We start from the raw sequence: 72089 nt of genomic DNA, 5'->3' as shown, positions 1-72089 counted from the left end.
GGACAATAAGTATGCCCACACCCGCTTGGCGCCTCTCACCAGGGGGCAACTCAAGAGTGGTACAGAGTCCAGCCCCTCTCAAGGAGATTGGTTCGATTTTTTTTTTATAGCTCCAAATCAGAAAAAGTTGGGACAGTATGGAAAATGCAAATATAAAAAAAAAATATGGTTCTTAAATTTACTTTGACTTTTATTTCATTATTTATGAACCCAAGATATTTCAAGTTTTGTATGGTCACCTTCATTTCATTTCTTAATATACACTCTTTCCTGCATTTCAGGCCTGCAACTCATTCTAAAAAGAGTTGAGACGATAAAGCATTTACCACTTTGTAATGTCGCCATTCCTTCTCACAACACTTTGGCACTGAGGATACCAAGCGATGAAGCATTTCAGGTGTTATTTTGTCCCATTCGTCCTGCAAACACATTTTAAGGTGTGCAAAAGTACGGGGTCATCGTTGTCTCATTTCTCATTTCAAAATACAGAAGAGATCTAGAATACTGATATGTCTGACCACAATAAATATTTCCACTTTGTAATGGTGCCTCCAAGCCCAGAGAAGTCGACATTGCTTCTGGACATGGTTAACATAAGGCTTTTTGTTTGCACAGTAAAGTTTTAAGTTACATTTGTGAATGTAGCTCTGTATTGTAGTGCTTGACAAAAGGTTTGCCAAAGTGATCCCTTGCCCATGTGGTTATATCAGCTACTGATGAGTGACAATTCTTGATGCCGGGCCATCTGAGGGATCGAAGATCATAGGTGTTCAGCTTAGGCTTGCGATCTTGTGCTTTACGCACTGAAATTCCACTATATTCCTTGAATCATTTAATGATATTATGTAATGTAGAGGGTGAAATATGCAAATCCCTTCCAATCCTTCTTTGAGGAACATTGTTTTTAAACATTTCAATAATTTTCTCAAGCATCTGTTGACAAACTGGAGATCCTCTGCTCATCTTTGCTCCTCAAAGACTCAGCCTTTCATGGATACGGCTTTTGCAGCAAATCATGTTTACAATCACCTGTTGACATCACCTGTTTGAAATCACATCATTATTTAATTAGTTTACCTCCTTACTGGCCCTAATTTGCCCCCATCCCAACTTTTTTTGAAATGTGTTGTAGACCTGAAATGCGGGAATATATATTAACAAATTAAATGAAGTTGACCAGACAAAAATAAATAAATATATTGGGTTCATGCTATCTGCAATGAAATAAAAGTCAATGTAAATTTAAGAATCACTACATTTTTTTTTTAATTTGCACTTTCCATACCGTCAAAACTTTTTCTGATTTGAAGTTATAAAGGCATGTGGGATGCAAATCCAGCTGCAGCACATATCAGGTAGTGACGCATGCTTGCAGATTGAGCATCAATGTAAACTATTAGGAGGAGTTCACTTGCAGTATGAACTCACCTGAAAGTTCTGTGTATGGTTGCTCCATTCTCTGTTATGTTACACTAACCTTGCAAGCATCATGGGGTGTGGGGGAAAAAAAATGAATCTATGCGTGGTGAATTTTCAGGAAAATATTTAGCAAACAAGGTCAATGGCAAACACAGCATATTCATTGCAAAAAACACTTTGGTGAATTTTGCCTATCAGCACTAGTCCTCAAGAATCCAAAAACTTTACCTCACTTACTTTTTGAATATTCTTTGTCTCACACTGGGCAAATATAATGAGCTACACAGTTTATAACAACTACAAACTGTTCTAGAGTAAAATTTACACAAACTGTAATGCAGAGTGGGGTTAAATGGCTTGTTTATCATTCAAAAACGTTCTCATTTTTTATGCAGAATACATTTATAAAGCCAGATGTTGAAGACATTCAGATAAACAGAAACCACACTTGTCAACAACATTTTACTGCATAAACAAGACACTATGTATTTGAAAACTATCATTTGACAGCTAGTGTTTTATATTTATCTTCAGTCTATGAGGCCACACGCACTAGCAGTTTTATAATTAACATTACTGTTTAAGTGGATTAACTGATTCCTTTTGAGGAGAACAGTATATTCTCACAGGGATATTAAAGCCCTTTCTACAGTCCCAAGAGTCAGCTATTGACTAATACCATTATACCTTTCTGAGACTTAGAGCAGGAGAGCTCCATTTGAACTGAAAAAACAGTCCATGAACAAGTTGAGTCAGTTGATTAAGTGGAGCTGTGAATTAAACCAGTGTGGTTATTGAGCTACAACATTGATTATTATCAGCTTTTTTACAGTCTGGGTACAGCACTATAGAAACCAGCAATGCTTAACATATTGTAATAACCTCACTTACAAGAATGAAACGGCTGCTGCTTTATCTCTGCCAGTTTTCACTATGTGCAATGATGCCTACTTAAAGGGTCAATCATCCATTTAATCTAGCAAGCTTTAGAATATCAATTAATGTGTTTTTATAAACCACCTTAAAATGACAATTTGTTTGAAAACAAGATGTTAGAAATATTGGAAATAAGTCTGACCAGCTGGCAAGTTACATGCACTTTTTTACATTCATTTTCTAAACCCACTATTTTCATTATCAGGACTGTCATGAAAGGGAACTTTCTTTGCAACAGTAGATGTAAAGGAAAATCCAAACACCAGTTTCACAGAGCATGTTTGCAAATGTTGGGCAAGTTGCAAATTTCAGAGCTGACAAATACTGTAAAGTATATGACAGGACAATAGCATGTAGAGATACTATACACAGGAAGAATATTAAAAGTACAAATAGATATTAAATTGAACCTGGGCCCTCCACACTGGCTAAACAGTTTTTGGTCGTTCCTCAAGTGGATGTTCTCAGCAAAGTCAGCCATAGCTCTGCCTGTCTTGTTATAGCAGTGTTTTTACAGACTATCTTAGAAGAGTTTGATAATGTGATTGAAAATGGAAGAAAGTAAGACTTTATACTTCGCCCTGGATAAATTTTATTTAGTATACATTGGATATTATTGTATATTCACTGTGAAATGTGTGATGGTAGTGAGCCTTTTAAGGAGAATGATTTAATGCGTATGAAGGGATGGAATTAGATGTGACACACACGTATCACTCAGTTCAGAAGAAAAATGACCTGGAAGAAGAGCAGTTATGTCGCCAAGTCTTTCTCTTTCTCTCTAGCCTCACCACTTCCATATGAGTCTCTACAATTGGAAAATAGCATCACTTGAAGGAAAATCCACTGGTGTCGTCCAATTTGACAATATCTGCTTGTTTTATTTTTCGCAGCCCATCACAACAGCTATTAAATTATCACCAGGTATCCCAAAATTTGTAATATGCATCTTGTCTGTTCTTGTTACACCACCCATTTGCCAAACCACTCAATTATGAGAATATTGAGAAGAGGGTCCAGATTTTCTCCTTAAATACTTTATTTATTCTATTGAAAAAGGTAGATATCAGATTTATTGTACAATGTTTCAATTCTTTAAATAAAAAATATAAGTAAGTATTTTTATAAAGAGGTTCCAGATCATGGTGACAAACCTTGGCCACAAGTACGTTTTTGTTACAGCCGCTTTGCCTTAATTATAACCATCTTTCTTCTGTGAAGTTGTGGCTAGTCAGGGCATAAGATGTGGTAATAAGCACGATCCAATCAGGAAAGAGCCACATAACTAACAGAAACAAATCAGAGTGTGATGAAAGTCTGTGTTATCGCCTATCCACATTACAACGCTGAGTCTGCGTTTTAAGAAGTATACGGGTCTGCACAGCATTTTCAAAAGTATCCATTTTCATGAGAGGTGAAAATGCTGGGTAGTGTAGATGAAAGGAGAAATTGAAGACTAATGTCTGTTGGTAGGATTTAAGTTAGCCTGGTCATCTCTTGGCTTGAGTCAGGGCAACATTGGTTAATAATGAAGAAAGTAGGTAGCAGGGAAACCTGCAGTCATTGCGGCTCTGCAGGAACTATGTTTGACACCCCTTCTGTAGATTCTGTAGAACTTATTTTACACTCTCAACTTGTTTTTTTGTTCAAAGAATATAAAAAGAAGCAATCAAATTCAAGTTTTTTTTTTATTATTATTATTATTTTAAATATTGGGGCCTGGGCGGCACGGTGGCGCAGTGGGTAGCGCTGCTGCCTCGCAGTTGGGAGACCTGGGGACCTGGGTTCGCTTTCTGGGTCCTCCCTGCGTGGAGTTTGCATGTTCTCCCCGTGTCTGCATGGGTTTCCTCCGGGCGCTCCGGTTTCCTCCCACAGTCCAAAGACATGCTGGTTAGGTGGATTGGCGATTCTAAATTGGCCCTAGTGTGTGCTTGGTGTGTGGGTGTGTTTGTGTGTGTCCTGCGGTGGGTTGGCACCCTGCCCGGGATTGGTTCCTGCCTTGTGCCCTGTGTTGGCTGGGATTGGCTCCAGCAGACCCCCGTGACTCTGTGTTCGGATTCAGCGGGTTGGAAAATGGATGGATGGATGGATATTGGGGCAGCACAGTGGCACAGTGGTAGCGCTGCTTCACAGTAAGAAGACCAGGGTTTGCATCCCAAGTTCTTGCTGTATAGAATTTGCATGTTCTCCAAGTATCTGTTTGGGTTTCCTATGGGTGTCCAAAGACATGCAGGTTTGGTGAACTGGCAATGCTAAACTGGCCCTAGTGTGCGTTTGGTGTTTGTATGTGTGTGTGTTCACCCTATGATAGACTGGCGCCCTGCCCTGGGATTGTTCCTACATTTTGCCCTATGCTAACTGGGATAGCCCCAAACAACAAAACCGTGGTCTGAATTAAGCGAGTTTACATTTTATTTCTTTATAGCCATACTGGTGTGTGCCCAGACTATAGTGTGTGCGTACTGTAAATCTATCTATCTATAGAGCTTCTGTAAAAAGCCAAATCCCCCCCATGGACAAATAAAGTTATATTTATCTATCCAGCTCAAAGATGTGTGGGTCTAAGATAAAATACAGCAAATCATTTCACTACATTTCATCAAATTTAAATCAAATGTTACAATACCGACTGGATATTTCCAATTTCTGGACAAAATACCAGTCATTTTACTATCTAAACATCTTCTTCGCATTTATTGTAATATGTTTAAAATTCACTGATCTTTAATTTTGAATGAAACATAAACCTTTCACAACAAATGTATGCCTATCTTGATGTAACTTTAAACTGTGCAGCATCCTGCAGGAATAATATGTGGTTTAATGTTTTTCCTTTGAATGCATTTCAACTCTTGCTTTGACTGGATGTCAGTTTCTCTATTACAAAGCCTATGTTTAACATAAATGTAAATATGAGAAATAAAAAAGTAAAGCATGATTGGTAACAAAGAATATGCATGTCTTACTTGTCAGTTTGAAGAAGTTTCTCGCCTTCATTTTTCTCTGTGGTTATTGAACCTAATATATTCTGTTTATTGGAACATCCTTAAAAGTTATGTGGAAAACGAAGTATTATTGTGACTATACAGAAAATCCATTAACATTTGCCAACTTTGTTTTTTGTATACACAAATATTTTTGTTTTAATGACATTCTTTCACACTATTAAATAAAGCTGGCACATACTAGTAATGTGTCAGTCTGGCTTTGTTCACTTTGACAAAACAGGAGATAAAATGTGAGGTTATATTATATCAATAATTAATATTGTTTATACCATTTTTGTTTAAATCCTGATACTGGTTGTGATATAAGCAGCCAGATAATAATAAGAAAAATTACAAAAAGTGCAACAAATTAACAGTAAGGGAAAGGTTTGCTCACTCTAAATGATATCCTTAAATTACAGCTGAGCTTTAAAACATTAGAACAATCTAGACAAGAACAGGCCATTCAGCCCAACACAGCTTACCATTCCTATCCACTTAATTCTGCTAAAAAAACATCAAGTCGAGTTTTGAAAGTCCCAAAAGTCCTACCATATACAACTCTACTTGGTAGCTTATTCCAAGTGTCTATGGTTCTCTGTGTAAAGAAAGGCCTCCTAATATTTATGTTAAATTTAAAAATAGCAGTCTCAATCCATTGTACTAATTCCCTTCATAATTTTATTAAACATTTCAATCATGTCTCCTCTTGTTCTTCTTTTGCTTAAACTGAAAATTTTTGGCTTTTATAATCTCTTCTCATAATTCATAGCCTGCAGCCCTGGAATCAGCCTATTCGCTCTTCTCTGGACCTTTTCTAGTGGTGCTATGTCCTTTTTGTAGGCCGCAGACCAAAACTGCACATAGTAAACCACATGAGGCCTCACCGGTGCATTATAAAGGTTGCGCATAACCATCTTGGACTCTTACTCTACACATCGTACTATATAACCTAACATTCTCTTATGACATAAGGTGTACTTTCAATTTTCATAACTCCCATTGTGTATTCAAACCTAATATTTTTACTTACAACATGTAATACTTTACATTTGGCACAGATCTGCCCAAGCCTGTATGCTGTCCAAGTCCCTTTGTAATGATTCAATGAATTCTAGATTTTTTGCCAATCCACCTAGCTTGGTATCATCTTCAAGCTTAACCAACTTATTACTTATATTCCTATCCAAATCATTTATATTTATTAGAAATAGCAGCAGCCCTAGCACTGACCCCTGTGGAACACCACTCTTAATGACAGCCAGTTCTGATGAGGTTCCTCGCACCATCACCCTCTGCTTCCCATGTCTGAGCCAATTCTGCACCCATCTACAAACAACACCCTGAACTCCCACTTCTTTTACTGTGATGTCCATCCTCTCATGTGGCACCTTATCATATGCTTTCTGAAAATATTATTGCTTTCGGTAAATATTATCTGGTCCTGGTGATTTGTTTGACTTAAGCTTATTTAATCCAAGTAGTACAATTTTTAAATCACTTGGTACATCCATAGTAGTCTCGTTTTTAAAGTGGGAGGTTATCCACATCCTCTCTTGTGAAGACCTCAGAAAAATGCAAGTTTAGAGCATCTACTACAGGGTGAGTCAAAATTATGTTAACATTTGAATGGCGGAAACAATTTATTCACAAAACATACTTCATATGTGCAAGATAATTTACAGGAATGTCTCAACCTATTCGCCATCATGCTCAACACACGTACCATATGTGGCACATAAATTGTCCACAAAAATTGTATATAAGTATATACATAGCAGTACCATTAGTGTTAACATAATTTTGACTCACCCTTTTTTTCACTATCAGTATTTTTTACTTCATATCCTCGACTGTTCTTTTACTACTAAAATTCTAAGAGAATTCCTTTGGGTTGTCTTTCACATTATCTGCTATATTCATTTTTAAATGTCTTTAAGAATCTTTAATATCCTTCTTAATGATTGCCCTCATGCTCTCATTCACCCTATGATTCATATTGGAGTTATTAGTCTTATATGCCTTATAAAGCAGTTTTTTCCTTTGCAGCTTTTTTTTCAACTCTTTATTAATCCACTGCCGAGTTTTTTAAATTTCCTACTTATTCCAAATATAGGTTTGTACCAGTCCTGTATTACATGTAAAACACTTTTAAACCCTGTTCCCCTGCTCCTCAATTATCTCTGCACTTAAAAGCTTATTCCATTTTATTCTCCTCAGACTTTGCCACATCTGCTCAAAATTTGTCCTACTAAAGTTAAACTTAAAAGTTTTAGCCTTGGCATCTGCACTCTTCCAAGACACTGAGAACTGTATTATATTATGGTCACTTGACCTTAGTGGTTCAATCACCTCCACACCTTCAATTCTTTCCTGATTATTACAAAATGCTAAATCCAGACGGGCTTCACCCCGCATTGGTGCTTTAACATACTGTGTTAAAAAACAATCTCTGATTACTTCTAAAAACTCCTGCTCAATTGCTTCTCTATCTGGTTATCCCAGTTAATACTTGGATAATTCAAGTCCCCCATGACTATAATATCTCCCTGTAAACTTGTCTTTTTGATATTACTAAAAAGATGTGAGTTGAAATTACTGTCTGAATTGGGTGGTCAATAACACACTCCTAAAATAAGACCTCTTTCCCTAATGCTTTCCAGGCGAAGCTACATGTCCTCATTAAGATGGGGCTAATCTTTGAACTTTAGAGGACTTACATTTAAATTCTGTTTGACATACACAGCAACCCCCTACCCCATTTCTGTTCTATCTATCCTTCCTAAAATGTATATCTCTCTCTGTGATACTCATCCCCACCTTTGTTATTTAGCCAGTTTTCTGTTATTAATTAATTATGCTCCGCTACATACAACTCCAACTCACTTGTTTTATCTAGCATTTTTTAGCTATTTTTAGTGTGTTATTCATTTTACTTTTACATTTTAAACATTGGGTTACAATTTACAATACTATGCATTTTTATTTTTTACACTATTGTTTGTTTCTCCATGTACAGTTCTAAACCTGGCCTTTCCTAAACTCCCTGCCACCCCCCATACCCTACTTTAAACAATCCTTAACTAACCTACTCATACGCCTCCCTAATACTTTGGTGCCCCACTGGTTCAGATGTTAGACTTTAGGCTTGCTAATTTCATGACTGAAAATAAACTGAAAAATCATTTTTAAGTCATACACAATAGTACAAAGTGAGGAAATCATGTTACCAACTACCAAATTAAGTATACTTGATGGGATTCTTTTTAGATTTTATACTATAGACACAATTTCTTCCTGTCAGTTTTCATCCCTGAAAATGAAGTCTTTGTAGAAAAGATTATATTGACTTGGTGAAGCCAGCAGATCTCAGTCTACTACTGACCTAGAAAAACGATAATTTATCAGAGCCAATGATAATAATCCCCATTCATGTAAAGAATGTCTGCATTTTTGCTTTATGCATTCCACGAGTGCTTTGCAATTTTATTTTATTCAAGTATCTCTAAACGTCTAGTTCCGAAAATGTTTCAGCTTTTTTCCAGTGAGCCATGATAATTAAATATCTAGAGAGTGATATTTGGTCTGTTATACTTGAGTGTAAACACGATAGGGTCAGTAGACTGGGGAATACTGACATCCACAAGATACCTGATTAAAATTCAAGTCTAGCAACTGTCAGAAAGGTTAGAGACTATTGATATATGCAGCCATCTTCCCAGTGGCATGAACTAGAAGAAATATGGTCATCTACTTCATCCGCGTCAGTGAAAGAAAGAGCATACAGGAAATCCACGCAATCCCTAAACTACTTGGGAATGATATTGGTACATGGTCATGAGGGAAATATCTGTGATTTTTATGTAGTTCTTAAAAGTGAACAGGTTACAATCAAACTCAATTATTGCTTTATTATACAAGAACAGGTTTTTTTTAAGAAATCATCAACTATCATATATACATATATATATATGTATACTGTACATATATATATGTGTGTGTGTGTGCAAATGTCTGTGGCTGTAAGTGTGTAACCTCCTTAGCATTATGTTAACCTCAAAAAAGTAAGGCAAAACAAGAGAAATGTTATTATATTTAAGAGAAGTTTGCAAATACCTAAATGTCAAGATAAATACAGTAAGAAGGATATGCCTAGTGTCCATTGCTGTGCTAATGAAGATTTAGTACACATCCTTCTTGTGATATGATTTGAAACAGTCACCAATTCACGCCCCATTGTTATACTTGTTAGAGTAGATGTGTGTTTCTTTGCTCACTTTTCTTATAAAATTTATTCTGTTGTTTGTGCATGAGAGGGTAGAATGTCAGTGCCTGATCTGCACAGTTAACACACCACTTGTGTTATTGTAGGCTACCACAGGGCAAGGCTTAATGACTTCCACATTTCCCCTGACACGATCATTGACAGTTGCTGCATTGTGAACAGTGCTTAGGAGGCTAACATCACTATTGTGTTTGTAGTTGATCACAATCATTTTCCTATTTCCCATTTTCCTATTTTGCCATGCACCTACTTGCCTCTTCAGATGACCAAATTCACCAGGCATATCATGGCAGTTCGCTACTTAAGTGCAGTATGCTTCAATATCGCTATCTGTGCCAACATCTGATGACAATTCACATTGTCTTCACTATCACTTAATTCAACTAATGATTCAGTTTCAGTTTGCTCCAAAATTGGCTGCACAGCTTCTTGTTTACATGCCATTGTGTTCTTTTTGAAGGCCCCGCCCCAGTCATAAATGTAGATGAGTTACTTTAAAGTGGAAAAACACATACAACTATTAATGATTTTTTGTATCATAATGTTATTTTATCTGGTAGATGGCAACAGAATACTGTCCCTAGTTATTTGGACCTAACAGTGTAAACCGGATCATTACATGTCACCCCACGTTTGACACAGGCTTAACCGTTATTACATAGAATTCTAATCCAGAGTCTCGGTCAGAGGTAATGCCAAGAAGGTTAAACAACACAGACAGTGCAGAAACACTGTGACAAAAACAATGCAAATGAAGAAAGCACATTACATCAAGTCACAGTAATAAGTTAATTTACTTTAAGTACTCCCAGTTGGACTCATCTTAACACAGATGGAAGTTTCACTCTGGCTATTTTTTTCATTTCACCAGCAAGTTCCTATTCCTACTGTCCTATTTAGATGGATTCTGTATAATTTGGGAAAAAAAGTCAGTCAGTCAGTCAATGTCCAACCCGCTACATCCTAACACAGGGGCACGGGGGTCTGCTGGAGCCAATCCCAGCCAACACAGGGCGCAAGGTTGGGAATTAAAATTACTACATAATAAGTATTGCATGCTATTTCAAAACACATTTTCTTTTTGATGAAATATTTAATGACCTTTGCTATGCTTATCTATATATTTATTAATAATGTGTGAAGGATTGCCGGCTTTCTACTCCGGCCCTCACCCCCAGGCCGCCAGGAGGAGCTCTCCCAGCAGCGTGGACATGCCCCAAATTCCAGCAGGGCATCATGGATTCTGTAGTTTATATGCACAGCCCTGCTGGATACCATGGGGGCCACCAGGAGTCGCTGTAGGGAGGCTGTCAGACTCTTACGTGCCCTATAACCCGGGGGTGCGTCATGATCACATGACAGGAAACGACGTGCCTCCGGGGTGAAGAAGAGTTTTTTTATGACCCGGAAGTGTTCCTAGTCACGTGGACAGAGAGGGCGAAACACTTCCGGATCAAGGACTATAAAAGGACTATGGGAAATCCCAGACGTCGAGCTGAGCTGGGTGGAAGGGTGGCAACGTGTCTGGGAGAGAGGAGGATTACTGTTATTATTGATTATTGATTTATTATTTGAGTATTGTGGAGTGGAGGGTGCTTTGTGCACATAATTGTCTAAATGAATATTATATTTGGACTTTTACCTGGTGTCTGACGTCTAGTCTGAGGGTTCAAGGGGTCACGGAGACCTTCAATCTATCACATTTGGCGTAGTCGGCAGGATTCTCTGGCCGTCGATTTTGGCAGAGGACCTGTACATAAATTAATTTTACTGTAGGCAGAGAACCCGGAGAAGGCAGCGTCCAGACACGCAGAAAAATCGCCAAACCTCACCTTTACCAAGGACGTCATGGGAAAGAAGAAGACAAAGCAGAACGCCAGCAACAGCGGAGGTCTAAGGCTCAACATTGCCTGCTCTCATGATGAGCCACGGAGCGGCTACGTGCTTCGGGAAAAGCATCCGGAAGAGGACGATGGAAAATAGGTATGTGCCGGGAGCGAATTTGAAAACTTATTTAAATAACGCATTTTGTCCCGTGTGCATACCTCCCAGGGGTCCATCCGGAGGTTCTGCGGGAGGCAGGAGAGAATGCAGATGGCAGTAGTGCACTCACATCAGTGGAGCAGTCGAGCAAGAAAGACTTCCGCATGTCAGGTGCTGGCGACGGACACGTGACTCACCCCCAAGGATTGTGGGAAGGAGAAGCTTCGTGTCCAGCTGTTTACGTCTTCAACCCGGAAAAGACGGACTTGGTTTTTCCGAAAAGGAAGGGGGAGGCGAGCGAAACACCGCTCAACCCGCAAGAAGGTAAGGAGGGCCGGGATGTAGCTGATCGATCTGTCGACAAATTAATAAAGACAGACAGCAGTTTGCCAAAGAAGGCAACCCGGCCCTCGGACGAAGAAAACTCCAAATCCCAGAAGCCTCCACGAATCCCGTCAGAGCACGTGCCGACAGCGGACGTGCTCATTGGCTCCCGGCTGGCAGGTAAGGAGAATGCGGAAGTGATCCTGCCTCCGGCCGAATTAAATAACTTTATAGACGTGCAGGAGCTCAAAAAATTGATCGAGCCCGTACGAAGTATTTTTCAGGTGCTGAATGAGATCAAGAGGATCGTCGGAGACCTGGGAGCGACGGCCGAAGCGCTGGTAAAGAAGGTGGATGACTACCTACGGCGACTAGGACGTGAGCGTCCCGTCTTAAATGATTTGGCGGTACAGGTTAGTAAAGACGGTACCGTATATAATAATATAGGGACGCAGTGTGAAACGGGCCCATGTTTAATAAGTACCGGGTGCCAAAGCACTGCGTGCCCTACAAGAGATTGTGGTACGATGATAGAAGGGGCAGGGGAAGCGCTGCTTGAACCAGGGCAGCTGAAAAGTACTGTCTCTTGGAACGATGCGGGGCTGAAGACGCCGCCTCGGGTTAATTTAAAATCAAAAGGCATTCAGACAGAAAAAGGGCTCTCTTTTACTAATAGAGAGACCCAAACTGTGGAAAAGCCCCAGATTAAAAAGGAGATCCTAAAAGAGAAACGGGAGTCTCCTGATAAAGTGATAAGGGAGTGGTCATTAGAAACTGAAGGGGCGGGGGAAGCGCCAATCAACCCGGAGCAGTTGGAAGGTACTGTCTCTCGGGGCAATGTGGTGCTAAAGACGCCGCCTCCAGCTAAAAACAGGACAACGGGCGTGCAAACAGCAAAGAGGCTCTCTGTTCTCCATAGAGAACCTCACGCTGTGCACAAGCCCCAGAGAAAGCAGGACATCCCCGAAATAAAACGCGGGTCTCCTGACAAGGTAAAGAAAAGGGCGGAGAGCAGCAAAGCAGCCGTAAAACCTCCCTTGGCAGAGGAAAGGGTGGAGCTAACAGAATTCCCGAGATGTTTCAGGTCTCGGGAAGAGAGGCAACCAGGAGGACGACGGCGGTGCTACAACTGTCGGTAACCGGGCCACGTTTGGCAAAGTTGTCCCCGGAGGACAGGGGAATGGAGGAATAACCGCTACACTGTTCCCCCTAGGTTCTCTGGGGGACCTAGACAACATGGCCGAGGTCCCTTGCGGGGCTGGTCGCTTCGCCCCAGTTGGCTTCACTAAGGGGGGGGTATTGTGAAGGATTGCCGGCTTTCTACTCCGGCCCTCACCCCTAGGCCGCCAGGAGGAGCTCTCCCAGCAGCGTGAACATGCCCCGAATTCCAGCAGGGCATCATGGATTCTGTAGTTTATATGCACAGCCCTGCTGGATACCATGGGGGCCACCAGGAGTCGCTGTAGGGAGGCTGTCAGACTCTTACGTGCCCTATAACCCGGAGGTGCGTCATGATCACATGACAGGAAACGACGTGCCTCCGGGGTGAAGAAGAGTTTTTTTATGACCCGGAAGTGTTCCTAGTCACGTGGACAGAGAGGGCGAAACACTTCCGGATCAAGGACTATAAAAGGACTATGGGAAATCCCAGACGTCGAGCTGAGCTGGGTGGAAGGGTGGCAACGCGTCTGGGAGAGAGGAGGATTATTGTTATTATTGATTATTGATTTATTATTTGAGTATTGTGGAGTGGAATGTGCTTTGTGCACATAATTGTCTAAATAAATATTATATTTGGACTTTTACCTGGTGTCTGACGTCTAGTCTGAGGGTTCAAGGGGTCACGGAGACCTTCAATCTATCACAAATGTTATATTATTTGTGTTAAATTGATTAGTAGAGATTGCAGCACAAACTTGTAATGAATGTTCCCTAACAATTTCCTAAAGTAAAAGAAAAGAAAATCCAAAGAACTAAAACAATAGGAGAACGAAATTAGTTAATGTATATACTGTAATACTATAGTCAGAATTTCAAAGCATGTTTTTTTCTTTAGGATCATTAGAAAATATGTTTAACAAATGAGATGAGACCATTCAGTCCATCAAGTTAATTTTGTTAGCCAATAGCTCAGTTGTCTCAGGATCTCATTTTGCCTCACCTCATTCTCAAACCTGCTAAATTCAAATCAGGGTCTTAGGGACTGGAGCCTATCCAGCAAGCACTGGGTGTAAGGCAATAAATAGCCTAAATCTATCACAGGACCCACTTACTGATTCATACACATCAACAATCACACTTTGCCAATTTGGAATCACCAGTTAACGAATGTGGATGTGGGAGTGAAAAACATGCAAAGTACACAGAAATTCAAGACAGTGGACCTTTGAAGCAGCAGTAGTACCCACTAATGTGCTCTCCCAGTACCTCATCCAAATGGTTTGGATCAGCTCATAGACCTGGGGAAAATTTGGCAGATGTTGTGTCCAACTGGACCCTGGTGAGTGATGTGAGGGTGACATTTATGTGCAGCCAGGTGCCTTTGGAACCACAGAACATTGGTGTGGCACTGCAAAAGCAGCCAAAGAAAAAAAACATTGGGTTTGACCATGAAGGCACCAATTGTCCTTTTAAGGGCCAACTACTCTCAATATTAGCAGAATGCTAAGTCCATTCCTCTTTCTCCCATAATGTTATTACACAACAAAGAAATGCTGTTGCTATTTCGTTGTGTATTGATGAAATGCGTTTGCATATGAAAACACAGGCATTATTTTGTACGTATATATGTGCATTGCAATGCTTTTTGTCTAAACTTGGACAAACTGTGAAGGAGAAACAAGTAATGTACATTTTACATGCATGCCAGTTGTTTCACAAGTAGACTAAGGGCTTAGACAACACTAACAAGGATCCATTTGGGGAAACAGTTTTTATTTTTACAAGTCTTCTGTCCACAAAAGCATTTTCACATTGTTTTATAATTCCTTATCTAAATCTTTACTTTTCACACTGAAATGCCAAATACAAGTAAATCTTTTTATTGAGCATGTGTGGCTTGTAAGCCAAGAATGTTGTTTGGTTAAGGAGCTAGCTAACCTGAAGTAAATCAAAGTGCTGAAAAAAGGAGGAAAAAACAAATTCATGTTCTTTGTGTGGACATATAATGAAGTACAACTGCTTTTAAAGGCTACAGACCCGTATTTGGTTGCCAAAGCGTAGAAAAATGAAGACTAGGAGTCCTGGCAAAGTAAATACAGCAAAACAGTTGAGTGTTTAAAGGTGTAGATACTCTTTTAGCTGATGCAGAGATGTTCGAAGAGGTCTACATATGCAATATAGATAAGATGACAGGGCACACAACTGATTTCTGTGCCTAATCACATGGTACTCATACCTCAGTGTTTTTCAAAAGCTCTGTTTTCCTCACCCACACTGATATGCAAAACCTGTCTTTTTAAAGTTTACACACTTTGGAGAGCATTCTCAAAATTAAAACTTATAAATGCTATTTCAGTGTTGACGTAAGGCCAAAACGAATAAAAAAAAAAGTCATAGAAAAGCAAATTCATAAAGTTTGTCAATTGGTGCTTTTGATTTCAGCAGTGCAGCAGCAAATGAGTGAAGTGAGCAGTTAAAAGGCTTGTTAATCTAGCCACAGCCCCAGTATTTCATTCATTTTGTTTCGTCTCATTCTTAAACCCACTAAATTCAAATCAAGGTCATGGGGCTGGAGCCTATCCTGACAGCACTGGGTGCAAGTTTGGAAACAGCCCTGGACTGGGTGCAGGTCTATGACAGGGCCCACTCTCACACACACATCACACACACACATACAACATTCATACTTGGTCAATTTGCTGCACTCATATTAAAAACACTGGTTTTTGAGGTATTGTTGTAATAATATACACATTTTACAGCTCAGTGGTAAGGGCCATTAGAAAAACGACCTCCCTCACTTGAGCCTTTATTCTAGAATTGTTCCACAAGCAGGAGTGAGGAGGAGGGAATGAGGTGCACTCATTTTCATTTTCTTTTGGATGGGGTGAGGTTATGTATTTTAGTGGATTCTTTTTGATAATGGTGCCAGAGAGCAGCACAGTTTTGGATGTTGGTCGGACATGCAAGAATTTCACTATACACTGTACACATTACAATAACACACTGTAATGCTAATACTGCTTAGAATAGGCAAATCTCTACTGTGTGTGTGAGTTGCCATTTTCTGCTTTTGACTGTTTGGTTATAGATGTTCTGGTTATAAAATAAAGAAAAAAAAATTAACTGCCCTTATATTTAGGACATTATTTATTTTGTGCCACTAAATACATTAATATTGTTCAAAATGTCTGTTTTTTCCTCAGTTCCCTAGCTAAATATTGTCTAAGATTACCAAGTTTAGGCAGGGAAATAATGCAAACAACAAAGTTAATTGCACACTTACACTCACTTCCATGTCACAAGCAAAAGCGGTTACTGGCGATCTGACATTCTCAAGGTAAAAACGGACACTGAGTGACAGATTTTATGAAATAAAGTTAAAACATCTACTATGTTCATAAAGTATATAAAATGGCATTTAGGTGACCAACACACTGCTCACATTATTCTCTCCTATTTGCTTTCTGGTACAATCAGTTTTCAATTAAAACAGAGCATGTATTGTACCCTATAAGCATGACATAATATGTCTGAATAAAAAAATCAAGAGCTTTAGAGAAAATCAGATACGGACACCTTCCATAATATCTGTGGCTTTTGTCTGAAAAATGCAAATCATAAGTATTAATGCTTTTAGCAGGGACCCAAGTACAGGCACAATTTCAAAATGGAGTGGCAGTCAAGGATAATTTATTATTACAGAGAGTCCTCATAAAAATGCTATATACTCTGAATATAAGTAGCAAAATATGATTTAGCTTTAAATGTGAGGTATTCATGGATGAGACAGTGAGACTTTATTTTATATATAGCACCCGTCACAGAGTTCAGCTTCACAAAGAGCTTATCAAAGAAAACGAGTACAATTCAATGTAACATGCTGAAGTATAGAGCTGAGAAATATGATATACTGTATTACAAGGAACTAAACATCGAAGGGGGTCAAGATGAATTAATAATACATACAGTGGGAAAGGACTGGCTCTAAGAGCTGACAACACAGCAGAATCAGAATCAATACTGTACATTAATAAGGGTCAATTACAGAGTAAATTTACAAATATACAGTGGGGTGATCTGATCATAACACAAACACATGGACAGGCATGGACAGGTCCAAGGATAAAGTTCCATAAAGTAAGCACTACAAAGCTAAATGAACATCATTCAGGCTAAAACTGTTATTACATATATTGAAATTCTGCAAAAAGATCTAAAACAAAAAGTTTTTTTTTTTAGTTTTAAAATTATGATCTATTGTGTTCTGTTTTGAAAAGTGAAAAAGTTAGACAAGAGGGTTGCTGCGTTTCAATGATTGGTGGGCTAATTAAAGGAGCATTTTACCTGAGTGTTATAATTTCTTATAATAAAAAAAACCTATGGCTGACGGTAAACTTTACTAGTCACATCAAGTGAGACTATTATTGGAATTTAAAATCTTATGCAACTCCTAAATGGAATGATACTTAAAATCAATGGTCGGGCATTGACATGATGCTAAAACAATGCTGAACTTATTCATAGAGCAGTTCTAATAGCAAATTTGTTCAGAAAAATATGATTAACTGATGTAATGTGCTATATGGTATTACTGATAATGAAGGATTGTGTTAATAATTTTTTTAAATTTTAACCTGATTTTACAAAGTGAATTTTATAGATAGGAACATTTGTTTTGTACTTTGGCAACACTACTACTTCTACTGTTACTACTACTACTACTGCTTAATAGGAATTATTCTTTAACATGCAGTTGCGCATATTCATTATGCTGTTGGGCACCCATAGTTAGGATATGTGATGGTTTTTATGGGCGTGTCCTCAGAGGTCACGACCTGGGTACTATGGTGCAATGGAGATAGAAGGTCTTCTCGGGCAACCTTTCCCTAACAAAGCTGCAGATAAAAAAAAAAAAACAAAACACAAAACAATTCTACAGCTTTCTAAAAATCTCTGTGCTTTGTTTGATTGTGCACTTACGTCATTGACTTTCTTGCTCTTCACTTTGGCCTTGATCTCCCCATTCTGATTTTACGTCCTCCTCCTGGTTACTCCAAATCTTGCTGACATAGCCCTACTATGCTGTAACTGACTTCGACTTACATACAGTATGTTAGATTGTCTGAGTGACAATTGGTGACATACAGTAGGTTAGCAAGATATTGTCACTGAGGTGAGCCATATTCATTTTGCCAATTATACAGGAATAAGGAGCTTTATCACCTTAAAACTGCAGTGTGTTTGCTTACCAGAACATGAAAATAGAATTCCTAAGCAAGAAAATGGAACCCCCATCACTTTAAAGAATCCCAAGTCAGTTAAATTAGTCCTCATCAATACTGTGGGTGTGGAAGACATTTTACTTTGCAGCATTAGCAGTGCAGTGTCAGGTAAGAATAATAAAGAATCATTGTTGTTTTTATTTGCTGTTTAAAATACTTTCAATTAAATCACAATATATAGACATAACAAAAAACTGTGAGTGGCTGTTCACATGAACAATATATAAAATGAAATCATCATTCCGGAAAAGGAAATATATAAATCAGTGTTTAGTTGCACGGTATGCACATTCTTTCATTTATTCCAACTCAGGAAGCTAGAGCCTGTTCCTCTAGAATGTGACGTTAATGCATCAAATGGGAAACTCACACACACTCACACTTTCTCATATGGAGGCAATGCTGCTTGGCAAACTAACTTAATAGCAATGTGAGAACACTGGATCCATGTCCCTATTAAGATTACCCATTATAGTGCCATCATCAAAATTATTTTTAATGTCTTCATGAACTGATGTGGTTAACTATATCTCTGCCATATAAATAGTTAACAACTCCCTATTGCACTACTGGCTTGAGAAAAATGTAATTTTTATAATATACCAGCTTTTTTGATCACTACCATCTGTCCAATCCACTTTAAAGCAAACAAGCCTATACTGTACACACATTGTGATTTTGTCAACATTTATAAAAGCATGTTTTCATCTGGAAACACCCCTATTTTATTAGGGAAAAATGGAATTATATAGACAACACTATTTCTCAAATTTTAGGCAGCATTTTTATATGAAAATAAAAATAACATTTAGAACAAAATGCAATTTTCTGTTTGCCAGCACTGTACAGTACATTTCTGCTTTTTCAAGAAACTCATCATGTTTCTGCTGCCAGTTTTCTAAGCGATGAGCCTGTCAAATCTTCATATCACAGAGCTCGTAATGAACAGGCTATTCACTGCATGTGATTCAGAAGTCCCGAGACAATACTGTACAGTACAATGGCTCCACTAAAGCTTGTGAACTTAAGAATACAAACTGGCAATTGTTTTTTTTTTACCTAATTATATCTATGTTAATTTACTTTTTCTTCAATGTGCATACTCTTTGTAGAACTGTGATGGAGGTAATCTCATAATGTTCTCTGATGCCGTAAACTTATTCCAGCACTAATGCATTCATCTCAGTACGGGCAAAACAGTAAGGACAATTTTCTCAGTAGGTGACATTTGCGTTCGTCAGTGCAGGAGATGACATGGAATTTCATGATATTGTACCCTACAATCACATTACCACTGACAAATGTCAAAAAGTTGTCAGAGAGTTCTTAATTGCATTTTGTACCACAGAATTACTTAGTTACTCACTCTACATTTGATAATGTGCCTTTCACATTGGAAAGCAGACAATTTCATTAAGCTGCATTAAAAAATCCTGAGACTAGCAGAATTCAGAGAGTAGAATAATGCAACAAAGACCACTGTAGGAAAAACACATTAAAAAGAAATGAACTCCTGTCAATGTAATATACTCTACAGTAGATTCCATGGGTTTAATAATATAAACTGAAATTAATTTAACTTTGATGACTAACAGTTCTCAATGTGTACGTATTTTACATTGTGACCTTCTCTTGCTCTATAATCTCACATTTCTTTTATAACGTGGAGAGAGCTCATTGCCTATTCTGAATCTACAACATGGCACATCCTGCAGTACCCAATGAGCACTCAAACTTCAGCAGTCAAATCACAACTCTTATTCACTGCTGCTGCCAAACTCGAGTCCTCTTGCAAATCTAATCCAACTAAACAGACTTATCTTCATCATTCTTGTCAGGTACTTAAAAAACCTTTTTACCTTTGGTAGCATCTATCATGTAGTTTGTTTGTGCAATGCATCCTTCCAAAAAACTTGAAATGTTATACTAGTGGATCTCAAACTTGGGGTTTCGATCTATGACCTGATGTACATGACAATATGCAAATGTGCTTGGTGCTCCCAGTTCTGAGACTTTGTGTGGGTGAACAAAGATCAATATAATAAACATTTAATGTTTAATTAGTATGAAAAATAAAAACATTAAAGTATCATCAAAATGATTACAAGACGAATGAAGGAATATCCTGAGGAGGTCACCCTTCCTAGAAGCCTCTTTAGACGCTGTGCTATCCCTCAGCGACACGTTCACATTTCCTGTCAGGAGGCTGCACTTACTTTACTTTTTCTGTCTCTTCTAAACTGATATGCAGCATCTACTCATTTTTTAACATTGAGAGGTACTTTAAACTTAGTAACCTTGCCTTTTTTGAGCTTCTTGTTGTATGTTCTATACACTGTGGAGCGGCATGGAGGCTGTTCTTTTTTATATTATCTATGCTGTTTTTGCTGTCTGTTTTCTCGCAACCATATATTATTAGTTTTTGTTTGTATTCTTTTTAATCAGTATTACTTACAGTATGTCCTTCAGAGAACAAAGGAGAGGTAAGTTTTTTGCCATCAGGTGGGCTTTGATATTAATAACAGGATAATCGATAATGTGGAGGAGTACAAATGAAATTAGTTTACTCAAAGGTAGAACAAACTGATTGTAGGATGGATCACAGCTAGCAAGAACAAAGAGTATGCAAAAAAAAAAAAGTAAAAAATACAAACAGATGACCATAATATAACAAATTTGAGCTTTAAGGTCAGAATCTTGTTTGGGCAATTTATATTTATTTGTGTGTTTATTGTTTAACCTATCATCTATGGCAGAGGAGTGAAAGCTTTAGATTTGTCAGAAATTTTAATCTCCGGTTTTCAACAGATCTTAATGTTTTAGGGTCACTGATACTGAAAACTTCGATATCTCGATAATGGGTGTGTGTCTGTCTGTGTGTCTATATGTCACAGTTTCTTGAGGACTGTCTAGAGCTAAAACAGCTGGACAGAAAAATACTAAACGCGAAACTTAAGCCTGTTATGAGATGACGATGTGCTGATTAGTTTTTGAGCCAAATCGTACAAGAGAAAGTGGCACTCTAGAGGAACCCTCAAATGATTTTTTGATAATATCTCAAGAATTATAACAAATACTGTAATTCTGCAATTAATTATGAATTCTTCTCCTCAGTTGCTATCATAATGATCTGTTTTATGATCAGAAAGCTCAGCACCACAGCAGTAAATAATTACTGAAATGTTATTGAATAGTTCAGGGAGCTTGGTTCCTAGAGCGCAAGGCCTACTGACACTCACATCCGAATTCTTACATTTTGTATCTGTATTCTGGCAAATCCAGTTTGTGCTCTGTTTTTTGGATGGTCACCACAATTTTTATGAAAATCTCTCTAAGGCCACGGCCACGTGGTGAGTCATGTGAGGCAGGGGTCACGACTTACTGTACTATTGCATCCTGCCCATATAAAATGGCAGTGAAGTACTGTGAAACATCCAAGCTAAGGATCCCTTTACATATTTTTTACCTTCTTTATTAAAAGAGCGGAAGGTAATGCTGCATTCCATTTAATTTGGAAGTTGGATGTCAGAGCTGGGAATGACATCACCCAAGAGTCGACTGTGTTGCAGTAAAACATTAGGAAAACCAATGTGGATGCCTCCAGAAAAACCTTTGTTATGCTTGATTTTTTGGAATAAATACCAGTTGATAACAACACATTACAACCAATCACCGTAGAAACACATCCACAGACAGAAGTTGGACAGTACTGTGTGCACAACAGATTTAATGAGACACAAATAGACAGAAGTACTAATAAACAGTGTAACATTACAGCTTTCACTAGTGCTACTGTATGTTACCATTTTGGATTAACATCATAATCCGATATTGAACAAAGTTTCTAAATAGGAAATCCAACTTGTGTGGATGTTGAAAATTAAAAACTACGATCTCAGAAATTCTAATTTCCCAATCTAAATGGAATGCAACATAAAAATCTTTATTTTTCTTTCTATCTTTCTTGCTGGCTTTGTATTTTAGATTTGGTTGTTAGATTCTTCTTCTGTCTTTCCTGAGATTCAGACCCCTTGCTGTTTGTTAGACTTTGATTTTTGCTTTCTCCATGTGTCATTTGTTTACTTAAATAAGAACAAATTTTGGTTTCTTTAAGTGAACTTTATTACAATTCTAAACCATTATAGAAACATTGCAACTATATGTTACTCTAAGCATGTACTGGCAGCAACTGCAACACTGCTAACGTTTCTTCTATATACAGTATATTGTTTCCCTATTGTGTACTCTACTGCCCTTTACAGTACTATTTGTGGTATCCCATACCTTACAAAGGTACACTTCATGTATGTGATTACACAAGTATCAGATAAATTAGACAGTAATGCTATCTCTGGATAATATGACAAGTAGTCTATTACTAACAAGCAGTTCTTACCATCTAGATGAAACAAATCAGTTCCAACTTTCTGCCACAGTTCCTCGGGTAAATAAGTAATGATCATTGGTTCTTTTGTTTGTCCACTCTGATACATGGAGCATGTCTCACAGCTAGAAACCATTTGATCAATTTCAGCATTCATTCCAGGCCAATAAACTGCAGCTTTGGCCCTTCTTTTACATTTTTCTGTCCCTAAATGACCTTCATGTATTCTCTTAAGCATATCTTGCCTTAAAGACTGAGGAATAACAATTCTACTTTGCTTTAACAACAATCCATTCACAATACGCAGTTCACTTTTGATGTTAAAATATTGTTTGCAAGAACCTTTAGGCCAACCATTATTCACATGTTCAGTTACCTTTTGTAACTCTTCATCTTTTTTGTTTCTGTTATGATCTGTTTGGATTTACTGTCTGACACCGCAAGATTTTCCAGTATTAAGTTAACATGAACCTCAACATCAGTTTCTGTAGAACTTTCCTTTTGCTGCATTGATGCACGTCACAGAGCATCAGCTAATACAATATACAGTACTTGTCTGGAGTATAAATCAGCTCAAAATCATAGCGCTGAAGCTTCATCATTAGTCTCTGTATTTGTGGAGACATTTCATTTAAATTTTTCCTTATAATGGCTATTGAGGGTTTATGGTCAGTTTCTACTAGGAATGATGGTAAGCCATACATGTAGCCGTGGAACTGCTCCATACCAAACACAAGACCAAGACACTCATTCTCATCTGTGCTTAGCGACACTCATCTAGAGATACTGTCCTCGACACATATGCCACTGGCTTCTAATTTGCACCATTAGCCTATAAGAGAAATGCACCAAGTATTAGATGCATATCTTTGCCTGCTTTGTAGGATCAAAGAAAGTTAAAACTGGTTCTGTAGTTAGAATAGCCTTCAAGTTATGCCATTCATTTACATGCTTATCAGTCCATTTAAACTCATTTGCATTGCATAACAGTTACACAGTTTTCAAAGACAAGTTTGGTATGAATTTTCCAATGAAATTAACTATTCCCAGTACTCATAGTACTGCTATTTTATCCAGAAGTCTAGGCATATTGAGAATCGTATTTACTTTACCTGTATCAGGTTGCACATCATCTTGTGACCGTTTATCACCCAGAAATATAATTTCTTTAAAACCAAACTGGTATTTAGCCTTATACCTTTCTATGCTCTGCAGTACTCTGGTAAGCCTTTCATTGTGTTGTTCCATTGCTGATCCCAGTAATACAATATTGTCTGTGTAAACACAAACACCATCAATAATGTGCTCGATAGCGCGAAAATATCTCAGGCACTGATGAAATACCAAGTGGTAACCTTAAGAACATGTACCGACCAAAAGGTGTCCTTGTGCAACTTCAACTGCCAAAACCCATGAGATGCATCAAGCTTTGTAAAAAACTTTGCACTTGCCATTTCACCTATTATTTCTTCTGTTGTGGGTATTTGGTAATGTTTACATTTAAATCTTTGGGATCCATATACACACGTAAATCCCCATTTGCATTTTTGACACCATTGAGTTCACCCACTCTGTAGGCTCTTCTACTCTCCTTATAACTCCTAGTGCTGTCATTCTACACATCTCCTGCTTCAAGTGAATTTTAAGTAGTGTCAGAACTTTCCTTGGTGCATGAACCACTGGCTGTACATCTTCCTTCAGCTTAATTTGGTAAGCAAAAGGAAGAACACCAAACCCTTTAAAAACATCCTGAAATTGCTGCACAATTTTGTCCACACTAATATGCTGTGTGTTATGCCTGCACTCACTTCACAAGGTTCAAATCCCCACAAGCTTTGTCACCCAAAAGTGCATCGTGTCCCCTGGGAACTATAACAAAGTGTACGCTTTTACTTTCACTTATAGTCCACATACAGCATTCTCAATGGATTGCCCATTCATTATATGCTTTAAGATTAACACCTTACATCTTAATATGTGGCTTAACATTCAAGGTTTCAATATCCGTTTCACTAATTAAATTAACTTTTGCACCAGAGTCCAACTTAATGTTAATTATGGTCCCATTTATTTCCACTGCCACTATCCACTTAGCACTTTCAACTGAACATATGTACATTACACTCTTTATCGTGCAGCTTCTCAACATTGTCAACATGCCCACAAAGAAATCATCATCTGAATCAGCATCTTGCACAAACTGCACACATTCCTCTGTTTTGTGCTTGTGCTTAGTAAGACATTGTTTAGTAAAATGATTCAGTCTTTTACACTTTACACATTGCCTTCAAAGGCAGGACACTGTTTCGGAGCATGCTGCTTTTCACACCTTTTACAATTAAATTTTCTTTCCTGTTTCTATTTTACTTTATTAGAACTTCTTTTCCTCACATTCCCTTTCTCAAACACAGTGGCTACCGTTGTTCCTATCACTTCACCTGCTTTCGAGTTTTCACAGAATGTTCTCATGTGCTGCTGTACAATCTCATTTATGTGGCTTATATTAACTGCCATTGTTAGGTTAGTCTCTCTCAGCAATCCTTTCTTTCAATTTTTCATTTTGAATGCCATATACTATTTGATCGCTAATCATGGAGTCTTGTAATTCACCAAAATTACATGAACTAGCCTTTAATTTAAGGTTCATTAAGAAGTCTCACCCTGCCGTTGAGTATGAGTGTGAAAGACATGCCTCTCATAGGTTTCATTCTTTTTTGGCGAACAGTGTTTGTTGACTTTCTCAATAACTGCCAAATTTTTCTTTATCATCTGCTTGTCCAAACACAAATCTATTGAATACCTCAATCGCTTGGTGTGCAGCGACTGTTGGCTGCAGCCCAACCTTCCATGCATCTTGTTTGCTGTCTAGGCCAAAAGCTTGCATGTACAACATGAAACGCTGTTTGAAAACACACCATTCTCTATCCACATTTCCATCCAATTCACAGGTTCAGGCAGCTTCACATTCTCCATGTTGACTTACAGATACTATTACTTGAACTTCTGTGTCAGTGTCTTCAGCTTAACTTTCATTCCTCTCCACGGCATCTTACAAACATTCCTAAACCATTTGTTAAAGCAATCTTCTGGAAACACTTTCCAAGTCCACTTCTGGTACTATGTGTTGCTAGTTTACTTACATAAGAACAAACTGTGGGCTCTTTAAGTAAACCTTGTTACAATTCTAAACCATTACATAAACAATGCAACTACATGCTATTCTAAGCAGGTACATGCAGAAACTGCAACACTGCTAACGTTTCTTCTATATACAGTATATTGTTTCCCTATTGTGTACTCTACTGCCCTTTACAGGATTACCATTCTTTTTTACATTATCACCACACTCCATACTTTGATCATTTTCTCTTTAATATTGTTCTTCTGGACACTCACCTCTGTTATGTGACCATAACACATTAAAGTAGGAGAGGACAAACAAACTAAATAAAACAAGTACAAATCTGAGTGATTGAGTTCTACAGAAAAACAGCTAAATAATCAAGTAAATGATGAATAAATCTTGGTGTTTGACAATGGTAGGGGTGAAGAGGAAACAATGACTGCAGCCCTGAATCTGATGACAATAAGATGACAATATACTCCGTCTAGGGTGTAATTTTCAGGAATGCCTTACGTGTCAATCAAAGAAAAGTATAACAGCCAACCTCCAAAAAAACTGGAAACTTCCAAGCCAAGTGAGATGAAACTTTCTTAGGATTTCAGAATGTTTGAGAATCTTTGTTGTTGTCCTAATGTCCTAACTAGAAAAAACAGTTAATGAAAATGAAGGGGTTGTTACATAACTTGGCTTTATTTGTAATCTTAATTAATTGTCTTTAAATCTTCAGATGCATATTCTATCCAACAGTTTCTTCCCTTAAACATTTCCAGTAAGTTGCCTTTTAAAATGGCAATTAACAAACAGCAGGTGTCCTGTATAAATAACATGGTGTCCTAAAGAGAAGGGCCTAATTCAGCTTCATTCATGCCTGCGTGCTAATCATCAAGTGTCTGCTTTAGTAATAGCCAATATAAAAAATAAGAGAGAAAAATCATGAGGTCCAGAAACTGAAATCTATTCTTATGAATGAATTCATACCAATATTTGTTAGAAAGTTAAGACATCTCTTTATTTGGTGTTTCTGCATCAAAACTCAGAAGTCGAATTACTGACACTGGTGTTGGTGAACTTTCTTTGTGAATTACTGCTCAGATATTCCAGTTGTTCATGTTAATGTCTCTATTTGACAGCTTTCTACTTTTAATACTTGCATTAGTTGATCTGTGTAGCACTTTAAATAAAACCTCCATTGAAGGGTGCTATATATAAAGACAATTGAGGTTTTGCTCTTAAGTTTTTTTGTTTTTTTTTTATTAATTTTTATTGTAATCATTCCATACAAATAGATCAATTTATAACCAAACAAAATTGAAGACAAATCAAACCCCACCCCTGAGAAGGAGAGCTTAGCTAAAGGAGAATTGCTTAGGGCTTTTTAATAAGACAACAATAAGCAAAAGAAAGGGAGAAATAAATATATATGTAAATAAGAGATGGAGAAGGGAATTAAATGCGGTAATAGTTATTTCTCTTATTCTAAAATAATATTGATCAGATCCTGCCAGGTTTTGAAAAAATTTTGTACAGATCCTCTAACTGAGAATTTGATTTTTTCCAATTTCAAATAATATAAAACATCGGTTTCCCACTGACTTATCAGAGGAGAGTTAGGATTCTTCCAATTTAACAGAATAAGTCTGCATGCCAAAAGTGTAGTGAATGCAATCACCGTTTGCTTGTCCTTCTCCACTTCAAGTCCGTCTGGAAGAACACCGAACACAGCTGTTAATGGGTTAGGAGGGATTGTGATACCAAGGCTGTCTGAAAGGCACTTAAATATTTTGGTCCAAAATGATGTTAGTTTGGTGCAGGCCCAGAACATGTGACCCAGTGAGGCAGGAGCTTGGTTGCAGCGTTCGCAGGTTGGATCTTGCCCTGGAAACATTTTGGACAGTTTTAAGCGAGACAGATGAGCTTGATATATAATTTTTAGTTGAATATTTCTATGCTTTGCGCATATGGAGCTTGAGTGAATTCTCTGCTTTGCTACCTTCCACTCCTTTTCTGATATATTGATTAAGAGATCTTCTTCCCAATGTCCTCTTGGATCTTTGAAAGGTAGGGACTCTAATAGGATTTTATATAATGCGGAAATGGTGTTTAATTCCTCAAAATTGAGCAGTATTTTTTCCAGCATTGTGGAGTGTACGAGGTGAGGAAAATCAGGCAATTTCTGTTTAACAAAGTTTCTAATTTGAAGATAGTGAAAGAAATGTGTAGCTGGGAGGTTGAATTTTGAACGTAATTGTTCAAAAGATGCAAATATGTTGTCTATATAAAGATCTCTGAGCATTTTAATCCCAAAACTTTTCCAGGTATTAAAAACTGGATATGTTTGCGAGGGTTGAAAGAGGTGGTTCTCTTGCAGAGGTGCCACAGATAAAAGTTTTTCCATCTTAAAATGCTTTCTAAGTTGGTTCCATATTCTGAGTGAGTAAAGCAAAATTGGGTTATTAGTATATTTGCGATAATTTGCATTTATTGGAGAGCAGAGCAGGGAGTATAAAGAAGTACTACAGGATTTTACTTCTATTGCGGACCAAGCCTGTGCATGTTCATATATTTGTGTCCAGGTTTTTATGGCTTGTATGTTTGCTGCCCAGTAATAAAACTGAAAATTAGGTAAAGCCATGCCACCTTCTGCCTGAGGTCTTTGTAGGGTCGCTCTTCGGATACGTGGGTGTTTTGAGTTCCAAATGAATGAGGTTATTGTTGTATATAACTTTTTAAAAAACGATTTATTGATATATATTGGAATGTTTTGAAATAAAAAAAGAAGTTTAGGAAGGATATTCATCTTAACAACGTTAATTCTTCCGGCTAGAGTGAGATGAAGGGTTGACCATCTATGCAAGTCTTGCTTAATTTTTTCCATACAGACGGAAAAATTTTGTTGATAAAGAGCTTTATGTTTACTTGTGATATTTACCCCTAGGTATTTAAACTGATCTGCTATGGTAAAAGGTAGGGTGTCCAATCTAATATTATATGCTTGTGAATTCACTGGAAAGAGTATACTTTTATTCAGATTAATTCTAAGACCAGATATCTTTTGAAATTCTGTTAGTGCTGTTAAAACTGCAGGGACAGTGTTTTCTGGGTCTGATATATATAAAACCATACCATCTGCATATAGAGAAATTTTCTGCTCCAGTCCTTCTCTGATAATCCCCTTTATCTGATAAGAATTTCAACAGTGAACCGCCAGTGGTCCAATGGAGATTGCAAACAGCTGTGGCAACAAGGGACATCCTTGTCTGGTACCACGTTCTAGCTTAAAGTAGTCTGAACAAATGTTATTAATACAAACTGAAGCTTCTGGATTGGTATACAGTAGTTTGATCCATGCACAAATATTCTGGCCAAACCCAAATTTCTCCAATGCAGTGAAAAGGTAGTTCCATTCAATCATATCAAATGCTTTTTCTGCGTCTAATGATAGTAATATCTCTGGGGTGTTTGATTTTGCTGGTGAATATATAACATTAAACAAGCGTCGGAGATTGGAAGATAGGTGTCGGCCTTTAATAAATCCAGTTTGATCCTGTGATATTACCGAGGGCAGCACTTTCTCCATCCTTCTAGCTAGAATTTTTGAGAGTATCTTAACATCATTATTCAGGAGTGAAATTGGTGTGTATGATGCACATTGTAACAAGTCCTTATTTTGTTTAGGAAAGACGGTGATTAATGCCTGATGAAATGTTTGAGGTAGTATTTGGTTCTCTCTAGCTTCTGTAAATGTTGCCAAAAAATTTTACGAGGTAACCATCAGGGCCTGCTGATTTCCCGCTTTGAAGTGACTTTATAGCATCTAGTAATTCTGTTAGCGTTAGAGGTTTATCCAGTTCCTCAGCACTTAAAGCATCTATTTGTGGTGTCTGTAATGTATCCAGAAATGCATTAGATTGTGTGTTGTCTTCTTTGAGCTCAGTAGAATATAAGGATTTATAATAATCTCTAAATGCGTGCATTATATTTTTATGGTCAATAATTTCTTCTCCATTCGTGTTGGTGATTACTGGTATTGCATTGCGAACTTCTTGTTTGTGAATTTGTTGAGCTAAAAGCTTATTAGCTTTTTCTCCGTGTTCATAGAAATGATGTCTTGACTTATAAATAAGTTGTTCAGTTTCTTTGGTTGTTAAGATGTTAAGTTCTGTATGCAGGGCCTGCCTTTTCCTGTGAAGAGCTTCACTTGGACACCTGGCTTGTTCTTCATCTATTCTAGTAATTTCGCTTCTTAGCTCTAACACTTTCTTGGTTTCTAATTTATTTCTGTGGGAAAGATATGAAATAATCTGTCCTCTTAAGAAGGCCTTTAGAGTTTCCCAGAGTGTTCCTGCAGAAACCTCTGTGGGCGTGTTTGTCTCTAGGAAGAAGCTGATTTGTTTGGATATAAATTCTTTGCAGTTCTCGTCTGCCAATAGAAGAGGGTTAAGACGCCATCTGCGAGGTGAGTGTGAGGGGCTTAATGATTTTAGTTCCAAGACTAGAGGGGCATGGTCGGAGATAACAATTGTGTCGTATTTGCATGATTTAATCGTAGGCAGGAAATTATTATCTATAAAAAAATAATCAATTCTTGAGTAGCTATAATGCACTGGTGAGTAGAACGAATATGTTCTTGAGTTTGGGTTAAGAAACCTCCAGGGGTCTGATAAGTTGTGGTTATTTAAAAACTGTGTAATTGTCTTTGCAGTATTAGATGCCGTCCCCCCGTCACAGGAGTCCTATCTAAGAGTGGATTTAAAACACAATTAAAGTCCCCAGCCATTATAATTTTATGAGTGTTCACATTGGGAATGGATGCAAATAGATTTTGCATGAATTCCTTATCATCGACATTGGGTGCATAAACATTTATCAAAATCATTTTACTGTTAAATAAGTTGCCCATGACCATCACATATCTCCCTTCAGGGTCCGATACTACATATGATGCTACAAATGGAACTGTTATGTGTATGAGAATTCCCACCCCTCTAGTTTTCTTTATAAAGCTAGAATGGAACATTTGGCCAGTCCTGTCTTTTTGTAGTCTGAACTGATCCTTGCTTAGTAAGTGGGTCTCCTGTAAAAATACTATTTTAGCATTTAAGCCTGTTCGGTGAGAGCATACTTTCTTTCTCTTTAATTCGTGATTCAGGCCTTTAACATTCCAGCTCACAAAGTTAACTGTCCCATCATGGAGACATTGATTCTGAGTTTTTAATGTCATTTTATAGTCTTAACTGGTAGTCTTAATTTCAAAATTCCCCATGAGTTATTGCATTTTAGCCTATTGTTACATTGATATTTATAGTTACTAGGGGGTTTCGCCCCCTGCTCACTTCGCTCGCCAACCCCCGTATTTGGTTTTCCGGATTCACACTTTTAAGATTGTTTTTTCTTTGAATTGTTGCTATTTCATTAGTTTCACTTTTATTTCAGAACTTCTGTAAAAACAATATTTGTAATCTTGCGAGTCCCAATATGCTGAATCTTTTTAATAAGGTCAGGATAGGTTTCTCTGTTTGGAATTTCAGCACAGACAAAACGATCTACATCATCAGCAGTTAATAATTTTTTTTTACAAAGTAACAAAGTAAGTAGAGTTCTGCATTTGACTCCTGTCTGTAAAGTCGTGCTATTTTCCTCTCACAGTTCCAAAAGTACATGGGTTTACCAAGGTGATACCCCAGCTTTTGTCTAGGTTTTTGTACAAGGGCTAGACAGAACGTTTTTGACTCCTGGGGTAAATTTATGTTTTTAAATAAGCAGACAGATAAATATATATATATATATATATATATATATATATATATATATATATATTAACAAAGTAACCAATAAATGCATGTGCAGTAAAGTCCGTTTTTGAAATTCTCAAGATTCTTTATTTGTCACATGCATAGTTATACAGGACAACACGCAGTGAAATGCATCCTGATCCGCTTATTAAAAACTGTGCAAAGTTAGAAGAATATCAGTTAAATTAACAAAAAGTCATAGATCAAAAGATAACAGTATAGTAGAACATAATAAATAAGTAAAATTATGTGAATAAAGTAGAATTAAGTGTTAAGGTGCAACAGTGTAGTAATTATTGTGTAAAACCAAAGTTAAACTGGTGCATAGTTAAATGAGGCAGTTTGTTTGTTTGCGCTACTGTGATCTTTACTTTTTTATATTTTCTAATTTTCCTACTTTCATATCCTTTAACTTTCTCCGCATGTGTATAGCGCCATTTTTTTTTTTGTGTGTGTCTTTCTAATTTCCCTGGTTTCATAATCTCTAACCTGCTCTGCATGTGTTTAGCGCCAATGTTTGTAAACATCTCTATGACATTCTACTTTGTCATTTTACTCATTGTCATTTATTTATGAGCCGGATTGGATGTGCTTTTCTTTCAATTCCACTTGTTCCGGGCTGATAATTACTTTCTTTATTTTCTGAATTTGCACCTCGATTATTCTTTTTTGCTCTTTTTTTCTGTCCAACACATTTGAGTCTCTTTTCTCAGCGCTTTTCTTTCTTCTTCGTTTAATCGTCGATGTTTCATTTCTACCCTATTCATTTCACTTCTACCGTATTGACCTTATACACTTTATATGCACTGAGAGCCCTGGAGCTGTGTGTGCTGCATGACTGCCTTTACACTACTGATTTATTTATTTTTGATATTGCTTGTAAGTAGGGTGTGTCTTGCAAGACTCTCGTTCTATGTTCCCGTGAGACGCACAGTGGCAGGTCTCTTTCGTCTCGCGGGTCTTTAAATTATCTTCCGAGAAAAATCATGTATCGCAGACTATCAGGACAGGGGACAGGATTTCTTTTTATAATAGAGAGTTAAGGATTAGAAGAATAGATTAGATATAGCCGGCTCTCCTTCTCTCCCCCCTTTATCACCCCCCCCATTTTGCCTCCCCACATGAGGCTTGATCCCACTTCGCGATGTCCCGGTCCTCTGACATACGAAGAGACAGAGCACGTCCAAAACAAAACAAACCCCACCCGGCAGCGGCGTTAGAGAATTAAAACAAAGAGATATCTATTGCAGCTGAATTCTTAATACTATCTGCCGAAAATATAATAATTAACAGTCTTTAAGCTTAAAATAATCTTCAGCAATTTTAAGATATTAAGATATTAAGATAAAGAAAGAATGAACCCTGGGAATGATTTTAAAAAGTAGTCTAGGATAAACATGGTAATTCCTAATGTAATAGTATAATGTAATAGTATAAATGTAATAGTAATGTAATAGTAGAAATAGCAATAAACCAAGAGTATGATGTTAAACAGTCTACTTTAAGGTAGTAAAAAAAAAAAAAAAAAAATCCTACTTTAATTACTTCCACACTCACGTCTATAACTATAAATAAGACATAAACATATAATGTCCAAGTAAAGAAAAGGATGTATAATTATAATACCAGTCTCTTTAAAAGTGGATCCGAGAGCAGATGATAGGTCCTTCCTATGTCTTGACAGAATACGGCTCCTTATTAACTTTCAAAAGAGTGTTGGAAACAGCTTCTTTAGTTCCTTTCCAGCTTCTTCCTTGCTTGAAAAAATATATTTTTATATATATTTTTTGCATTAGTTGATCTGTGTAGCACTTTAAATAAAACCTCCATTGAAGGGTGCTATATATAAAGAAAATTGAGGTTTTGCTCTTAACAGTTTTGTAAAAATGTGAACAAATATCTGTAGAGAAAGCTTCCTCACCAGAAAAAGGAAAAGATGGCGATGATGATGATGATAATAAATATAAAAATATTGCTGGATGATTTTTGTATACTGAATATTATTGCAGTTCACTAAATATGACTTGGAAATGAGCATCTCTCTTTGGTTTCCAGTTACATGTGCAATAAATCACGCTAGCATTAAAATTTTGACAATAACATCGAAAATTGCTCAGGCATTGGTTGTGTGCTACACAACTGAAATGATGATGACTGTCTTTTTCATTACATTTCACGCCCGAGCTGCTGTTTAACTCTGTATAACAAGGTTGGCAACGCAGCAGTGCATAGCTTTGGATCTACAAATATGCAAAAAAGACAACAACACAGAACTTCTCTGTGCCTGCATTTGAATTTATAAAGACTGAAATTCAAAACCGCAGAACAAAGCAGATGGGTTCATGTATATGTATTGTATACACATGTATACTTGAAATGAAAATGGAAGAGGTTATTAATTTTGTGAAATTTGCACTTAATGCAAATTTGGATCAACAATAGCCACTGTGCAGAGAGTTGGCTGTAAATGCTGCGAACTTGAGCTTTTGAAGTTTACATCCAGGCCAACTTTTTAAATAGCATTCTTGAATATTACATTCAAATCCATCTTCTTTCTGGATGAGCCCCTTTCACTCTCTAAACAAATGTGTACTAGTGTAGTTTCCCTTGGAGAGCTGGCCTTTTCAAAAATGTTTTGTTTCATTGAACACGAGTGCTACACAAAATAAAATGAAACAACAGAAAGCTGTGATCCCTGGATGGTGTTTTTGCTTCTAAGCATGGAAATTCAGCCCAGCTAATTTACATAGTAAACAGTTTTGGAAATAAGTTATGGATCTGTGATCTTTTGTAATGCAAGTAAGGATCCTGTTGCGTTTGTTTTCTCAGTAAATGAGCAAAAGGTTACAATTATACTGATAAAGCAAATCATGACTTGTTTTATAAAAAGTGCTGCTCTGTCCAAATTTTTTTCAACAGAGCACTGTTTCATGGATTTACAAAGCCTGTGGGGCATGCAGCTGTGAGTGTGTGTTCAGTGCTGAATCAAAAAAGTAGAAGGCAGACCCGTTGCTTACACTTTGCAAAGATGAACTGTCTTTCCATGGCGTAATCAGCAATAAATGAACACCAAGATGCTGCAACAGATCAGAGGGACTTAAAAAGGATAAAATTACATTTTATACAAATATATAAAACACATGACTACAAATTATCCTAACAATTACCAGGATATTTAAATCCAGGATCATGATATCCTCCCCTATGTTAGCTTTGTTACCAAACATTTCAGATGACAGATGATTTTGAGCATGTAAATACACTAATCCTTTTTATAATGTACAACAAATTGGATTTAGAAACAAAGTGAAAACATAAATAGTACAAACATCTTGAACTGCGTATCACAATCATTAATACAGAATAAACAGTTCATAGTATCCTCCTATCCATCCATTAACCCAATTTAAAGCCAGTCATCGCAGTGTCAGACAAGCAGTACACTGGGACCCCTACCTGCACAACCACTCAGCAAGTCACAACATACATAGATTAGCATGGGGCCAATATGCACGTGGGGTCCCCATGCGTTAAGACGGTCCTGGTGTCAGGTACAAGTAAGGAAACAACCTCGAATGGAGATCAACCATACACACTCATGTGCACAACAACACTCACTCATACCAGGCCAGTTCAGAGTCAATATTTACTCCAGCACATGGCATTGGGATGTTGAAGCAAAATGAAGTAGACACAGGGGGAACATAAAACTCTAGAGAGGCCCACTCTGTTTCTTGGTGCTCCAGGTCCGCAGTGCTTGCCTCTGAACTACCATATCAACCTCATTTTGGTAATGTTTTACAAAAATTATACATTTCTTAATAAGATTCAGTCTTGGCTTGGATTAGTTCATGACATTACAATACAGCATTACACACACTTAGAGCAATAAGCAAAACTGTGGTGTCATACATGTCAACATTTGCTCGCTCTTAATGTGTATTAGCACTGCTGTCCATCAATAAACCACTGAAATGAACGTAATCACCTGCTAGTAAAGCACACAGTGAGTGAGTGCGACTGACTGGCAATAACAAAAAAGACTGGTCTACATCAAGGTAAAATATTTGCTGTATTTCATTTGGACCAAAATATAATTTTTCACGTAAGTTAATCCATTCTTCTTAGTGTATTATTTCATTTTTTCACTATTTTTATTTCATTAAATGAATCTCTTTATTTCAAAAATGATCATTTGATCTACTATACAACCAACTTTCTACCTAGTATACGTTCTACTAATTTCTCCCTTTACCTCATATTTGTGTTTCTAGACCTTTCTTCATTTCCCCACAACCCAGTACAGCAGATTTTATTATATTTAGATACTTTAGCTGCTAAGTCAGCTTTATCTTCTCACAGATGCTTTCATCTTTGAAATGCTTAAATCAAACTTTCATTGCCAAAGATCAACTGTTCAACCATTTCCAATATTGCAAAATGGCAAGAAACAATGCAGTTGTTCAGGATTCGGGTGGCGCTCGCCTTCATTGTTCTTAATCACTGGGTGTTTGGTTCTGGCTGAGGTGAGAAGATGGATGAGGTAGGGGGTGGTATTTGCGCATCTTTCTATTCGGTTCTACACAACATCCTTATCTTTCACAATCACATATTCTCATCCTGGGTTAAGGTGGGTTGGGTGGGATGTGAAAGTTATTGTTATTAATTACTGTGATAATTCTGTTTTTTTTTCTTTTAGATTATTATTTTAATGCCATTAAGTCTTCAAGATGTTTGGGGTTGTTCTTTGATCTTCGTTATTTATACTGGTGAGCATTGATATAAATTTGATTACAACAGAGCATCTTTACATTTTTTGTGATTACCCTTTGATCTTTGTTATTTATATTGCTGACTATTAGTATAAATTTGATTTACATTCTCTCCATTGCCATCCTTCTCCCCACAAGCTCAGAATTTTTCAATGAAGCATGTCTCTTCTTCCTGGCTTACAGAAATGTTTTGGCATTAGCGGCATAAAGGATTTCCATATTCCAAAGCTTAAAAAAGATTTTTTTTACGGTATAAAAAATTGTTCTAAAGAGCTTACTGAAATTCTCACATTCTTGACTTTCTAAACAGAATTCCCTCAATTCATCTATTTTAATTTTGTGGGTTTTTTTGTTTCCTATTAACCCATGTTCTGATATTTAATTACCCACACATCTGCATAAAAGACTATTATACCTCCTTGGAGTAAGCTAGTACCTAGAAAATGGTCGTTGTAACTCCAAGACTTTCATTTAAAACAGTTGCTTTATTGTCAGCTAAGGGAAAATGTGAAGCATTTAATGCTTTTGTTGCCTTTGTTTCTAGGCTTGCTTAACATGTTTTCACTATAACCATTTATTATCTACTGGTGGAGTCTGGCAAAATATTAATTAATGAATTTCCCTTCAGAAGATCAGTCCAGGAAATATACAAAAATATGGTTTATTTGCCATAAAGGTTAAAAAAATTATTGGCATGATTTAGACTACATGACTTAGTTTTTAGAAAAAGGGATCATTAAGTACAAACTACAGATGAGTAATTTATACTCATAGCAGTCCTGGGAAAGGGCTTTGTAATAGTGTAGAGAACTGTTAATGTCCATTGGTAAAGTACAGTTTAAAATCTATTTTAGAAATAGCCACCAGGTGGCACAGACAGCAACTGATGGCTTTATTATGCAGCATTAAGAACTTACTTTGTAAAATGAAATGTATGATGTACAATATACTCCTGAATAATGCATTTGAAGATAATATCAGATAATCTAAGTTCTATACTACATATAATGAACAATGTAACTTTGGATCATAAAAACAATGTCTTTTATGTTATTGTATTTTTATTCTTTACTATGCATTTTAAAATTTACCATTCTGCTCTTATTTCTTTGCTGCTTTTATTTCAAGGAGTATGCATCTTCAACTAAGAAAGGAAGTAATGACAAATAACAAACATAAATAAATAAATATCTGGGCGTTTTCCTTATATTAATGTGTAGAATTACACTGTGCATGTAGGACGAAGGCAACTGTGATAATTAGTGTGTTTTCATCATTATAGCACCACTAACAGCATGTTCCTTCACAAAGCACAGGCATAATTAAGGCAAACATTTGCAAATACACCTGAATCCTAACAAAACAACACAGTTACTGTAACGTGATGGATAAAGTAAGTTTGCAGAATAAATTCATATAGTTCAGACAGAGCCTTCAAAGTTTGCAGTTTTAGTGTGGTATATTATCAGCTAGTGACAGTACCACATGCTAGGGACACCTGCATAGTTTGTTTTCTCTTGCTTCTAGATGTTCTCAAGTTTTATTTTCTTTTTTGAATTATTTTATCACTCTCTGGTTTTGTAATGGGTGATGCCATTTTGTGGCTGCAGATACGGCACATTACAATGCAATGTGGAACACAACTGTGTGGCGTGTAATTTCTACACAAATGAACTTTATAACAAGATGGTTCCCATTGATATAGGCCTATATTGTTGCCCAGTTAGTTCACCACCCTTCAGAATTCAGAAAGCTGTGGGCTAGATGTGCTGGTTCCCATGTATCGTATCTGATGTATTGAAATAGTCATGAGGGTCTTGGATAACATCTAGAGATGTTCAGGATCCTTGTTTATTGTTCAGTTTTAGTTTTATCCATCTAGACTCTATGGGTTCATTCAAAAGTCCTATAGGAAGAAGATTCTGTTAAGAACACATTCATATCCACCTTAATAAAAGAGTAGGTATCTGTGTGTTTCTACTTCAAGTCAAGTCATATTTATTTATATAGCACAGTTAAAAGGCAACCAATGTCAATCAAAGTGCTGCACAATAAAATCAATTAAGATAAAACAAACATACAAACAAAATAAAACAGTAAAAAGACACATTTTAAAAATAATGAAATGACTAACATTAAGAAAGAAATAAAAGAGGAGAACCACAATCAACTAACGTAATACAGACCAAACTAAGACAGATCAGACAGCTGAATACCTAGTCTTTAAATAGAATAGATTAACAGAAGATGCTCATCCACAGCAGTCCTTCCAGACACAAGCAGAACTGCAATGGGAGCCCCAGTGAATGAAGTATGCGCACTGGACAATTCCATTAACAATGTAATTCGCACAAGTTTGAGGAAGTAGCCGGGTTTAGCTTCAACAGTTCCAACTTTGCGTATTTGATCATTCAACTGTTTATGTAAATGTTTGGGTCTGAAGGTACTATATAAAGTCTGAAAATACTATTTAAAAAAAAGCTGAGTCCAAAAATTAAAACCAAGTATGGCAGAGATGGCCAGATGTATATTTAGAGTAAGCAGAGTAAGTAGAGTAAATGTTGTGGAGGGCCAGAAGGGCTCGTGTTTATTCTGATGACTTAAATCCAGAGCAGTGAAATCAAATTTAAATACAATAAAATTCCAGGTTTAGAAAAGTCCAATCTGTAGACTGTATTCAGGTAAGACTGTTCAAGTCTTAGATCTTCCACGCAGCAGCAGAAATACATACCAGCGTTTGCTCACCCAGAAGAAAAAAAAATGTCTCTGTCAACAGAGACATACATGGTATTTGTTATTCCAAATGGCACATCACAAACATTTGTAGTAATAACTTTATTGCAACAAATGTTTGTGAAGTGCCATCTGTTGAAAATATAAATGCAGCACATTTTATTACTACATGCATTACAAAAAACTTTTACAATAGATTGTTTGCATTGCAAACGGTAACACTAAACTCTAAGTTGATTGCTTACTTTTTATCCCATCTTAGATGAGTAGCACAGCTAGTTTGTACCATTTCATTTTATTTAAAGTTTTAAATGATTTTTTTTTATTAATTCTAATTTTATCCTTATTTTTGTGATGTCATTATTTTGCTTGTTGCTTTATGCTACTGCTGCCATTTTGTGAAAGTTTTCATGGGAAACACCATGCTATAGTTAACTGTGTGTGGCATGTGACGGCATTACATCGCCACTATCTAAGAAGGTTGTACTCTGAGAAAGGCATCTGTTGTAAACACCCAGGTAGTTACTGGTGTTCATATTGTTTTATTAAGAGATAAATAATAATCAGGAGATGGAACAAAACCAAAGAGATGTAGCAGAATCATAATTATCTTGAAAAGTTAAGGGAGGAAAAATTAATATAACCCATTCACCAAATTGAAAATGCAAACCAGAAATCAGAGTCAAAAATAAATGTGGCATATTCCTACACTAACTTGGAATTCTTGCCCTTAACTTAATCTAGAAGAATCCCTGAGTAACTTAACCTGGAAAAAGTGTGTTAAAATATTTGTTTTAAGAATGTGATCCAGCAATGATAAAACCAGGACATCTTTTATTCATGGAGTGCACAGAAATATTACATAATGGTGGTGAATTCCGGAAAGAGTTTTTTGATATCTGAACCATGATGACATCATCCTCGACATTCAAATTAATAAACAGTTGAAAAAACATGTATTAAACTTCCAAAAATGAAACTACAGTCATGACTCTGTTAACAACGTCCAGACTAACAATATTGCGCTTTAATGACAGAGCTTCCATGGAGATCCAATAAATCAAATGACACAGAGACATGCTGCTGGTGCGCTACATTTTCATATCCAAAGTCAGTGTGGCGAATATGACAGACACAGAGGCACGGCCTGTCCCTTTAATATACAATTTGACCAAATCATTAACGATACACTGGTTAGAACCATATGCCATCATTAAGTGAGACAAGACTGTAAATGATTCTGTTCACATAGAAAACAACATTCACCATAAAAAACAAGATTCACCACAGTCTCCAAGCTATGAATTCTCAAAGGAAAGACTTTGATAAAACTAACTAAAGCAAGAAATCTTTAGTGTTCAATTAATTTTAGGTAGTTTTAGCTTTGGTTTTTTTACAGATGTGGTGTAAATTTCAGGGTGTACTCAATATCTTACAGAAACACAGACAAAAATCAATATCATAGCAGCTTCTCCTGGACTACCCAAATACAGTGCTTAACTTGTAAATTACAAGGTGCCAGAGCTCATAGTGACAACCCAAGGGACAAAATGGAGGTGTGCTGAGTGCTGTTAACATTAAATTATGTCGTCAACCTAATAAATACACAAAATCAGTACTGATTACATGCATACTCACACACATACAGTACATTCAGATTTCACTTGCATATCTTGTAATGTTAAATAATTGTCCAGTGCACAGCACACTGATACTAGAGTCTTGACTCACGTAAGCCTTGCCTGCTGCATTTTCATCCCATTGTGTTGCTCCTATTCCTTTAATTTCTAAACATCCATGTCAACATCCACACCTGCTGCATTAGCAGGTTTTTTTCCCCTCTCTTCTTTCTAACTACACCGACCTGATAATATAAGTCGATTTTTGTGGCTTGTTGTTCCAGTACACTTATTTTCTTCCACATCAGCCAATCAAAAAAAAAACTAGGCTAATTTTATAAAGCTTAAACAACATCTGTGAAATAAACAGTTTTTTTTTTAACATTATAAACATGTATGTTTACACAGTATGTAGATTTTGGGGTCCTGGAGAGCAAAGGTCTCAGCAATCAAAGATACTGGAGCAGAGTTCCAGTCGGCTCTGGCACAAATTCAGTACTACCCAAATGGCTTCAAACCCCTTTTGGACAGGTGTGGTTATAGCTGCTCAACATCTGCACCAATGTGGGAACAATCACTTGCATCATCTCTCGTCTTTCCCTGTGTTCTCTTACTCATGCCTTGAGTTACCTCCAAGCTTGCTGATATAGCAAATGAAGCTTTTAAACCACGGCCAGGAAGTATTCCAAAGGTCATGCCACTTCTGGAGCTCACCTTGCAGTCCTGATTCCCAACACACTCATTTAAAAAAACAGACAACTCCAAATTAGCCTGGACACTAGAAAACATTGCAGGGAGCCATGGGTACCATACTGGGCCTCTTTGATGCCACCACAGATTTAGGAACTTCCTTTAAATTTGTTAACATCCCCCATTGCCATGTTCCTTATATTGGCTATAACCATTCAACTTCATTATATAAAATTATGGATCTGTGGCAGAAAATTAAACTCCATGAGACTGTTCAAGGGTATAACATGGATACGGTACATTCTGTGTGAAAGCTAAATTCTCTCCTACCACCCTCTCCAAACCCTAATACAACTGTGTACTACTACACATCTTTTTGGCTTTTATTAATCTTTGCAATAAATAATTATGTTTAGCAATTTTAGTATGGTAACAGAAACTTGTTAGCAATGATGTAGTTAAACTCTCGAGCAGTGTCTCCAAAGAGCACACTTAGAAGGCTGAAATTCATCAGCTCTTGGGGGAGAAGGCTGATAAAATCAAGGGAGTTTAATTGGCAACATAGAGTATGAAATTGTAGTATTTATGTTACAAGATCAAAGAGATATTGGACTATGAACAAAGAAATACCGAGAATGATAGGGACTGCTTGTTAATAAAATAGACCTGAGGGCTGTGAACACACCATAAAACATACCCTTTTGGCTCCACCTTGGACTTAGAGAAAAACAAAAGCAGATTATAGCATTAAAAATGCACAAACTTGATTCACTTTATTTTTATACTGACATGTTTCTGCGGTAATAGTGCATACAACGAGCAAAACTATTGAATACCAGTTTGCTGTGCTTAGGTCTCGGATATTAGTATACAGCACCACTGTTCTAATTATGAAATTCACATAAACTGAAATTGTATAAAATTAATGTGATATCTATATTTTAAGAAAAATCTATAAATCATCTATTTAGTTACAGCTCAGTGTCTGAAAGAAATGTCTTTATTCTTGCCTTTTAGTCATTCTGGTATGTGTTCAGACCACATATATTTATTTCTTTCTCTCTGCATGTATTTATTTATAGAGTTTCTGTAAAAAGCCAAATTTCTCAGTGGGGACAAACATTTCTATCTATCTATCTATCTATCTATCTATCTATCTATCTATCTATCTATCTATCTATCTATCTATCTATCTATCTATCTATCTATCTATCTATCTATTGTGAAGGCTAGGGGGCACCAATGAGCCCCAAACTCCAAACACAAAAGACAGCCAAAAACAAGTTGTCTTTTCTGCACTTTCTCCTCTTCTCCTTTCTCTGCCGCTTTGCTCTCCTCCAATCGAGTGTTGTCTTCCTTCCTCCCAGCATCCAACCGCAGTGCGGTCCCAGTTATTGAGGACCCAGCAGTACTTCCGGTGCCAGGACTTTTGCCCATTGGAAGCACTTCTGGGTGATATGTGTTAACTTTACAAGTATCTTGTAATGGTACTATATATGCTTTAAAAATGCTTTAAAAGTAAAGATTGATGGTTTGCCTGATTAAGGACAAAGAAACATTTTCTCACTATTTTGTGCCTAAAATTGCTTGTTCATCTAATTTTCTAAAGCCTCTAAAAATCAGTTGAGAAGAACATTAATTTTTTTTATTAATTCTGTGAATTTTCATAAGATTTGGACTTATCTTTCTGAAATTATTATTAATAATGGAGACACGTCAGATTACAGATTTTTACAGATTATTGTGAATTTCCCCTTGGGATTAATAAAGTATCTATCTATCTACAGGAAGGTTGTGGAGGTCTTTGTCTTGTGGTACAGGGACAACAACCTCCAACTCAACATCAGCAAGACAAAAGAGCAGGTGGTGGATTTCCATTGAAGGAGCCTCTGAGACCAGTCAACATTCTGAGGGAGGACATTGAAGTGGTGCAGACCTACAAGTACCCTGGGGTTCACATAAACAGCAAACTGGACTGGTCTCACAAGACAGTGGAACTGCACAGGAAGGGTCAGAGCAGACTGCACTTGCTAAGAAGACTCAGGTCTTTTGATATGTGCAGCAAGCTGCTGGAGATGTTCTACTAGTCCATAGTAGCCAGTGTGGTGTTCTGTGCTGCAGTATCATGGGGAAGCAACCTGAGCTCAAGAGAAGCACAATGTATGGGCAAACATACCAAAGAGCATCCATCACAGGGCTGCTGAGAGTGATGATGGCAAAATTGAATGCCATCATGAAAAATACCCTCCATCCCCTCCAAGAGGCACTCTCTAGAAGCACTTTTAGCCACAGGCTCATTCCACCACGGTGTGCAAAGAAGTGCCTCTGCTGGGTCTTTTCTGCCCACTTCTATCAGGCAATTCAATGCTTACTCCCGATATACTAAGTTCATTATGAAATTTCTGCACAATATACATTTTTTAAATTTATTTATCAATTGATTGGCTGTATTTATTTAATCTAATCTAATTTAATGTCATTTTTTGCATTCCACATAGTTAATGCTTTTTTTTGCATGCTTAATATACCCTAATACTCACTTTTGTGGAATCTTCCACCTGCGCTAAAGAGAAAATGTTGAATATAGTTTTTGAGAGTTTTTAATACTATATGTAGATGCATGTATTGCTGCACTGGCATCTTAAATAGAGATCTCTTGATAACGACATGCACTAGTAGATGCCCAAACACGTAATTAGCACAGTATGTTGTTGCTACCAGCAACATACCTGCATTAACACAAAAGCACCACAAAAACATTGCTTACCATGCTGGAACAAGATACAAATGTCACCATTACAGCAATAAAATCATTCAAAATGCCAAAGCAACAAATACAGAAATCATTTTCCTTTAACCCAAAATTTTACATTATACATTATAATTTGTATAGCCAAAGGTGGTAATAAAAAAAAAATCCTTGTGGTAGGCACATGTGTTGGAAATCAGTGGCAAGTCAGTATACCCTGGACAACTAAGACATATTTACTAATACAGTAATCACTGTCACACTATCGCATTAGCCCCTGAACTTTATCCAACTTTTCACATCTGCTAGTTTTTATTTGTGAAATTACCTTCTTGTAAGCAGTCTAGTTTAATTGGTCATTAGTAGAAATTATAAAATTCTTGGAGGCAAGCCAACTGCATGTGTTATCCTTACCTTTCCCAAGAAAGGCTAGCACCAGAAGTATCTGTACAACAGCATTATTAGTTACATAGTGTTACAGTAATGAGTCTTCCCCCGACTCAATCTGTGTTGATCTCACAGTAACTGCGAATTCAAACACAAGTGATATAAAAGTCTTGCAAAGAAATTGACTGAGGATGGTGCAGCTTAGCTTGTGCTTTCCGGAGTCCCAACATATTGTGGTTACAACTCCAAGGACTGAGCAGGCAAATGGCAGGTCTAGCTTGTACTGCTAACATCACAGCTTATTAAGGTATAAAATTGTATTTACAGATTTTTGAAATATTTTCTAAAAATGATCTTACATCACAGAATTTCTGCTAATTCAGTACATACTTAGGAACTATACTCCAGTTCACCTCTGTGTTCAGTTGGAAACGCTATGCTCCTAGACTAATGCCAACATTTGGTCAGTTCTAAATACAGAGCATCATTTGATCCTTCTGCCTTAGGTAGAGACAATTAAAAGCAATTTCAAAGATTTTGCCAAGTGATTAAATATTTCAACAGGTGTTGTTATACTGTAATTAAAAAGCTCTGTAGTTATAAATAAAATGCAGACAGAAAATGTGGTGTGTGAGGAAAGGACATGCAGAGCAAAACACTGGTTAATGTGTGGGGGGCTATGGCTGCCTACAAACATGAGATGAGAGGCAAGTAACACCAATGGCATAAGCATCAAAGTGGCAAAAAATGACATTTTCTTTAAAGAGAGTGTTAGGAGCAACAACCTAGAAATGTGTACATGTACTATAGATAATCCTAAAGTTTCTTCATCAGCTATGTTATAACTGTAGGTGCTTATTTAGAAAGTGTCAATTGGAAATAAAGGTACACATGGTAATAAAAAAAATATGTTACTGAAGTGAGAGTAAGATAACAACAAATCTCTAACCTTAGCTTTTAAAAGCATATAATTTCTAGCATTTAATTATTTATAGAAACATAATTATATTACTCTATACCACTTTTATCAGTAGTGATTGTCTGAGATGGAAAATAAATTTTTAACACGAACTTAATTATAACTATTGGAGGCATACATTAAAGAAATAAATCTGGTGGCAGAAATCATATGGGCACCTGAGCATTTGATAGGCAGGTAAAGTAAACAGCAAGAAAACAAAGCATTTAAATACCCTTTTAACATTTGTTTATATCTTGCATGTAGTGAGAAGTCAAGCAAAATGACACCTTTTATTGGCTAACTAAAAAGATTACAAAATGCAAGCTTTTGAGGCAACTCTGGCTCCTTCTTCGGGTATGAAACTCCTAATTCCTCATTTTGTCTAATGTTTGGTAGACATTAAAAACATTGTTAAATTATTCAATTGAACTGAATAATTCTTTTAGGAAATTGTCTCTATTTTCAGGGTACTGTACACATTTTGAAAATAGATATACAGAGTAGAAGTTAAAAATTAAATATAAATTAAATAAACATAAATTAAATTAAATATAAATATCATTTGATAAAAACACATAAAAGCACAACATACCATTGTCAAAAACACAAACAGGAAATGAAACCAATGATTTTATATGAGACAAAATGTGGTCAGATAATGGATGGCTATATATATGCACACAAATTCACATTAGCCAGGTTTCCATCCAAGGAGTTTTTGCGAAAAAATATTTAGCGCTTCAAATTTTTTTACCGATATAGCTGATGGAAATGCTAATTATCGATAAAATGTTGTACATGTCAACATAATATTTTTCCATTTAACTTTAGCGCATAAATTCCATATCGATACTTCAGATGTCGCAAAAACTACATTGGAAACACTTTTTGTCGGAAAAAAGGGCTTTAACGCAAATAAATGTGTCACATATCACGTGCAATCAAAACGAGAATGGCGGAGCGGTTCGCATGGTCTGATGAAGAGAGTTTTTTTTTTATTAAACGTCGTTATTTTGTATTAATTCAAATTTCAGTTTTAATTAAAAACCTTAAGGGAAGCAGGTTACAGTACTAATTCAGTTGTTATCGCACTGAGAAGGGATGTTGAAAGGTAGGCTCACCTGTACAGATCCGATGCTGCAAACACAGCTGCATCATGGGCAGTTCCAGGAGTGCCAACGCAAATGTCTCGTATCATGCACCTGTCATCAACAAGGGCCTGGAGAACAATAGATGGCCACCCTTTGCGATTAATGTAATCGCGGTAGCCTTCCGTCGAGGGAAGAATAGGCACATGCGTGCCATCCAGCGCACCGTAAATCTGTGGCACAAGATGCACCAAGGAATTGCGGTATGCAATTTCATTGGCCTCCGCTACAGTCGGAAGTCTGATATAACGCTGCATTAATTTTTCTTTAATAGCGGTGCACACAGCATATACACATCGATGGACGGTAGTTTTACTAACCTCGAAAGTTTCTCCAACTACTCTATACTCGGCGCAGGTTGCCAGCTTGTAAAGGGTGATGGCAATCCGCTTTTGGGTTGGAACCGGTGGTCGGTGGCAACCTGTGATGGGCGCAACATCAGGACTGATGAATCCACACAACATTTCAAACGTCGGCCGTGTCATTCTAAAATGTTGCAGCCAGAGATTTTCTGTGAAGTGTCTCTCCACCACCTCCTCCCAGAAGGTCTTATTCCGTCGTCTCTCCCATACCCGTGGGTTTCGTCGCACTGGGGTACTTTCTACGAGCTCTAGGGCTATCAGACAAGCAACTGCTTCATTCTGCTGCCGTCTTCGGATATTATGTACAATTCCAATTATTTGTGAAACTGAAATAACAGTAAGCTGGCAAATTTCAAAAAACTGTCTGAATAATCTCTCCATTTCTTTGTTTCTTTGTTTAGTGGAGGGGGTGTAACGTGGAAAACAAAAGGTAGATAATTTGCGACATACACAAAATTATGTATGGAAACGGCTCAAGGGCAGATTTTTTTCGCGATACAACAAAACTTATGCGACAGTTCGTTTTGGGGGGGTGACGTCATCACGCACACCATTTTATCGATAAAAAGCCAGTTGGATGGAAACAGGCTGGAGACAGCAAATTTCGCACATTTTTTTTACGTATATTCTGTTTGTCGATAACAAAACGTCACAAAAAACTGGATGGAAACTTAGCTACTGTTAATTTTTAAGGACCTTGATCCTCTTAACTGTAATAGCCTAAATAATTAATAATGTATAAATTAATTAGATTAAGGCTATCCAACAATGGAGGAGAGAAACATAATCTGCAGATTCTAGAGAAAATAAATCTCTGCCACCTAAGGTCCTGTGGGACATGGCCGGCCTTTTATCCCGGCCAATACCCCCAGGCCACCAGGTGGAGCCCTGCCTGCAACATAGAGGTGCCCCGAGTTCCAGCAGGGCATCATGGAGTTTTTCATCACAACCCTGCTGGATACCATGGGAACCTCCAGGGGATGCTGCAGGAAGGCCCAGAGACTATTATGTGCCCTATAACCTGGAAGTACGTTGTAGTCATAGCGACAGGAAGAATGACGTGAACAAGAAGATTTTCTATATGATCCGGAAGTGTTCCTAGTCACGTGGACAGAGAGAGCAAAACACTTCCAGGTCAAGGACTATAAAAGAACTATGGGAAATCCCAGACGGGGAGCTGAGCTGGGTGGAAGGGTGGCAAAGCGTCTGGGAGTGTGGAGGATTGTATTGATTAATTATTGGTGATTTATGAGTTTTGTGGAGTGGAGGGTGCTTTGTGCACGTTATTCTTCAAATAAAAATAATATTTGGACTTTTACCTGGTGTCTGGAGTCAAGTCAGAGGGTTCAAGAGGACGACAGCGACCTCCATCTGTAACAGTCCTTAAAACCATACATTATGAAGTCACCTGCGAGCTAAAATTGAAGCAAGTCAAGGTAAATGGGTGGGAGGAATGATGGAATGAATATCACTTTATGTGCACAGTACTGAATCATCATATTTTCTTTTTCCCTTTCAGTGGGATCCCACTCTGATGTGTTTCTGCCTTCCATTAGAACATCATTGGTTAGATTTGGGGCACATAACACTTTAAGTAGTTCACATGGAGGACTGGGTAATGGATTTTCTTAAAATCCAGAGACAAGTCAGGGTCTGGAAATGGATAGGGGTTAAAAACTGGGAAGTTGTTAATTAGCTAAAGCATCAAAACCAGGTCTCTTCTACAATCTAGAAGTCTTCATTTTATAATCTTGCCCTCCTTGAACTATCTGCATGTCTCCTATTGACAATTAGCGTCATGCTGTAAAGCTGGTAAAGAGCTGGTTGAGGATAGCTCCATGAGGCACTTTCGCCTTTCCTCATTACTTTCTTCCTTACTTTTCCACGTGCTCCTGTGTGGGGTGTTTGTATGTATGCCAGCTTACCTGTCAACTCTTTTTATTGTGTTTCTGTTAATTTAGCCATCTCAGGTGGGGTTGGTGGGTGAGTGTTTTTGTTAGTGTTCTTACATAGCCCAACAACCAGTTATTGTTGATTTCTGTTTACTGTACTCTTTTTTCATTTTATCAATAAAAATGGGATAAAAAGCACCAGTCAAAGAGGTAAAGCAGGAGCCCTAACACTCACTTTTGTGGAATCTTCCACCTGCGCTAAAGAGAAAATGTTGAATATAGCTTTTGAGAGTGTTTAATACTTTATGTAGATGCATGTATTGCTGCACTGGCATCTTAAATAGAGATCTCTTGATAACGACATGCACTAGTAGATGCCCAAACACGTGATTAGCACAGTATGTTGTTGCTACCAGCAACATATCTGCATTCACACAAAAGTACCACAAAAACATTGCTTACCATGGTGGAACAAGATACAAATGTCACCATTACAGCAATAAAATCATTCAAAATGCCAAAGTAACAAATACAGAAATCAGAATATTAAAGAGAAGCAAAACAGAACAAATGACAACAATCATTATTCACTGCAGTAAGCAGAGGGTGCTGCTACCTATCCTTTTATTTTCAATCACAGCTAAGCTGGTGTTCAGTGCCAGCCTCGGGCATGCAGAGCATGTTAATACTAGTGGGGTCAATATGCTACTTTCCCTTTATAATGTTTAAGAATGGCACAAAGCATTTAATAAGATCAGTTGCAATGTGCTTTAAAATGAATGGTGACAAAACTAACCTTAATATCGTGGGACGTTTTCCATAGTTAATAATATTATGTAATAGTGCAAGAAACAATGAGAAGAATATATACTCCCAGGTGTTAAGGATGATTAAATAAGAGTCACTGTAGTGTGGCAATGTCATTTCAGGAATAAATGTAGAAAGATTAATAATCTTACATGTGACATTAAACAGACAGAAGAGTTTGGTTATCAATATAATTATGAAATGGCTTGGGACAGCATTAAAACTGCACATTTGATCACTAGTGGTTTATGCAGAATGACAGTGTGACACAGTATTTAGTGCCAGTGACACTTAGTCTGGTTGTTTTCTGCATGGAATTTTTAATGTTTTCCCATGTACTCTTAGTTTTTCTTTGATTACTCCAATTTCTTATTTTTTTCATCATGTCTATAAACTAGTCCTTTGATTATATATTTTAGAGCACCCTTTAATGGATTGGCATGCTTAGGTTTATTCACACTCGCTGTACTTCAAAGGAGGAAGAAGAACAGGCCCATAAAGTCGATGTATGGATTTAAAAATGTATAATTTAATTATGTCGTAATCTAGTTTACTGTAAGACTCAGTAATTTAAAGTCGAACCTCTCTTCCACATCTGTGTACATGTTCTTTAGTTCTTCCTTCAGCCCTGGAATGAGCTCTGCAGGAACAATCCATTTAACACTTTGGATAGTCTTGCATCTGCCAAACTGCAAGCACTCTTTTTAAACTCAAATCTTTTCCAAGAAACAAGGCTGACTCTAAGGATAAATTCAGTTTTTCACAAGGTAATACTCAATATTGTTCAGAGTGCTTAAAGAAACTATAAATATTCCTTTTCCTCACAGCTAGAACTAAAAGAACTCAAAATAAATACTTTTGATCTATACTGAAAACAAAGTGAGATGTTTTTTGGGTTGGATCGACTGGTAGTTTGAAGATGTAAAAAAAAAGCCTTCAGATGAGAATGACTTTTGTTGTGCTACTGTAGAACTTGCACAACTTCCCCACACTGAGAACTGGGCCTAATCACGTGAAAAAACATATAAAATATATCTTTGAAAACAGCCACAGGAGATGCACAAACCAGTGCCGGTCCCAAGCCCTGATAACTGGGGAGGTTTACTTCAGGAAGGGCATCTGGTGTAAAATTTTGCCAGATCATTATGTGGACAACAATACACATTTCCATACTGGATTGGTCAAGGCCCGGTTAACAATGGCCACCATCAGTACTGTTAGCCAACAAGGTGCTGAGAAGAAGAGGGGGATGACGTGTCCGGAGGCAGGAGGAGAGGAGGAATGTAAAGAGAGTGGAACTGAGGGTAGTAACTTTGAATGTTGGCAGTATGACTGGTAACTGAATTCATTTAACTGATATGATAGAGAGAAGGAAGGTTGATATACTGTGCGTGCAAGAGATTAAATGGAAGGGGAGTAAGGCCAGGTGGATCGGAGGTGGATTCAAATTGTTCTATGTTGGTATGGATGGGACGAGAAATGGGGTAGGGGTTATTCTGAAGGAACAGTATGTCAAGAGTGTTTTGGAGGTGCAAAGAGTGTCAGACAGTGTAATGATTATGAAGTTGGAAATTGGAGGTGTGATGAAGAATGTTGTTAGTGCATATGCCCCACAAGTTGGGTGTGTGATGGATGAGAAAGAACATTTCTGGAGTGAGATGGATGAAGTGATGGATAGTGTACCCAAGAGACATAGAGAGGTGATTGGAGTGGATTTCAAGGGACATGTTGGTGAAGGGAACAGTGGAGATGAGGAGGTGATAGTTAGGTATTGTGCCAAGGAGAGGAATGAAGAAGGTCAGATGACAGTGAATTTTGCGATAAGGATGTGCACGCTGTGAATACGTATTTTAAGTAGAGGGAGGAGCATAGGGTGATGTACTACAATGGAGGAAGATGCACACAGGTAGATTATATCCTATGCAGGAGGGTCAATCTGAAGGAAATTGAAGACAGCAAATTGGTGGCAGGGGAAAGTGCAGTTAGGTATCATATGATGGTGATCTATAAGATGACACTGGAGATCAAGAAGAGGAGGAGAGTGAGGATCAAATGGTGGAAGTTGAAAAAGGAAGACTACAAGGTTGAGTTCAAAGAGAAGGTAAGACAGGCACTGGGTGTCATTGTTACCAGTTGTTGTAGTTACCAGACAGCTGGGCAACTACAATAGAAATAGTAAGGGTGACAGCAAGAAGGGTGATTGGAGTGACATCTGGACAGAGGAAGGAAGAAAAGGAAATATGGTGGTGGAATGGGAAAGTACAGGAGAGTACACAGAGGAAGAGGTTGGCAAAGAAGAAGTAGGATAGTCAGAGAGATGCAGAAAGTAGACAAAAGTACAATGAGATAAGGCGCAAGGTGAAGAGAGAGGTGGCAAAGGCTAAAAAAAAAAGCGTATAATGAGTTGTATGAGAGGTTGGATACTAAGGAGGGAGAAATGGACCTGTACCGATTGGCTAGACAGAGGGACCAAGCTGGGAAAGATGTGCAGCAGGTTAGGGTGATAAAGAATAAAGATAGAAACATACTCACAAGCAATGAAGATGTGTTGAGCAGATGGAAAGAGTACTTTGAGAGACTGATGAATAAAGAGAATGAGAGAGAGAGAAGGTTGGATGATGTGTAGGTAGTGAGTCAGGAAGTGCAATGGATTAGCAAGGAGGAAGTAAGAACAGCTATGAAGAGGATGAAGAATGAAAAGGCCATTAGTCCAGATGACATACCTGCAGAAGCATGGAGGCGTTTAGGAGAGATGGTTGTGGAGTTTTTAACCAGATTGTTTAATGGAATCTTGGAAAGTGAGAGAACACCTGAGGAGTGGAGAATAAGTGTACTGGTACTGATTTTTAAGAATAAGGGGGATGTGCAGAGCTGTAGTAACTACAGGGGGATAAAACTGGTGAGCCACAGCATGACGGTATGGGAAAGAGTAGTGGAAGCTAGGTTAAGAAGGGATGTGATGATTAGTGAGCAGCTGTATGGTTTAATGCCAGGAAAGAGCATAGATGCAATGTTTGCTCTGAGGATGTTGATGGAGAAGTTTAAAGAAGACCAGATGGAGTTGCATTGCGTTTTTGTGGACCTGGAAAAAGCATATGACAGGGTGCCTCAAGAGGAGTTGTAGTATTGTATGAGAAAGTTGGGAGTGGCAGAGAAGTATGTAAGAGTGATACAGGATATGTATGAGGGAAGTGTGACAGTGGTGAGGTCTGCTGTAGGAGTGACAGATACATTCAATGTGGAGGTGAGATTACATCAGGGATCAGCTCTGAGCCCTTTCTTATGGATGGACAGGTTGACAGACAGGATTAGACAGGAGTCCCCATGGACTATAATGTTTGCTGATGACATTGTGATCTGTAGCAAGAGTAGGGAGCAGCTTGAGGAGAGTTGGAGATATGCACTAGAGAGGAGAGGAATGAAGGGCAATAAGAATAAGACATAATACATGTATGTGAATGACACGGATGTCAGTGAATGATGAGGATGCAGGGAGTAGAGTTGGTGAAGGTGGATGAGTTTAGACACTTGGGATCAACAGTACATTGTAACAGGGATTGTGGAAGAGAGTTGAAAAAGAGAGTGCAGGCAGGGTGGAATGGGTGGAGAAGAGTGTCAGTAGTAATTTGTAACAAACGGGTATCAGCAAGAGTGAAAGGGAAGGTCTACAGGACAGTAGTGAGACCAGCTGTTATATGGGCTGGAGACGGTGGCACTGACCAAAAAACAGGAGACAAAGTTTGAGGTGGCAGAGTTAAAGATGCTAAGATTTGCATTGGGTGTGACGAGGATGGATAGGATTAGTAATGAGGCGTGGGTTTGGACATGTGCAGAGGAGAGATTCTGGGTATACTGGGAAAAGGATGCTAAAGATAGAGCTGCCATGCAAAAGGAAAGCCTAAGAGAAAGTTTATGGATGTGGTGAGAGAGGACATGCAGGCGATGGATGTAACAGAGCAAGATGTAACAGAAAGGTATAGAAAAATATGATCCGCTGTGGCAAACCCTAACAGGACCAGCCGAAAGAAGAACAAGTAGAGAACAAAGTGCTCCAGGGTCCACTCTCTTCCATCTCTGTCTTTGGAGATCTGTACTACATAGTGCTTCATCGTACCTGATGGATAAACAGTGGTAGTAAAGGTTTCCTTTTTTACTTTGGGTTAACAGGAGTAAAATACATAAGATCATAAGGAAAGAACTTAAGGCCCTGTAACACTTTTGAAAGAATTACCATGCTGTTCCACATAATCCAAACCATTTGTATTTGAACTAAAGGATGGCACTTTTATCTGAGCACAAATTATAAAGTGCTAAATGCATTTCATTTGCTCAGGTACATAAGATACAATATTACAAGAATATGTAATTGTTGCAACATTTGAAAATGGTTCAAATTATATGTGAAAGTGGTTAATCTAAATCCACTTAATGGTCATACTGGGAACATCTAATGAAAACTCCAAGAGTCCAGTGGTATGGTTGAAAGTACTGTGTGATGCATGCATGTTTTCCTATGCACTCCAAGTTTAAGCTAAATCTGTGAGTGTTAGGTTATTTGTATCTTTAAGTCGTCTCAGGATGAATTTGAGAATGAGTGAACCTGGTAGTGGACTTTCATATTATACCTGATGCTGCTGGAGCTGGCTCCATGTCCCTGCATTGGACTAAAACTGATTTATAAGACGGATGAATGAAATCCAGTCTGTATTTATCATTCTGCCTAAAACATACTGTGGAAATTGTGCCTGGAGTGTTTATGTCAAATAATTCAATTTTATTCAATATATTCTTACAAAAGAGCATTTCAACTTTTAATCTGAGCGCTCTGTACAATATTACAAATATACTACTGTGAAAACAAATTGGTATTAAACAAAAACACAATGCAATGTTTATTTATGAAATTACTTATAAATTGAGTAACTAGATTTTTGGTACATGTAGTGAGGGTACCGATACTTTGATACTTTGATACTCACATGAATTATTATACTTTTTAAAATACCTGCTAATTGTAACCTAAAATTTCGTATTCTTGTATTAGCATGCACATATGTATCTTTCAATTAAATTAATACTGCTTGCACGTACAATAGCTCTGTGGAACTATAAGGAAGTCCTACACACCAGTCAGATCATATAGACCACATTATTTACGTGGTAGTAACTAATGTGGTAATGCTAACAACATGTTTCACAGGTCAAACTAATAATGACAATAAGAAAAAGGAAGCAGACCACCTCATAGGATGCAAAGCACTGACCATAAACTGTAAAAACCGTAACAACACCACTTAGCAATTGTACTGACAGTGCCACTTGAAGCAACAGTTATATCTTAGCTGGAAGTGTTGGGCTGGACCTTCTTTTTCTATGGGCTATAGTCTTCAATTGGAGCAATATTTCACATGTATACATGACTAAAGCAAGTTATCTAGAAAGTGAGCACTTTAACAAAGGATTGGTGTGCTGTTTCCAGCTTGTAAAAATTACAAACACAGAATTGATTAATAAAGAGAAAGTATTGATTTGAAATTAAGTGTACTTCACATATATAATACACCTAATGAGGCACAACCTTCAATAAATTGTTGCAATGAGAAATTATTAACATCTGTAGTAAATCACAGGAAAAATTAAATATTCTAAGAATAAGTCGAAGTAGCCAAATTGGGTTGATATACAGGGCTGTCCTAAGAAATGCAGGACATCTACCTACTGAATACTGAAATGCACTGCCATCTTTTGTCACTGCAATGTCTGGTGATCACAAAGTTGCAATGACCCTTGTCATGAACAACAAAATAGTCCAAAATATAAAAATTCAGAAAATGTTTATTTGGAGAAAAACTGATAACCACCTAACTTAGACTTGGTTCATGAAGGGCAACTACTTTTGCTCCAACCAATTTCTTAATTAAAACCAATTCTTGCTGTTAATAAAATATTTTATTGAATTCTATGGCTTATTAGTGCTCTAATTCTACATCACCAGGCTTTACAAAGCTGTTTATTTATTTCTGAAAGTTGCTTCTAAATGATTTGTGGACCAGACAAGATCAATATTTTTTAGATCTTCACTGTTCTTCTTTTTCAAGATTTCATTGAAACAGATATTTTTTGTATATCTGCATAAGCATGGTGGTCTCTACATTTCATGTAAGAAGATCATATTGTTAGTGAGCCTGATAATTTAATTCCTCAGGAACAATTGTTGTCAGTCAGTATTCTAGATGATCCTGAAGAGGTATTACGTACAATTAGAAAGGTGTGTATAACAAAGGCTGTACCACCACACATCCCGTCTGGGTTATAGTTTGTTCTGGACATCTTACATGAGAATGTTTTGCAATGGAGTCACGACTCTCTTATTGCTAGTCATCTGGGTGTGAAGAAAATGCTAAAATTATTTAGACTGTATTTTTAGTGGCCCACAATTATTACATATGTTACGGAATATGTGAACAACTGTGAAGTACATAGTAGACCTAAACTCTCAACCACTAGATTCACTGCTTTTTTGCAACAAGTTCCTCCTTTCAATCGACCCTAGGAGGAAATCTCAATTAACTTTATTGTTGATTTACCTATGTCTAATACCTCCCAAACCTTTTGGATTATGCCACAGCTAACTTCTAGATTTTGTTGACATTTTTCTTCCAATGTAGACATACAGTTAAATTTAACTTTGGGCTAAAAAATACTGTCTAAGCAAGGATGATTCCTCAAAGTCAGACTGGTATGATCTGCTCCAGTGAGTTTCCAAGAAACATTCATCAATCCTTGAGCACTTGAATGTCCCAACTTTAAACTTTACAAGGCTATAAATCATCATTTGTAGTTTCGATTCAACTGGTTTATCTAAACCAAGCCTGTCATATTACCTCAGTAACCTAAAAGCAAAGTGGAAGCAAGTTGAGGGGAACGTCTTGACATCAGGGACCTATGCCAAGAACCATACCAAAAGACAAAAGGAAAGTCCTTCCTAATTTCATAGCATGTCAGAATGTAAGGCTCACATAAGGCATACCTGTCTGACAGTTTCACTCTATAAACGACATCCACAATATATTGGCCCTTGTACTATCGATATGAAGGTGGAACTGGTCTCCTTCATGCTTATGATGTATAATGATTAAGACCTGTGTTTCCAATTCAGTATTTTAGAATTAGGCTTTCTCCTTCTGAAGGTGATTTGGAGTTTGAAGATCATTATATCTTACATTCTTACATAAACTGAGGGTATTGTATTTGTTACACATAAAGGGAGATGGCTCTGTCAAAATATGCATTTTGCTGATGTCAGTAATGTTTTCTTCAAGTTTGCTTTTGTTTTTTCAGTTGTATACTATTATTATTTATTATGGTATCATGTCACCATTTTGAATGTGTGTTTTTTCATTGGCACTGTCATTGTATGCATTGTGATATCATAGTTGACTGATAATTGATCTTTTGTTATCTTTTTCATTGATCATTTTTTTGGGTTTTGAAAATAATTTTTTCTGACTTCCCATTGGTTTGTTGATCTCAGCTTGATCATTAATTACACTTCTCCTACTGCAGTCTCATTTTTAAAACTGTAAGTGGACTCCAGTGTGAAAGTATGTGTACGCCAAAAAAACAAAAAAAAATCTAAGTTATAAAGCTTGGCATACGCATATTTGTATGCAACTTATCTTTTAAAAATCACATTAATCTCGTAAATTAAGTGTATGAATGCGCCTCAAACTAAACCCAGTAGCCACCATGAAACAACGATATATAGACTATGGTAATCAGCCTCATACATATACAATCACAATGCTGCAGACATTCACTGGCTAGTAGAAAACCCTCCCACCTAATGCACTGAGGCACCACCACCTGCATTTGAGAAGACATGTGCCACACTCCACAACTGAGTAAACATGGCATTATAATACTACTCTTCTGTGTTCTGGGGCAGGGGTCAGGAAAAGGCATAAGGTGCCAGCATCTGAGCAGATGGCTACTATCACCTGTAACAAGTAATGACATGATTGTTGCTACAATGAATAGAAAAGGCCATATGAAAAATATATGTATGGAGAAAATTGTGAGGTCCTATTCTCCTTCTCAACCATTCAGATTTGTTGATGAATGGGGTTTGGCAATGCAGCCTCTGTGTGGCATTAAACCTCGTTCCAGATGCTTTTCTTGTGTAGCTTTTGGTTGGTGGACCAAGCTGCTCAACTCCATTCAAAACTCTGACTCCTTCAATGTGTTCAAGAAGCATTTGAAGACACTCTTGTTTGGTGACGTTCTGTCTAAGTGATATTAGCTGTTATATTTTGTAACTTTTTATAGATTTTGCACTTTGCTTCAAAATAAACAAGTCATGGGATGACCTAGGCCACCGAGCCACAATATCCTTGGCATCGGAGATGACTTGTGTGTTAATGGAATGTAATTGCTTAATGGTTAACAAAAGCTGCTTCATTTTTATTAGTTTTCTTTATTGCAATATGAATACATTCACTTGCCCCTATTATATCAGGTAAACTGGACACTGCTGCAAATTGCCTTTTTATGTTGGCAAAAACATGTTATGTTGTATGACTGCACATCCACACCATAAAGAAACTTTGTTAGTCAATTAATGACTTCCAGCACAGTCGGCATTATGGAGCTTACAGAGCTTAGCTGAAGCTTAGCTGAGATATTCCTGATTTGCCAACAAGTTACCAGAGAAGAGACAACAGGTAGCCTATATAAAAATGATGAAAAACCAAAAGAGATCTACAGTACACAGGATTGGGCTCCTTAACAGGCAACCATAATAATTTGAGTGCTTCATATTCATAACTTTTGAGGTTTAATGTTTGTCACATCAACGCACATTATAATAGACGTTCGTAGATATAAATTATATCATATGAGTCGGCAGTTAGCTGATTTGGCTGAATTTCTTTACTTATCATTTCCCATGGATCAAAGCTGCTGTAAATATATGCATTTTCCCCCGTCAAGTTTTCTTCTAAAAATTTTGACTTTTGTGTGGAAAAAGAAGACAACAATGTACATAAGCAAGTTTTATAAATTTGACCCCTGGTCTTGGTGTTTTTCCACCCTTGTTTTACCCAGTATTATTATTTAACAAATACTTTACACTTACACTGAGCTTGGAGTTGGTAGGGTAGAGTTTGGCAAGGGTTCACTAGCATGAAGGTAGTTGAAGCCTGATGAGTGAGTGAGTGAATGAGTGAGGAGATGCTTGTAAATTTATTATACTGTTTGTGTACTTTTCAGTTTCTCCTGCATATTATTCCTCCCCCTGCCCATATTTTGTATTAATTCACGCTACTTTGTTTGGTATTTTTCTTGGCTTTCCTTTGTTTTGCTTTTGGGTCCAAGGTGGGCTACAAGTACCCCAAGTTTATAGAATATATACTGCTTTTATAAACTGTACATATTGTGTAAAATAAATAAAGCATCACAATATCAATAAATGTATGACAACAGAAATTACTCCATCAACACATATGCCCATATATCGGTTTTAGAAATCAACTTGTTTTAATTGAGGTGCCCACGGGGCCAGAGTCTACCTTAATGACAACCAAAACAAGGATAAGATCCTGGCCTGAACAGGATAACAAGTGATAACAGAAAAGGAATATGCTAGCCACAATACACAACTGCTTTTGAAAAAACAAGTCTTTATTTTATTACATCCATTTGAGAAAACATCCAATCAAATATTAGGAAGAGGGAGATACCCACACTGGAATACCAGTTTGTACATGTTGCCCTACGTAACTAACAGTGTATAAAAGAAAAAGAAAAACATTTTTAATAGACTCATCTTTTTTTCTCATAAATATTTTCAGTTCTTTTATATCATGTATCATTTCAAAGGCAATTCTCTGTAGAAACACAGAGTGTTAAAATCCACTGAAAGAATATTTAAAGTAAATCTGCCTAAGGCGTTAGAGAGTAAATGTTGTAATGCTTAGGTAGAGCCTTGATTTTAGCTTCTTCGCTGCCTGCACAAATGCAGCTTTTTTATTATTCTGAATGTTAAGCTGTCACAAGTAAATTTCTGAATTCCTGTGTGCTTTCATACTTTCATGTTTACATGTTCTGTTGAAAACTTTATCCCCTTGATTTCTATAATACCTTGTATTCTCACAGAGTATGTCATAGTCAGATGAGGAATTCCTTTGCCAAACTCGGATTTAGAGCAGTTTGTGATGGAGGTGATAAAGGTTTCTTTTCCAGTATAGATTTTAGCCTAAAAACCATAAGCAAAGGGTATTTGCATACATGACACTTGGCATTTCTCCTCAGTGAGGGCATATGTACAAGTACATGGCACCCTTTTGAAAATGTACATTTCCTTTTCTTCCATCACTAATACTACTTATCCATTTTTCTACATACAAATTCATTGAGCTACTGTATGTCACTAATACTTACTATTTTTTGTGCCATGTATAGTCTGACAGTTATTAAAACACATTTTAGACGCCATTTGTTAGCATTGTATTCTATATACTTACAATACAACAGTCTAATGTTTAACCTATGGCAGTGTATTGAAGTCTAATGCTTCCATTCAATATAAGTGCAATATATTTTTACTAATGTGCTATTCAAGAGTTTCATTGTTTGGATGCAGTTAATGCAACAAAAGGTCTTGCCATCGTTGACAATTTTAAGAAAGAACACCTTACTATTAATGTTAAACTGGTATGCGACTCTTTATGGAAGATACGTCGTACAGTGAATGACTGGTGAAACCAGGTGTCATTTTCATTAGCAGATTTACTGGGCATGTCAGATTACTATCTAACATTTATCTAGTGTTGGTCTTATACTACATCATTAAATCCTGCCATTAAGCCAGGGGTTTTTCCTCATGTAATCCAGCTAGGATAGAAACACAACTGTTTTCTGCTGGAAATTGTTCTTCTCAGTGTATGGGCCATTTAGTTCACAATAACTGCCATATTATTCCTGCTTCTATCATTTTTCATTGCATAACTCTCTTCTCTTTATGGGTTATATACACAACAACTAGCCTTGTCCCCATGGCTGCTGGATCCCTGTAAACCATTTAATGTAGCAGCATCGAACCGGACTGTTATTTTAAGAATGAACACCTTTAAGAAGTTGAGGATAACTAACTGGGTCTATATGTTGCAGAGATTTTATTCAAAACTCCATTGTAAAATTTAGTTTACACTTGTCTGAGCAAGACATATGCAGTAGTCAATGGCAGAAGCAGTTTGACCAGAGATGTATAGCTGGAAAACACAGATTCATAGGGAAATACAGTTATTTGAAATGGAAGGGATCATTTGAAGTGATGAATGAAATCTGCATAAATATATATGGATTATACTGTATCACATTCCATTAAGATCATCACCACTTGTTTTGTCCCTGAGCTGCCTTGGTTGGACTATCATTTACCTTCGAGAAATCAGCTTTAAAGTTAGTTTCTACTATTATGAAGGAGACCAACATATTATATTACAGTATTATTATTATTATTATTATATTACTGTTAGTTGTAATATATCTTAGTTATCCTCACATTTTTATGAAAATACGTTCAGCCATTTTTGAGTGGTGTTGGAACAAACAGACATATTGTCTTACAAACAGACACCAACCACATTAGGTTCTTTTCCCCAAAAAAATATTTTAAAAGTTTGATGTAAATTTAAAGTGGGAAAAATGAGATGTTACTCAGCTGTGGAGTTGTACAGTTAGATATTACAGAGGAACAGCACTTGGAAAGTTGCGATGGTGGTGTAATGATGAGAGATTATGTGCTCCAAAAACAACATGATCCCATCAAAGCTGATTTAGGGCCACAACATCAAGGGAAGTATTTGATTACAAATAGTTTACTATCACAGGCTACAATTGAACCTCAATTTCCTGCTTGAAAGACAAGTGTGCTTACTATTATATAAATATTTTATGTTAAAGGGTGACTTAGGGTGAGAAGTACCTGTGTGCAAGATTTCAAACCTGTGGTTTAAAAAACAAAGATGTGCATTAAGGGCAAAGAAAGAAAAACTGTGTTTTAGAGATACAGAGATTTGCTGGTGCTATGGAAATAGTTGTGTTGATTTGGCAGATGTTATATTTAACAGTAAAGTACATGCTCATTCTCTGCCAGAGGAATCAAGATGGAGTACATAAATGTTTTTATCGATATGAAACAAATAAATTAATTTCTTTTCAAAGGACTGTGTGCTTTTAGAAATATGCTGCTGTTAACAGCATACATTACAACTTTGTGGTTAGTTGATGAAGTTAAAATTTTTCATTTTGGCTACAAAATAAAAATGGAGCATAGAAATGAAAATAACACAAAAGTAAATAATTGCCGCACATTGTGGCATAAATGATATAAAGAGCGACATAAAGAAGGAGAAGAAGAATGAGAAACAGCATCAAGATATAAAAGACCTGAAGAAACATTTAAGTTTTAAGTTTACTAAAGCCTTTGCAGAAATTCTAGGAAAAACTGATGAAAAAATACAGGAAAATATGAATAAGTTAGAGAGTAAACTTAGAGTACTTGCTGTTCCGCTTGAAGATGTTAAGCAAATGTTTATGACTTGTATTGAAATAGTTGAACAATCGACATCCACCGCTGACGTAAAGGCAACAGATCCAAAACCAGAATGCAAAGGGCTCCTTAAAAAACAGGCTTCACTGGAAGACAGATATACAGTAATCCCTCGCTATATCGCGCTTCGTCTTTCGCGGCTTCACTCTATCACGGATTTTATATGTAAGTATATCTAAATATATAACGCGGATTTTTCTCTGCTTCGCAGGTTTCTGCGGACAATGGGTCTTTTTACTTCTGGTACTTGCTTCCTCAGTTGGTTTGCCCTGTTGATTTCATACAAGAGATGCTATTGGCGGATGGCTGAGAAGCTACCCAATCAGAGCACGCAGTTAAGTTCCTGTGTGCTGCTGATTGGCTCAGCAACGGAGTGCTGCATTAACCAGGAAGTCTAATCTCACTCATTCAGCATTAACGTGCCCCTCCTACTGCTTCAGGGGCCGTGTCCAAGCGCCAACAGAAGATGCAAATGATTGCAGAAAAGGTAAAAGTTTTGGATATGTTGAAGGAAAGAAACAGCTACACCGCTGCAGGACACCATTACAGCATCAATGAGTCCACGATTCTTTTTATTTAAAAAGGAGGAAAAGCATATAAGATCTACGGCCGCAGTGTCCTTTAACCAGGGCGCAAAACAAGTTGCAAGTGGACGTGATAAGGCAGTAGTCTGGATGGAATCTGCTTTAGGGATTTGGATTGAAGAGTGCTGGAAGAAACTGTGTTTACATACATAATTTCAACGAATCTTACCTAATATCTAAGAGAATACAAAGGGTTTATGCTGTATACTTGTGCGTGAAATGTTTATAATAGTGTGGGAGAGTTTATAAGGGCTTAAAATATATAAAAATAACCATATAAACATATGGTTTCTACTTCACGGATTTTCTTATTTTGCGGGTGGCTCTGGAACGCAACCCCCGCGATGGAGGAGGGATTACTGTAATAGGAACAACATCAGAATCGAAGGTCTCCCTGAAAAACTTGAAAGTGCAAAACCAGTGAAATTCATAGTTGAACTGTTCTCTAAAATAGGTGGAGAGGACTTTAAATTGGACAATGAGATCTCAGCAGCCTACCGTATATGTGGATCAAATGCCTCAGACCCGAGAACCCTTATTGTCCGTTTCAGCAAACTAAACGTCAAACAAATCTTCATGTCCCTTTTCAGACTGAAAATAACGACATTCATATTTTCACAGATTTCTCCCCTGAAACAGCTCCTACACATGCTGTGTACTACAATATTAAACAGTGTCTACACAGTGCTGATATCACATACAGCCTCTTGTTCCCTGCCGAATTAAAAGAGAACATTGAAAGTCAGTTTTACATTTTTAGCTCTCCGAATGAAGCAGAAAAAGAGCTAAGCAGACATCCTTTTGAAACACAACCACGAGTCATACTGTGTTCTGACAAGGCAAAGAAGATTCTGCTTGCAGCTTGAACCATTTGTAATGTGACATTTGCCGTAACTATACATTCTATTTAATTTTCGGTTACCTTTCCCCCTTTTTTTTAAATTTCAATTATTAAATTATACTGAAATTTCTTTCATTGAATATATGTACTTTTTGGCAACTACAAAGTAACTAGCTGTTTATAGGGCGTTTTATTTTTTCACTTTCATATTTATTGTATTGGGAATGTTTTGTCATATACTATCTCAGTCTCCATAGGAACTGTTTAACAGTATTCCCTAGGTTTATTACATTGGGGATGTACTTTCAAAATATACCTCAATTTTATCCTTTTCTACACCGCTGCTGGAGTGTTCATTTTGTTCTGGTTGGTATCTCTTGACATGTCAGAGAACCATGATTTTATGAGGTGTGTTCTGTCTCATGCAGGGAGGCAAAATGGGGGGCTTTGGAGGGGTAGGGGAGAGAAAGAGAGCTTTGTTATTTCTTTTTTATCCTTTCTACCCCAATAACCGTTAATGCCAACACAACAAGGCTTCATAGACATAACAACTGGCAATAACATGAGCTCTAGGTCAAAGCTATCATATGTATGTTAAGACTACAAATTGTCAGCAAAAGTTCAGAAGCAAAGCTTTTATGACCAAACAGTGAACTTTGTGAGCTGGAATGTCAAAGGTTTCAATAATGAATTAAAGTGAAAGAAAGTATTCACCCACGTAACAGATTTAAATACCAACATAGTATTTTTACAGGAGACTCACATACTGTAATAAATAAGAACCAGTTTCGGTTGCAAAGGGATTAGATTGGCCAAATTTTACACTTTGGTTATACAAAGAAAACTAGGGGTGTGGGAATCTTAATACATAGAACTATGCCATTTGTAGCATCAGATGTAAAATGTGATCCTAAAGGTCAATATGTCATGGTGATGGGCAATTTATTTAACACTAAAGTGATTCTGATAAATATTTATACACCTAACATGGAAGATAGAAATTTCATCAAAAATGTATCTGTATCTATTCCTAATGTGAACACTCATAAAATTATACTGGCCAGAGACATTTATTGTGTTTTAAATCCAGACCTGGGTAGCTCTTCAGCTACAGCAGTGATAAAATCTAATACTGCAAAAATAATTACACAGTTTGTAATGGATCAGAACTTATTTGATCCATGGAGGTTTAAAAAAGTTTAAGTTTTTAAATCCTAACTTAAGAGCATACTCCTTCTCACAAGTTCATCATTGTTATTCAAGAATTTATTATTTATTCATACACAATAATTTTCTGCCCATTATCAAATTGTGTAAGTATGCCACTATTGTTATCTCCAACCACACCCCTCTGGTCATGGTGCTTAACTTACTATGCCATACACACTCATCTTGTACCTGGTGTTTTAACCCACTATCATTAGCTGATGAGCACTGTACAGAATTCATATCCAAGAAAATTGATTATTTTCTTAAGACAAATGCATTCCCAGTGGACTCTGCAGGAATACTCTGGGAAACTCTGAAGGCATTTTTAAGAGGACAAATTATTTCATATCTTTGTCATAAAAATAAATTGGAAACCAAGAAAGCATCTGACTTAATCAGCAAAATTAACAGAATAGATCTAGAAAACGCCAGGGGCCTAATGTATAACGCCATGCGTAGAATTCACACTAAAACATGGCATATGGACAAAAGCGCAAATGTTCGTACACACAAAATAATCCAGATGCATAAATCTGTGCGTACGCCAATTTCCACGTTCATACGCTACATAAATCCCGGTCAGCGTGAAAAATAACGCACGTGTACAAGCCTGCTGCCACTCCCCAACTCCTCCCAGAATTATGCCTCTTTGAATATGCAAATCAATATAAATAGCCCTTAAGCTCAGTGTTTTGTGAAAAGGCAATGGCAAATGCATGGGGGAAAATAGAAGAATTTCAGCAAATACCAAGTGGAGGCAAGGAAAAACATACTATTTGTTGGTTTAAACAGTGGTATAAACAACAAAAGGAAGTTAATCAAGTGACATAGAGTGTTGGAGAAACTTGAAAACTCAAGTTCACAAAGTCGCATCAGAGATAAACGGGATTTTCAGAGAAGTTCTTGAATAGAACATACTGTATCATTATATGCAGATAATCTGGTACTCTATATATCTGACCCACAAAATTCCATGCCAGTAGCCCTAAAAGCACTAAAAGATATCTGGACTCAAAATGAATTTGAATAAAAGTGTGCTTTTTCTATTGAACTCTCTAGCACACAATAATAGACCAGATACCTTCCCATTTATCTCAGCAGATCAGTTTAAATATCTAGGGGTGAATAGCACACGTAAATCTAAAGCTCATTTTCAACAAAATTTTGCTGCCTACATGGTAAAAATTAAACAAGATGTGAAAAGATAGTCCATGTTCCATCTCATATTAGCAGGAAGAATCAACACTAAACATCCTTCCCAAGTTTCTTTTTCTATTTCAAGCTATTCCCACATACATTAAGAAATCTTTTTTTTAAGAAATAAGTATTCAATTATAACCTCATTTATTTGGAATTTTAAACATCCACGCATCCAAAGGGTGACACTACAACAACCTAAAGCAGAAAGGGCATGACACTACCTAACTTTCTGTTTTATTACTGGGTGGCAAACATACAGGCCATAAAAACCTTGATATCAACACAAATAGATGAATATACATAAGCTATATCTGCAATAGAATTAAAATCTTGCAGTACTTTTTTATATTCTCTATTCTGTGTTCCAGTAAATACAAACTATCATCAACACACTAATAATCCAATTGCCCTTCAGTTACTCAGAATATGCAAACAATGTAGGAAGCACTTAAAGAAAGAGAAGTTCTTATCTGTTGCACCTCTACGTGACAATCACACTTTCCACCCTCTCAAACATATATAGTATTTAATGCTTAGAATATATCTGGGATTAAAACATTTAGAGACTTGTACATTGATAATGTTTTTTCATCCTATGAGCAATTAAGCTTCAAATGTAATTTATCAACACAATTTTTCCACTATTTTCAAGCTAGAAATCTTGCTAAACAAAACCTGCCCAATCTTCCTTACCTTCCACCTATGTCTATTCCAGAAGAAATACTGTTCAGTGTTGAAGACTGATAAATAAATAAATACATACATACATAAATGATAGCATCTCCACAATTTATAAAAACATTTTAAAGTTCCTTTCTTTCAAAGGTCCCAGGGCGCAATGTGGAAAGGATCTTTCAGTTAACATTTCAATAAAGGAGTGGAAGGCAGCCATGCACAGAATACACTCTCGCTCTATATGTGCAAAGCACTCAATTATTCAACATAAAATATTCTATGAAGCGCATGCATATATCTCAATTGACACAACCCAAAATGTTTCCAGGGCAAGATTCAAACTGTGAACGTTACAATCTAGCTCCAGCCTCACTCGGTCACTTGTTTTCGGCATGCACCAAATTAACATTGTTTTGGACAAAAATCTTTGAAAGCCTATCAGACAGTCTTGGTGTCACAATCACTTCTAATCCATTAACAGTTGAGTTTGATGTACTCTCAGAGGGGCTTAAAGTGGAGAAGGACAAACAAATTATAATTGCCTTTATTACACTACTAGCACTACTACTTATCTTACTCAGCTGGAAGAATCACAACCCACCACCTTTAAGTCAGTGGGTAATTGATGTCCTATACTATTTGAAATTGAAAAAAATCATATTCTCAATCAGGGGATCTGTTCAAAACTTTTTTAAACTATGGCAGGATCAAATCAATAATATTTTAGAATAAACTTCTACATTGGGGAAAGGGATACTCTTCCTTCCTTGTTGCTTCAAAGATTTATTTTGTTGGCTGGCTCCCCTCTTTCTTTTGGGTGGGTGTTGAATTTTGGTTTAGTTAAGTTTGATTTGATTTTTAGTTAAAATTAATAAAATAAAAAAAATAAGATGAGGTAACAAAGGAGAAATACTAACCTAAATATCTCTTCCCTAATTTACTAAGATTTCCTCAAAACTTTTTCCTAGAATTTTACAATTTATTCAAAAAGTTGGATGCTGACATTCATGCAGCACCATTTGTTATAGTGATTGCATTGTGATGATGTGTGTAGTGGTGACGAGGTCACATGATGTATTTCATGTGATCCGTAATCATGTATGGCAACAGTAGATAATATGGTATTGCGCATGACAAAAAATATCAACAAAAACAAATTTGAAATTGTCACAAAAATCTTAAAATTATAAAAAAAAAATCATAATTCTGAAATAACAAAAATATTCCCATAAATAACAACACATGTGAAAGGTGTTATCACCACAAACAACCTGGCTATGAAGCATCAACTTAAAATGGCATTGTGCATAAACCAAAACAACATTCAAAAAGACAATGTTAAAATATCATAAATACTAAGAGCATTAAATAATCATAATACTTGCAATTTTTCACTTCCCCAAGCACACTCAAGACACAGTGTGAAACATCGCATTACAACTGCATTAACATCACAAACTATTATCTATATTATTATACAGCTACTACATTTGACTAATTATATCTTTTTGACATTCACACATCCTACATTTGTGTTTATTTTTCACGGCTTTGTTAATGAGGGAGGAATATTACGGACAAAATTAAATAAGTAAATGTATTATGAAAAGTAACAATAAATAAATGATAACAATAGAAGAGTATAATGTAATGCTATTTTAGTTTATGCACAACTTAAAAAATTACTAATTTTTTTAAAAATATTTTTTCTGTAATCTTTTATAATTTGGTTAGTTACAGTAGTTCCATTACAAGTATACCACTCAAACCTTTGGTTGCACTGGCAGACCTAAAGCGACCCTGCCCTGGACTATTGACCAGTCAGTCCAAAATTTGTCTGTCTCTTGCACCTTATGCTACAATAACTTCTTTTAATCCTAATCACTATTGAAAAAAGTAAGATGGCTTTTTATGCCTCTCTGTCTTCATATATTTATACTGTATTTATCTATGTATCTATCTTGTAAAAGTACATATTGTCAGGACTATTATTGTAGTTAGGCACTCAGTGGGATATCTTTGTGGGATGTAGGGGCCAAGGCTTTAAAAAAAGGAAGGATTTTCAGAATTAATTCCTTTAGGGATGGTATTTGGCAGCAGGGAGGCAAACTGCCTCATGCACAGTCTCCTGTTACAAATTATCAGATGACTGCAAGTCTGTCTAAACCTTACATTACCATGGACACTTGTGGTGTCCGGAGGGTGGCATGAGGTTGACCCAAGGGCTTTACACTGCACTGCTGACCTTGGAAAGAAACTCAGTTGGGGACTTAGGAGTAGTCTCAAAAGGAAACGTCAGATGAGCTTGGAGTCATGAGTATAGCATTTGCAAGGACTCTAATGGGAGAAGAAGGCCAGATATATCTGAAAAGAAGGCGAGGGAGGTGAAAAGGAGAGTGTTCTTGTGCTTGTATACAGGTGGGAAAGTGAATCTAGCACCTCCATGGGTATAGGATTTTTACTTATATTAGTAACATACAGTGTGGCACAGGTTTTGCTATTGTGTTCATTATTACCTATTTTGTTACTCCTCTCTGGCCTGCCTACCCTTGTCATTTTATTTTTCTTTATTAAACCACCTGAAGTCTCTGTGATGTTATTCTGGGTTGTGGGATTTCAATTCCTCCCCACAAATTACCAAAATCTATCTATTATTAGGCAGACACAGTATCTATCATATTTGCATCTATTACTTTTATTTTATATAAGACTTGATTATTAATCCTTCTGTCTGTATTGTATAGCATCTTTTCCAGATACAGCATCTAAAGTGCCCACTACTCTACATTATTTTTTCTAGCACATTTCTTGCCAATCCATACAACTCTCTATCTCCCCGATGTACTTGTTTATACACCTCTCTGTGCACTCTTTACTCTTGCAAAATATCATATCATTTAGATTCCCAAAACAAAACAAAACAAACTTTGCAATAAAAAAGTACAGAAAGACTTCTGTACCAAACATGACCTTTTAATGAATTTGATATTTTAAGCCTTAACCATTTAGGGCATCAGTCAGTGAATCATTCATCTAAAATGTATATTACGTAGTACAAGCAACAGCTCAGAAATTTTAAATTACATTGTATTAAAAAATGAATAATTTCACACATTGAAAACTTATTATCTCTTTTAAATATGATCAGTTGCTGCCTTTACTCAAATTGTGTAGTTCTGTTCAAAGTTGTCTGTGATCTTGTAACCTTATTTTGCATGATTTCTTGTGTAGACCTCTTCAAAGCCATTCACATTACTGACACATTACACTTTTTCTGTTACTTATTTATAGACGTTTACCACAGGGAAAATAAGTAACCTGCCTAAAGTCACGCAATGAGTCATTGGACAGGATCTGCTGCTTTGTGATTAGCAGGCCTCCTTCTTAACCAATAGATGACGCTGCTTCCTCAGGCTAAGTGAAGCCTGAAAACTGTAATGCATTGCAGGTGGCACCCTGTCAGAATCAAACAAATATTAATAAAAGTAATAATTATGGGAAATAAGAATTCTGTATGTTATGTAAAACATCATTTAAATGACCCATATTAGGTTACTTGTAAAGTTAAATATATGAGGAATTAATAACGCATTTAAAGAATAAAAGCCAACACTGCCCCAATAGTGCATATTAGTAGAAGTTACACTTCCTATTTTTTTGTTTCTTCTAATAAATGTAATGGTCATGGGAGTTGGGTTTCTTCTTTATTGAATTCAAAACTTTCATTTATCATTTGCCTTTAAAAATCAAAAAAGGTCTACATTATTAGACAGATGTCATGGAATTTCTGCAGCCTGTATTTACTCATGGCATTTTATTTCTAGCAACAGATGCTCTGAATTTTCTTCACATGCCCAAAGTAATGTTAATGGTGGTTTATGCCTTTGTATAGAATGAAAGGCGCTCATTTTTATTTTTTTTTTCAAACAATTGCCCAAAGATAGTATTAACTGAAGAGGAAAAAATTACAATGACATCACCACTTTGCAAAATTATTGTGGAAATTTGTGGTTGAATTTCTTTTCAGTCAGTGAGCATCTCTTTTGGGTACAGTATATTCCTACTAGAGCTGGGCCTCAAATTTCTGCTATGATTTGCCTGCATTGGCATACTTAGATTTGTTATATCACACCATGCCCAGGTTGGCTTGCTGTTAGATACTATTTTGTCAACTCATTTTCTTAACCTGTTTATTCCAATAATGGTCCAAAGGCAACTTCAGATGCAAGGCAAAATCAATCCCAGACAGGACCCCAGTCAGTGGCAGTGCACACTCATTCATATGTACATTGATTACTACATTTAATACAGCGCTTTTCTGGACACTCAAAGTACCTTACATAGTCAATGGGGATTTACTTCAACCTCCATCAATACACACCATCCACCTGGATTATGCAACAACAGCCTTTCCTGCACCACCACACTCACCATACAGCTATTAGGTGGGAAAGGATTGAAAGACAGAGAGAGCTAACCAGTTAGAAACAGGGGATGATTAGGCAGCCAGAATGGACAAGGCTCTGATGGGCAATTTTGCCATGACATCAGGGTACCCCTTACTCTATTTGAAGAGTTGGGATATTTTTCAGCACAGTGTCCCCATAACTGTAGAGGGGGCTTTAACAGGGTAGGTGCCCCCAATGGCCTCACTAACACCTCTTTCAGCAGCAACCCAAGCTTACCCTACTTGCTCTCCTGTCCAAGTACTGTCTGGGCCAAACATACTTAGCTTCAAGTGGATTACATATTGGGAAGTGCAGAAGGTATGGGTTGTGTTATCTATCTATCTATCTCTAATAAATAGAAATGTTAAAATGTACACAAATTAAATTAGATCAGTTACTGTACAGTACTTTACAGTTACTGTGGCAAGCTTAGTCCAGTAGGCGCCAGACTAAACTACAAGTAAACTACAAAAGTACATTGCAAAAAACACCAGTGTTAAAGACCACACTTAAACTCCTCACTTAATCCAATTTTGGGTTGTACTTAAACTCATTTAATTCAGTTTTGGGTTGTAAGTGTCCGGAGCTCAGCAACATAGAACTTATGGTAGAAACCAGCCCTGCCCTGGGTGTCAGTTTATCAGAGGGTGCACACCCTTACTTAAACTCCTGTTGGTCCAATTTAGTGCCATTGAGTGTCCAGTAACTTTCTCAATGTC

Source organism: Erpetoichthys calabaricus, chromosome 2, assembly GCF_900747795.2.
Source record: "Erpetoichthys calabaricus chromosome 2, fErpCal1.3, whole genome shotgun sequence".
Lineage (NCBI taxonomy): Eukaryota > Metazoa > Chordata > Cladistia > Polypteriformes > Polypteridae > Erpetoichthys > Erpetoichthys calabaricus.
Note: the sequence above shows the minus strand (reverse complement) of the source record.